The sequence below is a fragment of the Tauraco erythrolophus genome, chromosome 5 (assembly GCF_009769465.1).
Source record: "Tauraco erythrolophus isolate bTauEry1 chromosome 5, bTauEry1.pri, whole genome shotgun sequence".
In the NCBI taxonomy this organism is placed as follows: domain Eukaryota; kingdom Metazoa; phylum Chordata; class Aves; order Musophagiformes; family Musophagidae; genus Tauraco; species Tauraco erythrolophus.
Genome location: NC_141469.1, coordinates 68,596,961 through 68,669,049, shown reverse-complemented (window position 1 = coordinate 68,669,049; position 72,089 = coordinate 68,596,961).

The window sequence follows — 72,089 nt, the reverse complement described above, 5'->3', positions numbered from 1 at the left end:
TACTTTTATGCATCTTTGTATTGAGCAGCTGCCAGGAAAAATGGTTAACAAATCATTTTCTACAGCATTAACTCTCCTTCAGCAAATGAGTCGTCTTCTGCAGAACTAATTTATTGAACTATCTTCAACCCAAAAAGCTTTGTGTCGTGGCGTGTAAAAACGTTAAAGGATGCAAGTTCAGTGCAGAGAGTAGGAATGCTCTACAGAGGGATCTGGACAGGCTGAATCAAAGGGCTGAGGCCAACTGTATGAGGTTCAACAAGGCCAAGTGTCAGGTCCTGCCCTTGGGTCACAACAACCCCATGCAATGCTACAGGCTTGGGGAAGAGTGGCTGGAAAGCTGCCTGGCAGAAAAGAATCTGGGTGGGTGGGTCTTGGTCGACAGCTGGCTGAATATGAGCCATCAGTGGCCAAGAAAGCCAACTGCATCCTGGCTTGTATCAGAAATAGTATGGCCAGCAGGATTAAAGAAGTGACCATCCCTCTGTACTCAGCACTGATGAGGCTACGTTTTTTGCACATCTTATGAGCAATGGGTCAGAGGAGATTCTAGTTTTCAGTTTGAGGGACTGGACTCATGAAAACCTTATGTCCCTGCTGCCCTAGCCCATGCATGCCTAACGAACGTAGTCTGCCCATGCTTCCTGAAGTATGGAACACCAGGAGCAAGCAAAGGAAGACGGAAAGGCAAGTCCTATGTACCTGCTGGCTCATATGACCCCCAGTAGTTACATGATCCTTATGGCTGTGCCTAAAATGATTCAAGGAATCTGTGTGTGTGTGTGTGTGTGTTCTGGACAGAAGGGACAACCACGGAAGCAGAAAATGTTCTCCAGTCCTGTCAGTGAACCATCTCCAACCTCACATACTTGCAGATCAGGCCATGAAATTGTTCTCAAGACTTGACTTGATTTATTTTCCCCCTTTGAGGCTTCAAATTACGAAATCTTGAATTTTAAGCCTTTTAAAAGATTAATTTGAACAAACCCATAAAACTTTAGATAGGGATGAGTGGATTTTTCTCCCTATGTGATTACAGTGCAAGTAAGATGCTGAACTCTCTTCCAAGCTTCCTGCCAGAAAGTCACCTTTTGGGCTGAAATCAAGCAGAGAATAATTTTGGAGACTGCAAAGGACAAACTGAAACCACAGGTTAGACTGGGAAATGGTTTTAGTTAGCACATTTTATTACATGGTGTGTGCCTTTGCACTAATGGACAAAGTGTCACTTTTGAGACATTTGAGAGCTACAGATGGAAAGGAACACTCCATAAATCACATTTTTCATCATATTTTGCTTACGTGTTACATTTTCTAGCATTACCCATTCATATTATTGTAAGGTAAAGTTATAAAATTTCAATTTTATGCCAAAATAGACATCCATAGCCATCCACTGGTGAATTCCTACTAGTAATGATAATAGGATTGAGACACTGTGTGCAGGATTCTTGATATTTAAAAGGATGGATATGCACAATTTAGCTCCCTACACTTCACAAGAGGCTTTCTGCTTCAAATGAATCATGAAAATAGTAATAAGCTTTCTATGTTGTGCACCGCTTTGTAATGAAAAATATTGAAGCGTTTTTCTAAAGAGATATTGGACATAGTTTACTGTATGTGCCCAAGGGACAGAGCTCTTCAAATTCATTCATCAGGCTTCTATACAGAATGGTAACTCCTCAAAAATGTTAAGAAAGTTACATAGATCAGGGCTTTATAGTAGCCTGAACTTCAAGAAAGAGAACTATTTCTTTAGGGAATAACAGATACCATCTTAATCAAAGCCTAACAAATTCTTCACTGCTTCTAAGTTCCTATGGGTGTAGTAGAAAATGGAGGAGATAATGGAAATCCTGTTAGAGAACTGGTTAAACTTCCCGAATTCTCTGAATCAACCAGGCAGCAAATCAGGAATGTAGTGAAGATCTGTAAATTGTGCACTCTCCTCTGCTGCAGTGGTAATCATATTCCAGCTGGGCACAGATGAAGTGCAAAGTCATGTTTCAAGTCCCAAGAGAAAAAAGTAGTTTAAAATATCTCCTTAGTTTCCTTTTAACACTTGCTATTGGCATAGCTTTCCTGCTGGTCTTGTATATCTCATTCTTAGTTGGTCTATGCATTATATATGAAGCCTGGGTGTTTACCAGGAGGCTTTGTATCCCAAAAGTCAATAGGTGCCTAAATGTAGTGTGAGTGCTTCAGGAAACACCTACAATTTCAATGGTTCAGTGTCTTGAGGACTCTGCCAAGCTACAGCTCTCTCAAGACAAGACCTGAGGGTAGTTCCCACCTTCATGTCATATGAAAGCTACCTTGAAGGAGAGCCATGTTCTGAAGAATTCAGCACAAAACCGTTGCATGAATTATTTCAGTTTAATGAGCAGCTGCTAAGAAACAGCTCACTGAAGTGCCTGTAAAAAATTGTCAAAGATTTGGGCTTAGGATCAAGTTTGATTTTTAGAATAGGTTGGCATATTTTTTCCGTATAGTGTTCAAGTCTGAATAATATGCTATGTTTTTCATTACCTTGGATCAATGAAATATATGTTTGGGCAACAGCTCTCAGCAGACTGGAGGTGGAATGTTCGCTTGGAAGGTGTCCAATCTTCACAAAAAAACCCCTTTATCTTTCTGCATTTTAGCTGATGGATGCTGATGGAGCATTTTTACTGTGTGAACATCTCATCTATTACTTTTCTTCTTAGTTCTGGGAAATGTCTGATAATGAAGCCTACATGAGATCAATCTCATAACCATAGCTGTCACCATAGTCTTCCCCCTTCCCTGGATACTTTAGATCATGATCTGCAAAACCAGAAGTATCTCCAAGGCTAAAACCTACTGATTATATTAACCAAATGCACTTAGTACCTACCAAATATCAACATTTTTTGAAGTAAAAAAGTTCAGCTCTGGCTAAAGGCAACAAAATAACCAAATCTTAGAAGAACACAGTAATGGATTCCTTGGCAGTCATGCTGGCTGACCAGATTTCTGTGGTTAAACACTGCCAAAAATGTGACAAACAGCTGATACCTCCAATTCAGAAAAAAATAATTAAATTGTATCTCTTAACAAATGGAACCTTTTTATATAGAAAACGTCCTAGAAATTTTTGACTCAAAGATTGTAAATTCTTACTCTAAATCTAGTCGTGTTTCAGATTAAAAAGATAGTTTGTCAAGAATTCTTACTTTTGGCTACCTTGTGCTAGTACTGAGATAAACATCTAGCAACAAACTAAAAAAAACTATCTGCCCCAGAGATTACAACAAACATGTGGATAGACACAGGTGGTTGAGAGGAGGAGTCTTCTATTATGTGATCGATTTTCTGTTTTAGTAGACATAATATTCTTGTTTATTACATAAAAGAAAGCATTCCTTCTGTAGTGACTTTTACTCGAGTGTCTTTACTAAGTCAGATCAGACAAATGTTTCTTGTAAATTTTAACCTCTCCTCTTGGCTAATCAACTCTAAACAAAATCACTTAGAGCTGAATGGGTGATTTATGTATATCTTTATATTATTCTAGTGCAAACCTGCCAGGAAAGTCCTGCTGAAAATTTTTAGTGGCTGTCTGGCCACTGAAGGCTGGAAACAAGGAAGTCTATTAGATTTCTTGAAGCGAACACTGCTGAATGACAAATGTAACGGGTAGGACAATGCTTCTATATAGCAGATACTGACATAAATATTGCAGACTAATGTCATGTGAGACAAGGACTGTGCACAGCAGTAACATGTTTTTATCAGACAAACTCTCATGCACACAAATCCTTCTCCAGATCTGAGACAGCAGAAACAGACTTGAGAGCTAAACATAAACTGATGACTCAGAGATTAGGGAGGTGCATATTAGTCAGCTCACACTTGAGGGTGGTGAGCTTGGGTGATGGGGGATTAAAAATTGTACGACAAGATAAAAGGCAATGCACTTTCACTTACACACTTAATACAGTGAGAGGAAGTAAGATGGTTTTTGAGAGTGTGGAAATGTATCACCAGTGTTTTGGTATGCTTCAGATGGCTGATGCTTTTGTGTTTTGGGTGTGAACATAAAATGCAAATCTTCTCTAGCTGTAAATTTTCTATTGTGTATGAATTTAGACCACTTTAAGCAAAACATTGGTAGGCTAATCTCTTACAATATCCTTAAGAATATAGGCCAGAATGTTTAGATGTTGAGGGCTAATGAAAAGTATGTGCCTAGAATAGACACTGTGATAAATCTTTTAAAACATCCTGTGGCCATTTACATTAATTATCCAGTATCTAAGAATAACTTGAATATCACGGGACTAAATCAGGAAGGGGATGCTGCAAATAAAATACAATAATGTTTAATGGCTTAATCTTGCATTCTCTGAAGCTAATGAGAAAGCTTCTACTTCATGTGCAGGATTAGGTTTTTAAAAAGCATAACTAAGAATTCAAGAAATGTTCTTCAGATATTTTAATGTCAGCTCTCTCATAAGATAAACATGTAACAGCCAACAGACAGAGTTTTGCCATTTTAAAGGAATATGGGATTCCTTTAAGAATTATCATTGTAAGGTTATGTCTTAGTATTTTTAGACATTGCAGATGCTAAAAGTATTTTAAAATTGTAGTCTTAACTACTTCAGGCCAGTCATATCATTTAATATGGTGCCTCTTTCTCACTTGATATTTTTTCCATTTTTTTTTAAGGAAGTGCATTGTGTTTTGAACGTACAAAACCTCTAATATATGTACAAAATATATAGGGAAGACTTTCATGTTTTAATTCAATGTAGTTTTAACAGGATTCAGTTGAAAAGTGGACTTCAGGGACTACCAGGAAGCTCCAAACTCTTTAATGAAACATGATCATATTGGATTTACATTTTTTCTGTGTGTGTGGATTGATGTGAGAAACATTGCCAACATAACAAAGAGATCAATTGATGTATAGGCATTTTATTACTACCATGAAAATATTGATGTGGTGAATGATTTATACTTTGGATAATAAAGGAGATTTCACGGAGAAGCCAAGGTAAGTTGAGACTTGGGATTTCTGTTGATGTTAAATTCTGGGAGTGAATTGCATAAATATATATTATCATTCAAAAAAAACCCCTTGTTTTAAATGTAAGTGGAAGAGAATCATGGTGCAGCACTTCAATTTTTAGTTACAAAAGGGGGAAAAAGAGCAGAATAGATATACTTAAGATGATTATGGAGCAAGAGCATGAATATAGTGACAGTTTCCATATACTGTTTTTTATGAACAAACTATCATTTTTGTCCTGTAACATCTTTGAAAAAATAATGCTTTCATTCTTATTTGCTTTACAGATTTTTTTTTTTTAGGTAATTCTTATTTATATAAGATAAAATAAACATATTAAATAATGCAAGCAATAAACATAATTTGGGATTTACATTAAGAAAAAATTCATTGATATGATCAACTGTTGCTTCTAAGGCAGAAAAAAACCTAATGGTAAAACATTCTTCATTACTATACCACCACACCTGCCCCACATACTTTGTAAAAGTGCTTTCAAATGTAAGATGCTCAGTGATGTTTGAACTGTTTTTTTTCATTGCGCTTGCCTTGGCTAATACTACTAGATAAGGCATTTTGTATTCTGTTTCACTACTTTGTTGCTATGCAGAAAGTCTCTCCCTTAGGGAAAGATTTCCTAAAGTACAACACTTAAGAAGTATATAGGAAAAAAAACCAAAACCCTGCTTGCTCTTGTGAAAATTCTAAAAAAGACAATTAATTTCTCATTCCTCTGAAAGCAAAGCCCTATTCTTCACAAGCAAACAAATGAACTAATTTGTTTGCCTAAATTGTTTGACTATATTAATTATCTCTTTAGTATTGACCTGAGAAAGCACGACTGAGGTATCCGTGCAAGAGGAGTTAGTTTTGCAGAGTAGCTTCAACTACAATATTCTCTTTGGTTTTAAGCCAACAGTTTTTGGGAATCATTCTTTCAATCTCCAGGGAAAAATCAGCATAGATATATATATATACTGTACATCATGCATAAGTATAAAAACCACCAAAGACTGAGAACATTGACAAAATGTTAAAATTTTACCGTGCAGATCACAGGTATGAATTTGATAGAAACTCAGTTTAAAACATAAGTCACTTGTGGTGTTAGTAGCTTGCAAAGAGTGTCATGCTTCCCAGTTTCCAGAGAACAGATGTGCATTGTAGCAAGCAGACATATTTGATAATATTTAAAGCTAAAGGAGCAAATGTGCATGAAAAATGAACTGCCTTTGCCGATCTCCTCCCACTTAGATCTTCCAGTTTGGAGGTCAGATATGCAGTGGGAGATGTGAAAGGTGAAGCCTGAAATGTGGCTACCTGCGCAGCTGGATTCTGCAGAGCGCTCTAAAGTGCTGCAGCTGCCAGTCTTCTGTCTTTCTTAACAATTAATTTTCTCTGAAAATATATCTTTTTTTGATAGGGAAGTAAGTGGAGCCTTACAGAAAGCAAGGGATAAGGAGACAACAAAAAGCTAGAAATACTTGCCCTGTAAACACTGTCCAGCTCAATTAGTTTAATCCTTTAACAGAAGGACTTTTGAGAACTGTGTCTCGTCTGTAGCTAAGCAGACCCATCAGGTGCACTGAAGTATCTGTGTTTTGAAGAATTTGCATCCAAGACTAGATACCGGAAGAAAACAGAAGCTTAAAGTCTAGGCAAGGTCAGGCCATCCTCAGGAAGGTGTTACTGATGCGCATGAATAAAAGGAGGTAATCACAATGGTGAAGGTAGCTCGGTATTGCAGTCGGCCATTTCAAACTATCACTGGCTGACACTTTTACGATAATACAGTTGTTTGCACCCATGTACTTACAGATAAAATGCATTCAGATGTAAGAACAAGCATGAAGTATATAGTGTGTGACTCAGGACAGTCACTGCTACTAGCATCCAAATACCTACACTTTTTAATCTGTCTGAGCTGCAGTGAAGAGGCAATGTATGGCAAAGAGGACGTGTCATAAAGGGCTTGCCCTAAGTTGGGCTGCTCAGAGGGTGCTATGGTGAGGGATCTCTCATTTTGCTTCAAATTAGGAAAAATCCATACAAAATATATCCAAAAGAAAATGTGGCTAGTAGCATGTGAAAAACAATCTCAAACTGAGCTGCCAAAAAGGGACAGCTGTGTATTATTCTTCACCCAACACCTAGAGTTGGTTTTGGCTATCAGGCTATCACCACCCATAGAAAGATACACTACTTTTCTGAATTAGTGATTTTTTTTTTAATTTTGTGGTGAACCAACTATCCAGTTTAGTATGGTTAAGTGTGTTCAGCTGTTGTGAACCCTGCAGAATACCTGATAGGAAATCATCTATTTTTTCAGATTTTTGAAGTGACAGTTAAATGTAAGTCAAGGTATGCCTCCCTCTAGCTAGTCCTAGTAAAGAAAGACCTTTTTTATTCATTAGCTTATCTTGTATAACTTTACACTCTCTATATATTACAAACTACATACTAATATTTTAATTAATGAAGAATAAAAAATTAACAAATCAAGCAAATCAGAATTTTAGTCTTTTAACATCTTAATATTAAGGAAGTGAAAAATAACCAGCACACACTAAATCAATATTGAGGGAAACCCAAAGACACTACAGTTTTGAATTGGTTTTAGCCTGTTGTCATAAAAAAGTAATAAAAAATACCTTGGAAAAAATAAAAAGTTCGGCAGCAGATAGATATAGATCTTAAAGTTCAGTGATTGCCTGCAAATTTTGCCTAAATTTGCACTGACATTTCATAAAAGTTTCACGAATTTTCTTTTGGGCTATATAGTATCTGATGAAACACTAAGGCTTGTTACTTTATCAACAATAACTAGTCAGGATATCTTTAGGACAGTTTAAGACACATAGTCTAAATTGAATTCTTTTCCAAGAGGAAATCCAGTGTACCATCTCTTGATTACAACTGAACATGTTTCAGGAGTGTAGGCAAAGTCAGATTTGAGTAGACAGATTTACTTGCTTACTTTAGGAAGAAGATTGTGTGAAGATTAGTTTTGACTGGCAATCACTCTTTCTAGTCAAGAAAATTCTTCAAGGGAATAGTTACAATTTTTTTTATAGATGAAGGCCTAACTTTTTTTTCTTTACAGTCTCAAGTCCATAGTATTCTTAAAAGTTTCAGTAGAATTACTTCACATTTATATCTGCTTCAGCTGAAGTATATTTGGCTGATTTTTAACACATAATGATTACAGCAGGTGACCTGATGCATTTGAAGCCATCAGGAACGCTTACATTGAATTGGAGTTATAGCAAATGTAAAGAACGGACGTTTGCTGGTTCAAGTGTTCTGAACGTGTGTGTCTGACCAACACGAACCCCCAGCTCCAGCCATTGATTACATTATGGGAGACACTGTCTTTGCATTCACTGAAGCATTTAAACAAACTTTTTGCTGTGCGGATTGAATGAATATTTTCTGGTTAAATTATTTCCATTGAGCAATTTTACAGATATATTTAGTCTGTTTTTTTTCTTCTGATTGGTTTGAAACAATTTATCTTCGTACATAATTTTAAATGATTCAAGCAATGGTTTATGAAAATACATTTTACTCTGTGTTCTCTGCTATCCCAGTTTGCTTCAATTGTCTCTTATTTGGCACATTGGCTATACACAATTTAGTATACAACTGGTGTAACTGATAGTTTCATCTCCATGCCATTCTCCGATTCTAAACCTATAAGAACAGTTGAGCTGAGCAGGCAGGTTTTTTGCTACAAATTCTATCCCTCAGTTCCTGCTACAAAGCAAGTTGCATGTAGGCATTTACTGGAGAAAATATGTTTGCTTATGCTGCAGCAGCACCAATTGGTTTTTCCTTAATATCTGTGTTTCTCTTCAGGTTTTCTTTATTTTTGTACTTCTCTTGTACCTGTCCTCCAGTCTACCCACAGCACATTTCTCAGACCTGCACATTTTGTGTTCAGATGATGGTTTGATGAATATCTGGACTCAGATGATTTACATTCAGTCACAAGATATAGCTAGTTTTAGGCTTTCTTGAAAAAGCAAATGAAAGTGAAAAGTAAAAGAGCTTGGAGTGAATTTGGAAGAAGGGGGATTTACTCTGGGTGCATGAGATTACTTAATGTATTGTTTAGCAGATTTTTCTATCTTCCTTTGTAGACATTATTTAAAATTAATTTTTACTAGTAGGAAATAAATTGCAGCTCTGGAAAATATACCATGCACATTTTAATTAAAACATTGGACATGCACGAATAACTTAAGAGGTTTTGAAACTGAAGAATCTTAACACTCTCATACGTGTAGGAGAGAGATGAGAGAGATCTAAGTTTTCATGTGAAAGCCCAAGTGCCTAATTAACTCTGTACAGTAACAATTAGGCATACATATAATACCTGTATCTTTTCCACATAGTGAGTCCTGCTTTTACAGATTGATCTCATTTTTGATCCTCCTTGTTTTTTTTCTGAAGTGCTTTAGATAATCTCCTGACTTAATGAACAACCTTTCCTTTGAGAACAGCAAGATGACGCTTCAGCTGTTTTATCATTGCCCTGTGAATTCAATTTTGCAAGTTAAAGCCAAGAAAAAATATTTTTCCAGTAAAATGTCCTCACTATTTCTCCCTGCTCTATGGGAACCAGACATGCTCTGCCTAAATCAAAACACCTAAGTGGTCCCTAGCATAGATCCTGGGAGATGCAGAAAGCCAAGGCTGTCCTTGCAGAGGATCTGCTCCTTTGCACCAAACACCTGCTGGTGAGAGTTTGGGCATCGACCAGTTGTTTGGGGGGGTTATTCTGTCATTGTTTAATCATAACAACACCCTTGATGAGACCTTACAGTATGTTAGTTTTCAGAGAAAAGGACTGTAGGTACTCAAGAATTCCCATGTGTGCATGAATGCGTATTCCGTGGTCCAAGCCATAGGAGTGCATTCATTGTCAACAACCTTGGAGTAAAATCAGCATCAGAAACTGGCTGTACTGGCCCTTTCGATGGAGGTGACACGAAGCCCACTTGGTAATACTCATTCTCTGCTACTTAGGAAAAAAAGATCATCATAATGAGGGTTCAGGTCAGCCAGGGTTGTTCACAGACATGCACTGAACAGAAGTTTCATCGCCTGCTTTCAAATACAATTATGAGTCACTCTGGTGTTACTGACACTTGACGCTGGAAATGACAGAACAGAATTCTGAATAACAGGAACAAACCTTACTATTTTTTTTTTCATTAAAAAGACAGCTAGGAAGTGTTGAGAAAAAAATTAAGTGTACTAACCATTTCATCCTGTAATGGACTTGTACACAAAAGGTACTCAAGATATCTGGTATAGAGTGGGAATGCAATGCTGCAGAAAAAATGGAGTGGGCTGTCTAGGGCTATCTCATAGGAAATGCAGAGCCCAGGGGTTTGTTGGCACTGAGATGCTGCAGTCAGTAAGTACATTCAGGCTCCAAGGTATAGGCATGTTCCTGGGTCTGCAATTGCTCTGATCATGAGCTCACCAAGGCTAGTTTTCTCCCTGTGGAAAGGGTGGCCCTTACTTCTGCAATTACATCACAACTTAGAAACAAAAGTGCTTAGCCCTGGCATGCTAGGTTTAGTTTTACTACCTGAGTGTCATGTTTTAACTCCAGTACCCATCCTTTTCTCCAAACTTTATTGGCTTCCTGTCTGCCTTTCTTTCAGGAGAGTGTGTTGGTTGTTAGCAAGTGTTCCAGTGCTGCTCTATTCTTGCTCTTCATCTGCCCAGTGAATTAGATATATTCTTCCTACACAACAGTACACCTTTAATGGGAAAGTGCATAATATATCTAGGTGACTTAATCTATAAGTGGTTCTAGCTCTTCATGTTAGTTGTTGCTGATGCTTCTGATAACTGCAGCCCAGAGACTAGGAAAATCTGGTTTTGATTTCAGGGATAATTCACTGTACTATTAAACAAACATTTGATTACCTTGACCATGCCCGTGAAGTAACTACTGACAAATATTTTTTAAATTATTTGAATTACGAATTCATATGGATTAGAATTTGAAATATCTTCTTTTTCCCGCTTAGATGCTTGACCTTTCTTAACTGTATTCTTCATTTCATTCTAAAACAAGCAAGCTATTCTTCTGCCCAAATAATAAAAACTGTACTTTTGAGCACTATAGACAGATTTCAATGTATGAGGATTCCCAGATATTTTTAACAATGTGATTCTACTTAAATACCTAGCCTTGTCCTTCAGGAATACTGAAAGCAACAGCATTCTGCAAGAGTAATCTTCATTTTCTTAACAATAGATTATTTTGTATTAATTTTTTAAAATAACAGGTATTAAAAAATTTAAATATCTAACAGTGTGTTTAAAATATTATTTTTTTAATCTTTTCATTCATTCTGAAGAATTTCTTGTGTTTTTCAAGCTATGCACCTCCAAATTTTTTCACTGAAAAAATCATCATTATATACATGTATATCTAACTCTGTGCTCTCTATTTGCAAATAATTTATAACACTATTGTTACAACTGTCTCTGAGCTGAAGAAGAAAAGACACCTTATGCACAATGCACTATTCACAGACACGCACGAAAAAGAAAGATTCAGGGTAAGTTCTTTATTCTTTTACAGAAAATGCTGTAAAAAAGAAATGCTGCTTGGACCTTTACAGTCCAAGCAGGTCCAGGTCACTGGCATGTTAAGCCTCCAGAAAGCCATTACTGCATGATCTACTCTGTGTCTAAATTCTCCTGCTGTGCCACCTTGGTCTTGTGGGAGCAGAAAGCAATGCTTTCAAAAGCATTTGATGAGGGTACAACAATGTTTTTTCTGAAGAGACTGTTAAACACTGAAGGGAAATTTCCTGTTAAACACATATGCAAAGGGGTATAATCAGATATATTGATAAGAAGTAAAGTCAGTGTGCAAATAATCTATTCCCAACTCTCCATTTCAGTGTATCCTCCTGTGTAAACTTTTCTGTAAATTAGGCTTATGGTGGCTATGCGTTATATTCTGTCCTCTTTTTGGGTGCCCTTCTGCCAGGATTCACTATTCAAAACCTGTCATTTCTGTAGGAAGAAAACCTCTGTTATTGCACTGTGTGAATGCAGCACACTGCAGTTGGGGCCAATTAGAAAACCCCATCCCCTCCTGACAAAACATCTAGGTGAAACAGAAGCCTCTGCTTATCATTCATCAATGAGCATTCTTCTACTCTGAAAATGTTACAATCCACTTTCAAACTTAAAAATCTTTTTGATGTCATGAACAGAAAAGTAAATTGGTACTTAAGTAAATTTGTATTTTTCTGCATAAAGAGAACAAAAAGAAAGAACTTTCACTGCAGTTACAAACTTCAGAGCTGAATCAATAGATAAAATGTATAACTGAAATATTTAAAAAGTTGGAATAACATCTAAATCCCTTTGCTTCCTGCAAAACGAAGATGTGAAAATGCCACAGACTAATCAATTTTCAATGGTCTCTGAACAGCAGCTAATAAAAACCAATATATTTTTTAATTGTCTATTTCCTTTACACAAGTAATCTTTAATCTTACCATGTAAAACCGATAGTTTTTAATGGCTTAAGTAATTGAGGCACCTTATGTGTTACAAAGAACCTTTTAGGAAATCTTAACTGCTATATAGGTCTTTCAATCAAGTTCTGGATTTGCAAAGCAGCCTACCAAGTTAAATCTAAAATTGCCGTAAACAATTTATGTTAATAACTCATGTAAGTTTCCTGTTAAAGCTTTCTTTTAAATAGAGATTGAATTAAGAACTGAAACAGCATATTCATGCAGAAAAACTGTATGCTGAGTAGTTCTGCAAAACAAATGAATACCAATTTCCTCTTTAATGTTTTGTTACCTGTAGCTATAGCCATCAAAGAAAGCCTGGTGAGCAATAAAGGACATAGTATTACATAGCTGGATAGCATCATCAATCTTGAAGAATGATGAAGAACTTCATTAACCATATATCTTTATATATGACTTCAGTTCCAATATATAATAATCCTGGCAGGAAGTTAGAAGCTGAGATGGAAGCAAGTACACAGCATAACAGTAGACTGACAACTATGAGCTTCTAGATTTTCCACAACAAAATCCTCAATATCAACATTCTCTGAGGCAAATTTTGTTTCCAAATACTTTATACCCTGGGAAAAAAAAATTCAATTCTTCGTTGAGTCTGAGGGGGAGATAAATTGCACTTGCTGCACAAATGCTGTATTAAATGGTTGACTCCACACACAAAAAAAAAAAAAAAAGAGGAAGGAACAAAATCCTTGATATTAGGCCAGAAAGCATTTTACAGCCATTCCCTTATCTCAGCGACCAGCTCTGACAGTGGCTGTGTACCCTAGAGTCGCCTGTAGCCCTGCAGATGGGGTCACAGGATGGGTCTGAGTATTTGCCACCTTGATCCTTAGACTTGATTTTTCTTTTTATAGCCTTCATATAGAAAAAGCTAATCTGTTTGCCAGAGACCAGTCTTTCTAAGAAAGCAGAGCTTTCTTTGCTCCATTCCTCAAAAGCATGCCTCCTTTATATGGCTGAATTCAGATCTTTGTCATCTCTAAAGGCATCTGGGACCACCAGAAAGCGGACAAGCTTTTTGTACTAAATGGCCCTGTGTCCTCAGTTGAAGCCAAAAAACAATCTGTGTTGATCCCAGAAAGAGAAGTTTAACAAACCTAACACATCAGGCCAAAGAAGAGACCCAAAAGCATGTAATGCCAATAATCCTTTTCAGGTGCTGCTGATGAAACTGCCAGGCATACTAATTTTGCTGACATTTTCTCTGCATATCAGCTGAGACTGCTTTTTTCAGCCAACATCATTTATTACCCTGTTAAAACTTGAATGCTATAATCAAGCAAAAGGAACCTCTCCTTTGCTATCACGGGTGAAGCTTGTTTCCTTATCATGTAATTAATTATCAGCACAGGTTTCACAGAGCATCTTGCAAGATAAGGGCCTTTATAATTAATTTCAAAGCCAAGCATTAAAAAGTCAGGAATTCTAAGCCCTATGTGGATGTTCTGAGTGCATTTTCAGGAGGTTTTACTGTTTGGGGTTCAATCTAGATTCAATATGGAAGTCACCTTTTTTTGCTAAGAAACATGAGTTCTTCTTCCACATTTATAGTAGTCAAGTCTGTTGTTAGCTCTTTGACTGAATGCCCTCTACTGTGGCAACAAATGGTGCAGGGTCAATGGTGGTGCAGCACAACATTGCTTTGCTGCTAACAAACAAAATGAAAGGTTTTAAAGGTCTTCTCCACTAGTCAGTGGCAGACCATTTGATACAACTTGTTCAGGGATGGCAAACCATCCTTCAAAGGACACGTTCTTCTAGCTCATACATTGTCCCAGCAGTGCAATTTTGCCACATAAGTGTTAGTTCTCAATACACTGCATTTTGAGTGGTGTCTTTGGCAGAGTAGTTCTATTTTTATGTACACAAAAATCTAATTGAGTTTTCCCAAGCTGTAACCTCAATCTTCAAAAATGTCATGAGAAAACAGTATGCAAAGGAGAAAAAAATACTTGGCAAAGCATACTTCAGTTATCACAAAGGGCTAAAACTATTTACCCAAGCTAAAAGAACTTTTTTATTTCCCTAGCTGTGCCAGGCTTTAATTCCCAGGGGTAGAAAAGTCCTGGTGGTGATGAAGGTAGCATGCTAATGGGCTTTTTTTTCTAGATACCATGGACAACAATAGCCTGTAGTATATTAATTAGTTCAGAGCTACTGTTTGGTAGAAAAGCTGCTGGAAGCTGTTGAAAAAGCAGGAAGCAGAAAAGGAGTGATAACTTCTGCTCAGTAATTCCCTGTTAACAATCACGTTCTTCAGAGTATCAGGGTAGGTGCTGCCAGCATCTCTTTCTATCTCTTCATTTCCACGCCTTTAGAAAGTGAAGTTTAGATGTTAATCTAAAACCATCAGTGACGTATCATGGGTCATACATACCAGGCAGCACTTATATATTGGTGATTCACCTGTCAGTGTTGGGTTTTTTTGTAAGCAGCCGCTTACTTGCCAGCCAAAGTGTCTGCTTGATGCTGACTTTTATTAAAATGCTGTCTAAAAATTTGAAGTATATTCCTTCACCTAGTCCTCCTGCACCAAGTACCCATTTTGCAAAGACATATAGTTTTAATAGGGAAGTGTTTCAAGTGCCATGTGGCCAGCTGTTAGATAAATTTTTAAAAAATTGGGAGCATAGGACACCTCTAAGAGAGTTCTGGCCCAAATCCCCTGCAGCCTGGCATGTGTTCCCACAGCTAAGCAACCAGACAGAGCAGGTGGTAAATGGCAATGGCATCTTTTCCATACACAAAGAATGAAAATATTTCAAATTCTTGAGTAATAAATTGAAAAAAAAATTAAAGCTTCATTACATTTTTTTTAAATTGTGACTTTATTTTTCAGTCAGCACAGATCAAAGTTCATTGCTTTATCTCTGCATTCACTGGTGTTTTCCGTTTTTATCATTACCATAGCCAAATACCTCCTTGTGATCCCATTACTCATCTCTTCTGTGATTAGTCAATGACATGCTGAGGAGCTACACCACAAACAAGAGCAAAGATGTTAGGGAGACTTTCTTTCTGTCCCTTCCACTCATATATCTGCAAATGTAGATGTGATACTCATTGCCAAGGCATATTTTGTTTAATTTTTATTTTATTTTCAGATAAAATTATCTGAAATTTTATTTTCAGATAATCAGATATTCATCAATTTTTTAGCTGCTGAAAGAGTGCAAGTTGACACTTTTGTTCTATGACTCTGGTTCTGCAAACATAACCATGTCTCATGCAGCACAAACAAAAGTGCAGTAGGAAAACACATACATGATTTCATTTTTTTTTTAGACCTAAATACCTATTTTCCAATAATAGTTTCTCCTGGCTGTTTGGATTGCTTCTCATCATTTTTGTGACAGTGTTTTCTTGCAATTTGGTATGAGAAATACAACAGTTATGTGATTTCTATAACTTTGTACATTTGTATGCTTCTATTATTTGTATGCTAGAATACATGAATATCCTGGTGTTGGTAATCAAAATTATTGGAAGATTGTTTTGAACCATGAGATTCTTTCTTAAAAGTGTTATGGTACTCCCTTAAAGCAGGTGTAATTTATGGCAAGAATATGGAGATCGGAGGGTTAACGTAAGCTAAGCCATTTCATATAAGGTTAACTAGCGGATAAAGAAACTGAAAATATATGTAACATTCATATCAAAGCACTAAATAAATTAATATTCTAATTTCTCCTTTAAACCAATAGATTTTTTGATGTAATAATGTGTAGAACCTCATGCTAATAACCTCAGACAGTTGTAGCTCTGATGTTTATCAGCTGATGGACCTCTCAACAGAACATTCAGTAGTAGACTTTTGTATGTGTTTGTATGTGTGCATGTACAGAGGTCTCAGTGAATGATATCTTTACAAAATAAAACCAGTATAGTTTATTTATTAGTAAGGTAATATTAAAAAGGCAGAAAATTTAGTTGTGATATGCTGGAAAAGAGGAAAAAAAAAAGAAAAAGGAAATAAATTACTAGAAATAGTCTATGCTATTGCCTATTTATATAATGCAACTGCATCACAGATCTAGTCTTTATTATGGGCAGAACTCTTCATTTTTTAGCCATTCAAACCTTAATGCTGAAAAAGCTTGCAAAAAATTACAAAGTGCTGTAAAGCACTTTGTAATTTTTTTTTTCCTGGTTAACTTCTTTTTTGTGCTCGGCCTGCATTGCCATGTGACAGTCTTTACGAGCCTAGGGATGGTCAGTGAAATCCCCAGAGAAGGTGCACAGACATGTCTGATGATTGCAATGTTTTAGCACTCAGGTGGTCTGGGAGGAAGATGACTTGATTTTTTTCCTGTAAGAAATTATTCGGCATTGCAACTCGTTACACATCAGAACAAATTTGTATAGAGTTTGTCATTACTTCTGTTGTATTACACCACCCATGCAAGTCAGGATAGACAGACAAAGATTTTAGTGATGTTTGTACATCCCAGAGGGAATGGAGCTCACTGTTTCTAGTGTAAGAGCTGCCTCTGACTCAGGAATCTACCTGTTCATTTCAATATAAATATAGAGAAATTTGCTTTAAGAATTTCAAAAGCATCTTCCTGTTTCTCTGTCTTTTCCTGCAATATAAGCAGAATTGATGTCAAAGGCTAGCCAGAGAAGAGAAGCACACACTTCCTTGAGGTGGTTGCACTAGCACTGTGAGGAAAAAAAATGGTTATATGATGGCAACTGGATATTTACTATCCTGATAACTACCAGAATAATATGTCTGAGTAAACCTTTACAGCAAACAAGAGTGAACCTATTCTCATCAGTATTGAAACATTTAGGTTTTGAGCTTTTTTCTCCTCACCTTCAGTAGTAATACAGGATTCAAAAGGGTTAAAACCTCACAGCATTCCTTCTAGGCAACCATGAAACCATTCAGCTAGGGAAAATTACAACTACTAATGCTTTGAGCTCTCCAAATTGCTTGCAAATGCATTTTGCTGCAGAGTCTGTCAAAATCTCAAGATTTTCAATATCCAAAGGCCAAGCAGGCAAGAGGAGGGTGGTCTGGCAGGAGGAGGCTTGCCCAGGTAGCCCAGCAGAATACGATGTATTGTACTCTGCTCTGCTGATCCTATTCCTAGAAGAAGGCTGGGTATTACTCATTGTAGGCGTCAGACTAGTGGAAGCTATATTTTTGAAAGGGCAGATTAACAATCAGAGGACTTTTTTTTGATGCGAGGTTTTTTGATGTTTGCCATGTCTGGTTGAAGCTCCTCTGTCAGGCATTTTGAATGCTAAAATAAGCTGTAAGGAGGTGTGTATGAGAAAGGTGAATGGAGATCTCTGTCACTTATCACACGAAGAGCAGGATAATAAGGTGCAAAAGCTGTTTTGAAATGTCTGCTGTTTTGAAACATTCTCCTCCTTCTAGTGGATTTTTCCCATAGCGAGAATGTTCTTAAAAAATGAATTCTTACAAAACAGTACATATTTTAAGTGGCTCCACTGTTGGTATATGTTTTCAAGCTTTCCCTTAAAAATGTTTATTCATGTGTAATTAATATAAGAATTTCTGAGAGAGTGAATACAAATGATGAGATATTTTTAACAATATTCTAATGTTTTCCAGAAATTACAAATATGGAATCACGTCAGAAACCCTTGTGTTCTCTATAACCCCTTGACATAAAGTGTTCATTGCACAGTATCATTTATTGTCTCTGCCTTGGTTTAGTCCCTCACAACATTAGAAAAAAATTAATTTATTACTACCTCTTTCAAGCTTTCAGGCTGTTGTTTTGAGTTCTTTAGAGAAAAGATGTTACTGCATAGAAGAAAATTAAATAAACAGTGCATCCTTTTGGACACTTTTGCATTTTGTTGAACTCGGGAAATAAATTACTAGAAATAGTCTATGCTATTGCCTATTTATATAATGCAACTGCATCACAGATCTAGTCTTTATTATTGGCAGAACTCTTCATTTTTTAGCTATTCAAACCTTAATGCTGAAAAAGCTTGCAAAAAATTACATTTATGTAGAAGGGTGAAGTGGCGTAAGTGTTTTCTAGTCTGCTAGTACTGAGATGCTGGAGGTGAGGGTTAGATTGCTACAGTTTATGCCTAACATATATTTAGCCTAATTAGCAAATGAGGTCAGTAATTAGATAGCTAAAGGGGATCAGTGCACAAGCCCAGCTATGCCATAGAGGTTAAAAGGAAAAACGCACAAGCTAAAGTCTTTGCATTAGTCTTAAACCACAGTAATGCAATGCCAGCAAGAAAAGACTCCCACAAAACATGGTCGCAGAGGACAGAAAAGGTATCTGATCAATGGCTTTGATTATTGCAGTGACTGATCAGAAGGGTCACGATTCAGGAAATTAGATATTCATTGTGCATATCCCACACATCATCTGCTAAACTAACCTTCCCTCTGGCAGGCGGAGCTGGCAGGGAAATGGATGTGGTCTGGTCTCTCCTGAACTTGAAGGAGTCACCACAGGCTGCCTACTTGGCAGTAGCAGAACGTGCACTAACAAATAGCACAGACTTGATCATCACGTCTGTTTGGGTTTTTTAATCCTCATTTTGCATGACAGTGTACAACTTCTCTGGCTTCTCCATCGCCTGCAAGCTAAGCAGCATAGATGACCTAGAACTCCTTGAACCACCATCCATGAGCCCTTATCTTCAAGTAGTCCTGGAAATAGTTCAGTGTTTTATAATCCAGTTCCTTGACAAAAATCACAGAGGGAGGAACATAATACATAGGGATAAAAGAGAAGCTGTCTTTAATGAGCACACATGGCTCTCTGTCATAACAAATTACCCTGTGATGCTCGTGATTAATTGTGCTGCCGCTTGTTGTATGGCAGCACAGTAATGCAAGCCAAATAGGCACAATGCAAGACTGTCTGCAAAATTAGTAAGCTTTTAAAATTTATTATTTATCACCGCCTGCCAGCTGTGACAATCGTTCGACATATATGTGATCTTGCCCGTGGCATTCTGAATTAAAATGGATCATATAGAGCCCTGGTTCAGTGGAAGGCCAATGAACCTATGCAAGCTGATGAGCCAGAAGGTGCTACAAATTAAAGTGAATTTGTGCCAATCTCTCTTGAGCTAGTTGTGATATTATTATGTTCCACTCTGCCTCTTTTTAAGATATTCTGTCACCATGCGTTTCCAAGTAAGTCATCTTCTTTTATCCTTTGCATATATTTTCTTGTAATTGAGATATTTTTTCCTTCTTGTACCTGGTACTTATATTATGCACCTGTTTCCAGATTACTAATGTAGCACTATTAAAACTGAATTACAACAGCACCACAGAAATCCCAGTCCAAACAGGATACAAAGGCATCATTCAAGTCAAAATATCAGTATGGGTAAAGATTCCAGATTAGCCTGAGGCATTCTCCTTCCGTGGCTTGCGGCATAATCGCTCTGCCTCAGATAATAAACTATTTATATATATATATTAAGAAGAACATCTAATCTGAACAAAAATGTTTCTAGAATACCACATCGTGATACTTATTAATAGTTCATCTTCTGGTACTTTTGATTATGTTGCTTTTCATTAGTTTTCAAGGCAAAAAAAAATCACTCAACTTCTTCAGAAACTGAAATGTAGAAGTAAATTTAAAAATTACATCCATCATGGAAAATTATATTTCTGGAATGTTATTAGGAATCCAGATAGCCTTCGAAGTTATGGGCTTTGATATTTACTGAGCTTTGTTCTCCATGGTGTCCTACTACAGGAAAGACAATTCAGCCAAACTGAGTGCTTTCGAGAAACACTCCTTCTAACATTATGGGAGGTTATTGCCTCAGATTCTGGAGTAGACACAAATATTTTTGATGTCCAACCCCAGATCAAATGCACAACCAATAGAAGCTCGCATCACTAAGCCCTTTTTCCACTCTCTGGAAGGACAGGTCAAGAACGGAGTGATGAGGGTAACAGCACAGTATGCACTGTGCAGCTACACTGCAAACTGCTCCATCCGCTTTTACACAATTGTGTAACACCTAGGAGGTGCACACCTAGGAGGACAAAGTTTTTAATTGTCTGTTCAGCAGAAGAATATGACATTTCCGTTGAAACAATCAGTAAACTGAAAACAATCAGGACAAAGTGGTTTGCAGAGTTATATAGTATAGCTAACTAGGGCTGTGTTACATGGACCAGAGTCTATCTAAAAGAGATTCAACTTGTAATCCATGTGTAAAAATGATATAAAGGATTGTGTTTTTCTGCTCAAGTAAGTTATCCCGAAAATATATATAGAGAGAGGTTTAGAAGAATTGTTATGGCTCAGAAGTTCCTCTGAAAAAGAAAGAGATGGGTTTTCAGAAGAAACACTGAAACACTGTTTCTGGAAGGAAATGAATTATTCAGCTTATTAGTGGAGGGTATAAAAGTACCAACTGAAGCCAGCAAAGAGAAAATTCAGGATAAATAGCTGTAAAAATAGTGACTTCAGTCTTTTCCTGATGTTTTTTTCAATTAACTGAAGGAACCATTGGTAAAAGTGCAGTAGGAAAATGTTCAGAATTGACAGATGGAGACATTAAAGGATTCATCAGAATTATGTGAGGCATCTCTTAGCTTCTTTAATACTTGAAACAGAAAATTCCTGCTTCTGGAACCTTTTATTTTATTTGATAATTTTTTTTTTCATAATGAATTCCTGAATTATTTGGTGAGTAGATGTCTGGTTTACATATGGATCATGATATTTATAAGCTGTGAAAATAGCACCAGGGTTGACTCCAGCCCATATTGTTTTTTCTTCAGCTCTGAGCTGTCAGAAAAAAAAAAATTATGAACTCTGGATACGTGATAAATTGGGTGAGTTAGAAAAGAATCCACTAATGCCAGTGCTCCGTTAACAACGGAAACAATGAAATGTGTGTTTAATAAATCCAAGCCTGTTCTGGGACTTAAACACTTTGCTGAGTGTAACCTCTTCCCTGTTACTCCCGAGACAAGAAAGTCACAGCTCAATGTTATAAATATAGCAATCCACCTTTTATTTAAAGAAAATGGAAGAGCAAGAGGTAATTCTGTCCTTCTAATGCACAATGGAGAAGCAAACATTTTTATAAAATAATTCGGTAGCTAGCACACAACTGTAAATGTGGACATCCAGATTCAGTTGCCTTAAGAGGGTTTAAGTGCACATCTGTTTTCTGGGAAGGTAGTCTTGCCTCTTGGCCAAAGGCTTCTCTGAGGCTTGAGGATCCTGCTTTACTCATCTGTTGAAACTCCAACACTGCAAAAAATTCAGGTTGCTTTGGGCAGGAAAAATAGGCTGTTGGCAGGATGTTCATTTGAAAGAAGAGGAGAGATGGGCTCCAGTATCTATGCCTAATCATTTCACCCAGTTGCTGTTAATTCTTAAATACTAAAACAATGTTTCAGAGCAAAGCCCACAAACGGGACCCAGAAGAAATTTTCCGGGCTGCCATTCCACTGAGTCTCTCTTGCCCTGTGAACTTTGACTTTTTCCTGCACTGTGAGGAGGACGAGGGAAAGATTTGCTACCACATCAAAACTGAAATGCCTTTGGGTGTCGAGGGAAGGAGACTTCAAGAGCACATCAGGAACAGAGGTATCTATGGAGCCCAGGTGTTGCAGAGGTAGTTGGTAGTTGACTGGGAGGATTTTGAGTGTGTGACCAAATCTTGTATAAGGTTCATAAGCCTTGTCTTGGGTCTGTATGAGTTTTCTATGACTTAATTGTAACCTAGGTGTGCTTTTGAAACGCCTTTTAGAGAATCTAAGAGACAGTGCAAACGGACTTGACATAATTTAGAGCGCATTTTGTAATCATAACAAATTATTTTAAAAAATTTTCTATGGAGTAGTGTTTTACCTTGGGCTCACTACAACAGTATGCAAGCTCTCACCAAAATTATTAATATTCATTTACCCTTAAACATCCTTATTCCAAGATTGACTACATCCCGAGCTACAAATGACCACACTGCATCAAAATATTTTATATTCTCCCTCACAACTCCTACACACATTTTCATAAACTTGGTTTGCATTACTCTTGGGCTATCTTCAAGGATCGAATCCTGTCACTCTTGCTCAGGTTAATGATGCCTCACTCTGAAAAAAGTCGTATCAATTTCTGAGCACTTCCTCTTCTCAAACCTCTCCTGAGCTACAAAATCACAGTGTTTTTCAGCTGCATATTTGAGGCTGACAGCAATTAAATCTCAGAAGTTCTGCCGATAATATTTCATTGCTCAAAGTGCGCTGACTTCACTGCGAGGTGGGATGCACTGTTGGGCTGTGCAGAGCTCAGAGCAGGAGGCAGCCCTTCTGGTAGTCCTCCAGTGCCTCGCTTCCCCAGGTTGAGTTGCTATTTTCTTGCCTCATATGTGAAAGCTACATTCTTCATGTGACATACTATCTTCAGACACTATAATGATGAACACCAAGGAAATTCATTATGGAAAAAAAACCCATATGTGAATGGTACAGCAGCTGTTGTCTGGCCTTGTGTCCATGTCCAGGTTTTGCTGCTACTTGAGGTAAGCAATGCAGAAGGTCCTGCTATGTGATGCAGAGCCGCAGGTTATGCAAAGCAGATGCAGTAAAACCTGACACCAAGCAAAGTGTAAATTTGACCCTGTCGCAGATTGATTATTGAACACTACAGTAATTTTGCCTATAGCACTGAAGTCTGAATCAATCCTGATATTGAACTCACCCTACTGTGACTCTATTTATTTAGCACAATTTTACATCAATGGGGGCAGAAAAAGGTCATGAAATTAGCTATAGGTGACTTGGTACAGTATAATCCATGCTTAAACACTAAATATAAATGATTAATTTCAAATTTGTTAAGCAATCTTCACTCCTTTTTAAAATAAAAGAGATTTTGTTGGTATTTAGTAGGTTTCAAAAGCAGGTTATTCTTCACTCAGATGCTCAGCTATTGCTTTAATTTGCAGTGATTATGACTAATACATCTAAATCCTGTTAGAGAAATAGATAGTTCTTTGGAGTTCATAAGCATAAGAAACTAAATGTTATCTAACGCTGCAATATAAGTATACTGTATTTGGAACAGTTTCTAAGATACTGTTCTATTTTATTGCGCAGTCTTCTGCTTCATACCTAATCTGACGCAACAAAAATAAAGGATGAGTCCAGACATCTTTCTGCTTCTTTATAATTATCCTCTGTCAAATTCCTTGAGATTATATTGATTAAAGTTTGCTTTCAGTTTTACCTGAAGCACATTTCTTGTTTACAGAGGTTGACTTTATTCTGTCATTTCATTGTGTCATAAGCACATATTTAATGTTTATTTATAAGGATGAAAGTGAATTCTATCACAATGCAATCATTGACAGAGCTATTAAAAATGGCATTTTCTCTCAGCATTTTCCTGACATTGCTGAATTCTGATTCTCTGAATACAAGAGATAGAGCTTTATTTGTGAATGAATTTTTCACACTTTATTCAACAAATGAGGGTGCACAGGCACACATGTATACAATGTCTATAATTTTCAAAGTTCATGCCCAAAAACTTAAAGTCTCTTTTGATGGATAGCAGACAGAAACTATAGGCAGTCATGAGCTACCTTCAGGTAAGTATTGGATTAAAAATCAAATCCTTATTTAGTGAGAGGTTAAAGTAGAGACAGAGAGGACAGAGTTAAAATAGAAAGATCTTTCCCCAGCTGAAAAGCCACAACACTTTGGCAGCCTCCAACACGGAAGCACAGAAGGATACTAGTGCTATGGTTCCTGGCCCTCCTACACCGGAGATCTTGAGAGCACATATCCAGCTGTAACATTACTAAATCCTCAGTAAGTGTGGACCAATGGGGAAGACAGCAAACCAAGGGCAAAAACTGAGAGAAAACACTTCTTCCCCAAAAGTCCACCTTCTATCCTTCACTGAACATTTGAGCATGCTTTTTCTGTTTCAGGCTGACAGGCTCCTATACTCAACTGAATATGAAATTCAGCTATGCTGCAGACAGCATGCGTATCTTAGGAGTAGCATGGTTTTCTATTGCAGTTCCCTCCAGCAGCCCTTATGCCCACTCCCGACATCCACAGGAGCCATCCTTCGAGAGTGCAGCCAAGCCTGATGGCCAACCCTCTGTTTTTCTGAGTCATCTTGAGTCTATGCTTTACATATCATAATTTTTAGCTTAGAATATTAAATATCATGTGAATAAACATCGGAGAAACAGGCAATTCTATGAAATCAAAGAGCTGTTATTACCATCCGACTAAGAAACATGCTGCAATCTGGTCCTTCCGGCTGCCCATCAAGATGCCGTAGTTCACAGTTTATCATTTCCGAAATGTATTGCTGCAGACACCCCCTTTCACCAATGAGGGGAACTGAAGAGATCCCATCAATTCTGCATGCACACCCTGATGACCCACTGACTGCCAAATCCCTTTTAAGGCCTCCTTACTCCATCTGGATTCTTCAACAAGCTACGCTTAAAATACCTCCATGTGCTTTTCCAGCAGTTTTCTGGTATCAGCCATTGAGAAAGGTGAAAATTTATTCTTTTAAATAATTTCTTCCTTAAATCAAAAGTATTTTTCATTATGAAAAAAAGTTAAGTATATTACTACTAGCATTATAAATGTTGCTGTTCAGTCCTTCAACATCTTTTCTCTAAATAAGGAGGACAGAAAATAAAGTTGCTTCATTTCATAAACTTACACGTACAGGAAGTTAAAGTCCCTGTATTCATTTTACCAAATTAAAGTTCAGTTCTTAAATTCACTATGCCAACACATATCTTGTTCATTTTCCAGCTTTCTGACATTTTAAATTCCAACCCTGCATTGTTAGGTGCCTATTTACATTTTAATTCCGAGGCTACAAAAAAAGAGTCTTTTTCTTTACAAGTCAACAATTCTGATGTTGTGTTTCAAGCCATCATATTTTCTCTTAAAATTAGAGAAATGACATCCGTTAACAAATGTACATACATATTTCATATGCAGAATATCTCCATTTCTAATGTCATCTACATATTCCATTTCTGAAAAGCAAAGGATCTGTATTTATTTCATAAATAAAAGTAAGCCTTTCTGTTTTTTACCTAACATTGTCTAATTATACATAGTGAAGAAGTGCTTATGCCTTAAACATTTTTCTAACTCATGATGTAATGGAGTTTACTTTTAATAAATAAATCAATTCCCAAGGCTATTTTAGTTTCACAGCAGATTTCTGCCTTTCCTAGGGAGGAAATAGTAGGCAGTGAGGGAGTGGGGGGAATGCTTTCCCTCACTTCATAATTTCCAGGTATTTTGACTTTGAAAAAAACCTTTGATGAAGCAGTTACAAGGAAAGGTAAGCCTTTCGAATCTCTCAGGCACAAAGCAAAGGGAAGAAAGGTCTAGAGCCTTTCTGCAAATGTCTGAGCTCTCCTCCTGAGAAGTCAGGGCTTGAGGGCTTCTGGAAGAATGCCAAAGTCCCCATCTCAAGGATGCTGCAGTTGTCAGTAATAAGTGACCAGGAAACTATCCAGTATAAGGACCTTTACTTTCTCTTGTCAGTCCTTTCATGTGAATTTCCTCAAAAAAGACCACATAATTCCCTGAATACTGAATTCAGAGCTGAAGCCCTCTGTTATTCAACTCCATGCTTCCTTCCTCATTCTCTGTGGCAGAAAAGAAATGAAAGCAAGAAAGGGCATGGGCTGAAATAATCAAGCGGAAAGGCCATAGGAAGGTTTTAGACTGAAAAAAAAAAAAGCCAAACATTGAACACTGACAATCTTTAACAATGCGTCAAGCAATTTGATCATGAACTTAGCTGCCAAAATGTCATCACCACTTAACACCTTAGCTACTTCATCATACTTTGCCATTTGAATTACTATTCTTGCCTTCCCAGTCCTTCACTTGCCTAGACTTCTGATGCTTATTGCACTACTACTTTAACTTTCCTAATCAAAATAACTTTACAACTCTCCAAACCTTGCTATACTACTGAGCTCATTTCCATCCTTTGATTCTTTTCTGCCTCATTTTCCTGATGCAAGTCATATAAATAAGTCATTAAACATTACAGATATATTTCCGATAGGTGGACTTTTAGAGGTTCTAACTATTCCTTTTATTTTCCAAGACTGCCTTCTCTAGTCTTCATACATGGTACTGTTTTGTCAGTGGGAATGCTGTGTGTAACTGTGCGCTTTGTGCACTTTTCAAAATACACTTAGTGCTTAAAGGATGGTTCAAAAAAGTAAAATAATGAACTCGCCAACTTTAATAGTCACAAACATTTGTGCCTGCAGTCAAAGAAAGGAAGGATCTTCATACTCAAAGGCAAAATGCTGAAGGTTAGAAAGAAAATCATTGTCTTAAATGTGACTTGGTAAGGAAAGAAAGAAGAATGTTCAGGTGTGCCGGTCCACTTCGGTTGAATAATGTATACAAACATGCAGATTGCAACAGTCCTCCATAATACTGAAACCAGTACTTATACCTAAACCAGTACTTGAAGTTAATGTGAGGGGAGTAAGCCACATTAGCACCTAATTCTGTTTATAAAAGCAATTAGCAGCTGTTCATTGTTATTGTCAAATGATATCTGTAAAAATTACGTTCTTGATTGAAATAATTATATCAGTATGTAAATCAACATTTAAAATTTTTACACAAAAGTATAATACCAATGTGAAAAAGTAAGAATATCTTTAAAATACATAGATTTTTATTTATATTCTTTAATCAACCAGTCATGCAATATTGACAAGCAAAATTGCATCTATGCAGTCTGAACATAGATTTGGCTTCATAAACCAGCCTGAACAATTTAAGAGATGAAAGGTAACTACTTGCCACCTTCACTGTAGATGCATTGTTAGTTATATCACTGCAAATGGCAAAAGGAAATGTCTTTCATTGAACCCGTTCTCTCACCTTTGAGATTTACATGAGGCACCTTTATGATATAACATATTAACAGATTAAGCTGTGGAATTACAGCTCTTGTTGAAGAACTGCAACAATGGTTGGAAATGTAACCTCTGTGTTTTATCCAGTTAGGGGTTGTTTTTTGGATTTTGTTTTAAGTTTACCTTAACTTCACTGATACTCAGTGTGAAAAGATGTAAGACATATGACTCAGTTTTGTGTTAATGCATTACCTTGCCTTTAAAAGGGTCACTGAGACTCTGTTCCTCAGCTATTATTTTAGACGTATATTATACAAGATTTTTTTTCTAAGCTATTAGTGCTTCGCAGAAATTCATGCCCAAAGGGTGTTCTCTGTTTTAATATCGTTAAATTACATTTAGAAGATAACACAAGTATTGATCTTAATAAGAAGGCAGCATTCTGCAGTGGTCAGGTCAGCTGCAATAGATATTACGTTTCTGGCAAGGCTTGGTAATTTTTATGTTTTTTATTGATCTCCCTTCCGGTCTAAGTTGCTGTTCAATAGCTGAATTACTAACCCAGTTATTTCATTATAACAAGTGACAAATAATACCACTTTTAAACCTACAGTGCCCTATTTCAGATTCTGGGATCCTAACACAGATTCAGTCAATAACAGTTCAAGCTAAAGGCTATTCCTTCTTTGCGAGGAACAGATCAGCCTCTTCAGATGCAGAGTCACAGAATGGACACATCCGCTGCTTGTGTTTGCCAACAAAGGTCAAAAAGCAAGTATTAGCATTCAAGAACATTACAGTAGTTTGGAAGCTGCCTGGGGGATGTGTCTAGCAACTTGAGACTGAAAATCCTGTCTCCATCTGTCTCCTGCCAAAGAACAGTAAAATATGCCTATGCTCCTTATGCTATCACTCACAAATGTCAAGCGAGTCTCCTTTCAGCATGAATCAGAAAGAATCACTGCTGAAAACAAGCAGATAGATCTTCTGGTTTTCTCCTGTGAACAAAGGCCTGTATCATAAGAATAACATGCAAATTTCATAAATCTAGTCACCTAACAGAATAGCTAGAATGTCAGGAGGAGATGTCCTATTGACAATGTCCTTCTCAGTTAATACCCAGCTATGTCATTGTTTGAAAGTAGACCCTAGAGCGTTAATAGGTCTTAGAGCTGAAAACATTCTCAATGTACCTAATTCTTTGGATGCAGTGCTGTTTTCTCAGCTGACATATACAAGACTAGATCTGGTTTTGTATGCTAAAATGCTTTGGATTCCCATAAGTGTTGCAACAGTTTGTGCCATTTTCCTCATCCCTTCCTGACTAAGTAATATCAGGTGAGGAAAGAAAGGATCAGAATGGATGAAGGCACTTCTTAAGCAATAAAACTGAGTCCAACAGCAATAAAAGGGCACTTGGACACAACCGCTCATTTAGCATTATGGCAGTGACACTGCATTGAACCGTGATGACCTCTCTTCTGCCTCTACTGATGATCTTATGCCACCAGCTTGTAATTACATGCACTGAAGACAACATCCTGCCATCCAAAGTCTTCTCAACTCTGTCAGGTAAGTGAGAAAAAACAGTAAAGATCAGCCCTTTATCAGAGTTTTATGCAGTCATAAAAACCTCCATAGTTACTAGGACATAGATGCTTGCAGACAAAACTACTCATTTTTTTCCTTCCAAATGCTGAAAAACTTGGCAGAACTGGCTAGCTCTTTTGAAATTTCTGTGCTCAGTAAAATAATTTCTTAAGCGGTCAAATAGACCTACAGCAGAAAAGTATCCCATTTTTCTGACCAAGTCAACAACTGGTGTCGGAAGTCTACTTTTCATTCTTTTCTCCAGCTCTTATCTCTCTGGCACCTCTAGTGCCCTAAACCATGCACTTGTTTTACTTATTTTTAACCTGCAGCATAACCATTTTTTCAAACAAAGATAGGAATAGAATGATTTTTTCTGACCTACAAAGATCACAAGAGACAATAAATACTCTGTCTATGAATGTGATCTTTTCAACAGTACAATTTATCACTTGCATCACTTAAAAAGTAAATATAGTTGCCACATACCCACATATGAAAATCTGAGTGAAATACCCAGATGGAACCACATATGCTGACATTTTCCTGCGTCACCATCAAATCAATCTTAGTTAAGCAAGCAGAATGAAGAATCTCATTCTCAACAAGGATTATGTTGTATTTATTAGCTACAAACATGAAACAAACAATTGATTACCCGTCAAAGGCTTGATCTCCTGCAACCCCTTTTTTAAAGCAAAATCAGTGCAAATAAGACTAAACACCTCAGTCAGAAGATGTGGCTATTATTCTGCACTGTTTTATTCAGGAAGGAATAGTTCAATGCTTAATTAACATTAAATATTTAGGATTAATATTAAGGAATGCGACTGAGTAATGTATTTCTAAAGTCTTTGGAGGCCTGCCAGTTCACTTTCAATAAATACCACCAAGAAACACGGCAATATATGGTTGCTTTTACTTCACCCCCCAGGAACAGCATCCCCTTGTCCATAGGGGTTGCTGATTAGGAAACATTTCTCAGTGTATGACTGAGTCCAGTTCTTTAAATAAATAGGTTCAAATCCATATGATCTGTGAATTGTAGGAAGGTCCTAAGCCCTTATCTAGCTACAAATGATGATTATTTACCCCTGTCTTACAGACAGGTATAGCACTACCAAAATAAAATAAAAAATAAAATAAAATAAAATAAAATAAGTCATAATCTCCTTCCTTAGGACCAAAAGAAGGAAAAAAGGATTGTGATTCCATAGTTCAACAGTGTGGCACTAACCTGACATGGGGAGATCTAACTTTATTCTTTGCTTCGAGAACTACTTATAGGCCATTTTTCCCAGTGGTACATAAAGGAAGTAGAATTAAATTTGTGCATTAGTATAGCCTTGAAAAGAAAGTTACTTATCAGTGAAGAAATGTTTTTTGTATATTTTCTGATATGATCATTCACCAAATTTATATCTATAGTTGACAGTTACCGTTTTCTTATTCCTTGTTCGGTATGTAATGTCTGTTCTTTGTATTGTGAGGCTGTTCTCCAGAGAGTGACCAAAAGTAATCCAGAGAAAAGGAGGGAAATATCAAGAGATTCATTGACCAAAAGTTGAATGTAAATCTTCCTGTGAACCAGTGCTTTTGGTGATATACATTTGCTTGCCATTTCTCCCGTGCCTGCCCCTCTGCGGCTCCCAGCTGTCACAAAAGTTGACCTATTTTATAGGAGATCCTTCTAGCTAAAGAGAGAACCATGTTTCTAAACATTAAAGAGACTCTTGATTGAGAAAACTATTTACAGTCAGCATTCTAACCTGTTTGTTTGGTGTTTTTTTACATTTTTATTAAATTCCTAAGGATTTTATGACAAGACTGTCAAACTGACTTAAATTCATAACATTTTCTTTCATTCTGGGAACCTGTGATAATGAGTATTGTGAAACCTAAGCAAACTAAAGTAAACATTGGTGGTTGCCATAATACACAAATGATTTCACTTTACAACAGAAAAAAATGTCATTAAAAATTCTTAACACAACTCGTTTCAATGCTTTATTCAGGCAATCTGATCATAGCAACTAGTACAGAAGGTAATAGACACAAGCTGGAAAAAGGGAAATTCCAACAAAGTATTTAAAAAAATATTTTTCCTTGAGGATGGTCAGTACTAGAAGAGGTTGCCAAGAGAAGTTGTGGAATGCCCATCCTTGAAAGTGTTCAGAACTCAAGTGGGCACATAAACGTGATCTGATTAAAGCAGCTTTAAGGATGGGAGTTCAACGAGATGACCTCTGCAGGTCCTTCCCAATCAAAGTTTTCCTATGATTTTAGGTGTCTAAAAATTTAATTCCACATAATATAAAATATAAAAATTACTTTTCTTAACCAGAGAAATGTTTTAAAGCTGAAGTTATTCTGGTAACTATGAACATAGTCCAAAAAAGGCCGTATGAGATACTTCAGGCACCCTCTTAGTACATAGTCTATGGATACAAGCCCAAGCTGAGTACATTAGCACATCTACAGAAAATAAGCTTCTTAAAATGATAGAAGAAAACAGCAAATTCATTAAAGGAATAATATATTTGATGACAAAGTTAGAAGTCTAAAAATCATGACTTGTCTCCATCTCCTTCAAGGAAAACTAGGCTACCACCTGAATTGACATTAACACTCAGATGAATAAGCCACTCAAAAATATATCCAAACTAATACAAATCAAATGATCTTATAGCCATGACTTATTTCTTTCTATTAAAAAAAAAACAAACATAAAAGTGAATAAATGAATTGATTATAAGACTGTAGATACATCATCAGAAAATCTGCCTTGCAATCTATTTGCAAAGTACAGAATCAATTACAGTAACGGAATGGAAAGTCTATGTGCTGGTAATATTAAATTGAATTAATTAAAGGCACAACTACCCAAATCTACTAGAACACAAAATCAGGGTAAGACTTGGTAGTAGAAAAATACCATCTTACTACGGATTGTGGGAAACAATTTGGCCTCAGGGAACTTTTGCCTATATTCTTTCTACGACAAAATTTATGGCCAATTGCACAATTCCAAAGAAAAAAAAAATATCTTTGCAGAATTTAAAGACGAAGAAAGGCGTTATTCTTCTAGTTCTAAAGCATATAGAATTGAAGATCAGCTGAATGTATTGGTCAATTCTGAATGTCCAGTAAATCTTATTACATGGTTCTCCTGAGTATGTTGGCTATTAGCCATATCAAGAAAGAAAAAACATCAACAGGGATCACTGTGGCCTCACAATATTTTTTTTTGTCATAGTTTTCAGTGGTAGCATGATGAATGTAATAATAAATAGGTGTACGGTACAGGAGATTGCTTGTTAACTTTCTGCCACCAAAATGATTCCCCCTGCGTTAATACAGCTCTGGTTGATGTTCAGAGATCAATGTTTAATTTAGGGTAAGAAAGTTCACAGCATAATAATTCCTCTGCATTTGCATTTTGCCTTTTACTGTTACACTAAAATAAAAATTACAGTGCTCCAGAGATTCTCTTTTTTACCATATAACCAGGACAACTTCATTACCCGACTGATTGAATTACCCAATGACCTCTGAGCATATTGCTAACACTTGTAGTTGTTCATGATGGCAAAGTATTTCATCTACTTACCCATCACTAATTATTATTTAATGGTAAATGCATATCAACAGAAACTCTTTTACCTGTGCTCTTTCCAGCTGCATGATTAGCAGCATAATTATTGCTTAGTGACATTTCAGTATATTATTCCCTGAAATCTATTCACAGTTCTATTTTCTTACAATTTTTAAATTCTTTATTTAAAGATATCAAGAGAAAAAAAATCACTCTCTTAATTCCATAACAAAAAAAAACTGTATATGGCTGTTCAAAATGTACATTATTTTAAAATAAAACTAGTGTAGTAAAACTAAATTAGAAAATAACTCTACTTGACAGACAGTTAAATACACCTAAAACTGTTCAGGAGCTGTGGTTCTCTGAAAGGGCTACTTTCTTAGGTTCATACTAGGCTGACGTAGTGATTGTGAATCATAGAATCATAGAATCATAGAATGGTTAGGGCTGGAAGGGACCTTCGAAGGTCATCTAGTCCAACCCCCCTGCAAGGAACAGGGATATCTCCAACTAGATCAGGTTGCTCAGGGCCTCATCCAACCTGGCCTTGAATGTCTCCAGGGATGGAGCATCCATCACCTCTCTGGGCAACCTGTTCCAGTGTTCTACAACTCTCATGGTAAAAAATTTTTTTCTAATATCCAATCTGAATCTACCTCCCTCTATTTTAAAACCATTACCCCTTGTCCTATCACAACTGGCCCTCCTGAACAGCCTCTCCCCATCTTTCCTGTAGGCCCCCTTGAGGTACTGGAAGACCGCTATAAGGTCACCCCGGAGCCTCCTCTTCTCCAGGCTGAACAGCCCCAACTCTTTCAGCCTGTCCTCATAGGAAAGGTGCTCCAGCCCTCTTATCATCTTCGTGGCCCTCCTCTGGACCCTCTCCAACTGGTCCATGTCCTTCTTATGTTGGGGGCTCCAGAACTGGACACAGTACTCCAGGTGAGGTCTCACGAGGGCAGAGTAGAGGGGAAGAATCACCTCTCTCGACCTGCTGGCCACACTCCTCTTGATGCAGCCCAGGACGCGGTTGGCCTTCTGGGCCGCAAGAGCACATTGGTACTTTCTTTACTCTACTACTGTACTTAAGGGAACGAGAGGTCAGAATATTGTCCTAAGATGTGAAATTCAACGTTCTTTGTGTATTATGAATGGCTTATCAATATAATGTGACAAGATGGTTGTCGTGGTTTTAGGCTGATCCAGCAACTAAAACTCACACAGTCTCTCCTTCTCCAGTAAAGTAGAGAGGAGAGAAAAAAAAAAACAAAGGGACTGAGGGTTGAGACAAGAACAGAGGGAGCACCCACCAACCATGGTCCTAGGCAAAACAGACAGGGCTTTCTCAAAGCAAAACAGTTTATTAATGATTACTTAGAAGGACAAAGGGAAACAAAAACTGATTACTCGAGAGGACAGAAAGAAACAGAACCAGATCTTAAAACCGACACCTTCCCCCCCCCTCCCCTTCCTTTTCCTCCCGGCTCTACCTCCTCCCCCCAGCAGCACAGGGGGTAGGGACTGGGGGAGTGCAGGTCAGTTCATTCCGTGCTGTTACTGCTGCTTCTTTCTTAAAGGAGGAGGAGTCCTTACACCCTTTTCCCCTGCTCCAATGGATCCCCTACCCACGAGGAAATATCCACAAACTTCTCCAGCGTGAGTCCAGCCCACTGGAAACAATCCTTCCCACGGATTGCTCCGGTGTGGGCTTTACCACAGTCTCGGGTACTTAGGGAGCTGTAGCCACTCGCTCCGGCGTGGGTCGTCACGCAGACTCCAGATGCCTCTCTGCCTTGTCGTGCACCCCAACACGACCATCCTCAGGCTCAGGCATCTTCTCCCCACGGGCTGCGAGTGGGTCTCTGCTCCACTGAGGCCGTCCTGGTTGCAGGGGGGCCGCCTGCTATCTCACCATCAGCCGCAGGGGAAACTCGGCTCCGGCACACCTCCTCCCGCTCCATCCTCACTGACCTGCTGTCGATGCGGCTGTTTCTCTCAGATCTCAGTCCTCTCCAGGTGAACTCAGCCCAGTGGGCACCCCGGGAGTGGGGTGCCCCTGAGTTCCCCAGCTGGCTCCGCCGCCGCCATTCTCCGTGGGCGGCGCCGGCCCGACACAGGCAGCTGCCCGGCCGGGAGCCAGGGAGCGGGGGCAGTGCCCTCCTCCCTTCTCTCCTGGCTCCTGGGCAAAGCACCTTTTCCGGTTCCTTTGTCCTGACTTAAATAGGGCAATTCGCAGAGGCGCCCTATTGGCTCAACCCCGAGGGGGATGGCAGTCTGATCTGGTGGCCAGAACTAAGCCTAACCCGGTTCCAAAACCGGGGAGGTCGCAGGGAGCAAAACCCCTCTCCTGCCACCAGAACCACCCCCCCTCCACATCAAAACATGACAATGGTAGAGGTTTTAACAGAATAAATATAGCTCTACTTTCATGGGGGTTTGTTGTCTCACTAATTAGTCTGTTCTATATGCAGTTTTGGTCATTCATAATAATAGAGTAGTTTTAAAAATCATTTACTACATCTAAGTGAAAATGTGTTAAAATTACGGTAAATTAACGGTAGAAATGTGCTCCTAAAACATACATATGGCAACATCTTAATTTTAGTTTCTTGTTAGTTTTATAACTAGAGAGTTAATAAGAGCTCAGTTCTAGATACTTTTGTGGTGCTGAATAAAAAATTGAATATTTGGATCATTTAGTTTGGAAAAGACCTTGAAGATCGCAGAGTCTTACCATTAACCTAACACTGCCAAGTCCACCACTAAACCATGTCCCTAAGCACCATATCTACATGTCTTTTAACACTTCCAGGGATGGTGACCCAACCACTTCCCTGGGCAGCCAGTTCCAGTGCTTCATAACCCTTTCAGTGAGGAAATTTTTTCTAATATGTAATCTAAACCTCCCCTGGCACAACTTGATGATACAATCTAGGTAACTGTTCATAGAAATTAACAGGAGAAAATGGTTAATCTTTAACAGGGCAGTTGAAATTGAAGATGTTTGAAGAAGATGAGACTATGAGACCAAGAAAGCGCATTATTGGATGCCTAGCCGACTGGAGTAATTTTGGGAATTTTTACCCAATTCAGTATGTCTCTGCTACTCTTGCTATACGACAATATGACTGAAATACAAGTGCAAATATCTTAATCTTTCAAAAGGGAACAGTATCTGATTCTTCGGAGTTTATCAAATCCTACTGCTTATTTATTCTAATGTGCAAAAGTTATGTTTCTGATCATCCACTGACTGAGTAAATTCTTAATTGCAATGTCATTTTGTAATCACTTACTTCATCCACAGATGCTGAAAGGCAGGCATCTTATTTTCAAACTGAACCTCACTTGAAAAGAAGGAATGGAAGAACATCCAAGTCCAGTGATTAATCCCAGTTGCATTCTTTGAGAGTAGGAGGTCGTTAGAGGAAATGAACTAAAAAGAAAGAAAGGAAGAAAGTGGAATAAAGGTACAGAACTGGAGCAAAGAGAAGACAGGAGTGAACCAAAGTCGAAGTTGACAGAAACTAGAGCAGAGAATTAAGTTGGTCCAGAAAGCATATCACCACGGGCAAAAGCAATACATTCAAGGGTAAATTTCCCACGTGAATATCTAGATGAATAATTTACCTGCTTCCCTCTGACTGGCTCCACAGTGCAGTCTTCCAATGAGACTACAGGAGAGATGAAAGAATTTCCTAACTGGATCCCATTGTTCTCCTAGTACAGTGTCTTGATCTAATTTTTAAATTCAGATCAAACTGAAATCAAATTGTCAATTTGTAAGGAAATGAAAGTGTCTGAGCTCAGTTTTTTGTTCGTTCATGCTCAGTTGTGTGGCACCAACATCCAACTGAGGTACACCCTTAAGTGTTTGTGCATTTTGCAGAACTCCATACAAACAAGAGTGCTTGTTTTTACTTCACTTGAAAATGAAAAAAAAGGGAAGCAAATACCTCATCATCATATAGAATGTGAAGAATGAGTATATTAAATGAAACAAAAATACCATATGATAACACAACATAAGCCTACCTGAGGAACCATTTGAAAATGGAGAGAGACTGAAAGCTCTGTCCTCAGGTCAGCATTCTTTATAATGCAGGCATTGTCATAGTGTCTCCTGGACACATTGCTGCAAAGTAGCTACCAAGGTCTAACAAAACCAAAGCTGCACAACAAACAAGAGTCAACAAGAAGATCAAAATCCAGTTGTCTAGAAGTCTGAATTTCTGGGGTATCCACCAGACTGCAGAGCTTCCCAGAATGAGTTATACTATGCTCTCCTTCTTCCCTCAGAAGCAGTTACTTAAAAAATTGGTAAGTAAATTAATAAAAGGGAAAATACATTAAGGGGAAGTAACCTGGGATTTAAAGGTGTTGGTGGATTTTTGTCACACCTTTGGCTACAAATTTCCTGTATTAATCACATCACCTCTCTATGAATCTGATGCCTTAATTGATAAGATCATTCATTCTATTTCCCTGTCAACATTTGAGGGCTTCTAAGAGATTCAGTATTGCCATAGTCACCCCTGCAGATCAGTAATAATTATCAGCACTAGTCAGAGTAGATCTCAGGATCTCTTATTTCTCAGCCTCAGGCACGTTCCTGAGCCAAAATATGCTGTTGGTAGACGCCCGGAAGAGCATGATGATCTTTCTCTACCTCTCTTCTTATGATGCCCTTTTAATCACGACTGCTTTCCTAATTCAACAATAAAGCCATTGTGCCCGACTGGAAGACAATTGGAGTGCTCGGTAGTTCTATGCGAAGTACAGTACACAACCAGCACATGTGCAGAGTACACAGTTCCTAAGCAAAACACTTCACCAGCTGAGGAGAAATTTGCTGTGCATGTAGGTACTCCAAGGCCCATTGGCTGCCTGAGGAATTCAAGCTCTTAGTCAAATCATAGGTCATTTGTATCAGAATACACTTTGCTGTATTCCTCACCAAAGATTTTAACCATGCAAAAATAAGCCTGCCTAAACGAACCTGAACCTAACCTGTTATAAAAGGTACCTTCCTTTTTCAGTAGGAAACAGTGTTTTGCTTTACCTTTCAGCAAAAGGAATTGGAAGGGATTTAGCCAGTGTTTCATGTTATACTGCCCTGGGCAGGACTATCGTTATATCAGGTGCCAGACAGGACATGGAGTCTCATATACATAACTGAAAAGGACAGCCAAAATGTATTTACATTTATGCTTCAAAAAGAAACATCTTTAAATACATGCTTTATGCCTCTGCAAAGAAATTGAACACTGTGAATGTTACAACCAAGTAAAAACAGCTGCATAAAATGAAATATTCCAGATTATACTAAAAATGACTGCGTACAACAGAATTGTTTAGCAGTGTTTTCCAGTAATCCAAATAACAAACAGGGGCAGTGAACACCTCGGTAGCTGCCTCTCTGAAAATATGCTCATTTATGTAAGTCTTGTTATTATCTTCATGAATTTTCCTGGGACTAAATTTGAAATTTCATCTCAAAGAATGCCATACAAAGTTACGAATGTTTGAAAACAGGAGTGTATCATGGAAATTCCTTTTCAGCCTCACAGAATTTCCCACTGGAGGCTTACCATTCCAAACACAATCAGCAATATATGCTATTACAAACAAAATATGATATAAGGCATACTTTTATTCTTAAAAGTAATACTGATTTCAGACTAACATAGACTCACAAAGTGAACCTAACCCTCTCCATTTTTCTCAGCTTTTCAACTGTAAAAAAATCTCTTTCAGCATTCAACTTAGAATAAAAAAATAATAATGGTCTCACTCTGTTCAAATATTTTTTGAAAGCACATACTATATTCTTGATTTTAAAGTTACTATCTATAGAGAATGCACTTCAGTGTTTACTAGGAATTAAACATGCTTACTGCTAAAAGCAGCTAGTAAACAATCTCAAAACACATTGGTTTTATATTCTTAATTTCAGGTCTGAAGTCTGTTTCAGAATTTACATCAGCCCCTTTCCTTGATTTGTCAGGAAGCTCTGATTACTGGATACACTCTAGGGAGGACACATCACAGCTTCAGGAATAACATCAAATTGTCATGTACTAGCAGTAAAATACCTTTAATTTCTAATTTATTTTGTCTCTCTCATTTCCCAGTATAAGTTTAATGATCCAAGGCAGATGCGCTTCAACGTGGATCTGCAAAAAGCGGTCTGTCTGCGTAGTTGGGAAAAATATTTTCCTTTCAGAAGTTGCTACTGCAGGACAGAGAAAATAGCTACCCAGCAATTACGCATCATAAGTGCCTGTCATATGTCCTTAGTCTTGCTATTTCCCACCCACTTCTTATTTCTTCTTTTATCCACTTCACGGGTGGATGAAGAATCCTGTAAAGCACCTTTTGTGTGTAGCCCACTGCTGAAAGATTTCTCTCTGCCACCTGCGCAGAAAAGAGTCTGTGACAATCTATCATGGTGACAGCTGAACGTATATTATCTCTTTGAAAAACATAAAACTTGAATGTCGTTGAAGTATTGGTCTATCAAATTAGTGTTTTCAAGGTCAATTTTTCACTTTGAAGACTCATTCATAAAACTCTTCTTTTTTTCACTTTTTATATGTGAGAAGGGCACAGTTTCTAATCACACCAAAACTTTGACCTGACAGCTTTTTTGATACAACTCAAGAAGCATAATTATTTCTGACCATTTGAATGTAAGAATAACTTAGTAAGAACATTGCAGAAACTGCAGTAAACACTGAAGGGCTGATTGTATTCTACTCGATACTGCTCTTTCACATAGTGCCTCCACTCCTTTTTGTGTCCCAGCACATTATCATCTGTTTCTTCCTCACAGGCAGAGTAGTATGTGTGGCAGAAGTTTGCCTTCACCCAATGCATTAAAAAATAGATGTTTTCAAAATATAGGTAAAACTTCTTATCAGGAATATTCAGTGCCATCACTCCTACATGGCTGCATAGTAATTGATGATAAAAACAACATAAACATTTACTGTAAAAATTCTTTAAAATTTGTAAAAACACAGAGCAAAAGAAACTAGAGACATAGTCAAGGGTACTTAAAGCTTCAAAAATAAAAATGGCTTGGAATTCAGAAACTGGAAAGCTGAAGACATACAATTCTTATAAACATAATTTCAAATGTGTGTGGACATTATGTTTCCTTTTTTTAAAGTGAGTCTACATGGCTCCACCACAATTTTTAAGTGTCTACCAGAACTTGACCTCCATCTGTTGAGACTTAAGGATGAACAAAACACACAGAGATAGAATACCTTACGATTCCATCTCCATTAAGATGCATTCATGTACATTTAGGTGTATGGACGTGAACAGTACCTCAGAAGTAAACAGGATCACAAAAACAAACATATGGAAAAGAATTGCAGAATAAGGATATTGTATTACATGAAAAGAATTCAGCGAAATGCAAGTTTCTTCACCTAAAGTGTTCGTTTTATAGATGGCTGCATTTTCAAAATGTGTTTTAGCTTGTTCTTTGTTCCTTTCCTTATGAATCCAGTATAATTATTGCATTAACTGAATACATACAAGTGTTATTATTATTACCATTGAGTTCTAAAGAATTTTATTTGACAGATATGAGTTAGTTTTTGTGTATCGTGATTGCTATTAATAGAGATATTTTAGTTAGCTGAAGCATATAGGAAAGCGAAAAAGTAAATATACAGATCAATCATGATTTTTAGCCAATATCCAAAGAAACTTCTCCTCGTGGGTACTGTAAACAGACTACATCGAAGTCACTAATATCTTCTCTTCAGGCATCATTTCAGTGACATAAATGATATCTATTTATACATGCCCAGTACACTTAAAACAGTAAGCCCAAATGATGCTATGGGATAACGATCTCCAGCTCTGCCAACTGGTGTCCTAGCTTGATCTTATCCCCATGAACCTGTCTGTTGATCAGCGAGTTCTGTCTGATCCTGGTTAGCCTTACTAGGCCTGATCTTGATCAGTGCATTGACTTCCCAGCTTGACCTCAGACCTGCCTCTTCACCGCAGACTTGCCTGATGCCTTGGGCTGGGGCTGCTCTGGCCGCCCCCTGAGCTGCCTCCCTCCACAGGAGCCCTCGCTGCACTGAGACAGACACCTCCATGGCCTTCAGATACCTCCTCCTCCTCAGATGAAGAGGCTTGGACTGCCCAACTTGATTGACATCTATGACAATCGTGCATTGGCCCCGTAGTCACTGTAATGCGCATCTTCCCAGTCTCCATCCCGGTAGAGTTGGTTTCTTCTCATTCTGATTGACAGTCAGGGAGATCAGATGGGCCATGTAGCCAAAGATAGAGTCTGGGGCTGACAGCTCTGAAATGGCTTCATTTGACGATGCAGCAACTTGGACATGTTTGTCAGTAACTCTGAATGCAAGCAAAAAGGGCAGAAATTCCTCAAAGCGATGTTAGAAAAAAATTTAAAGAAATGTCCTGTCCTGAAAAGATGCTTTGGTAAAAATTGGATCTCCTTTAAAAAAACCTCAAACCTGTCTCTATGCATATTTTGAATATGCTGAGCCTGGAAATAAAAATAGCCGTCTGATGCTTTGTGTTCCCATTTGCCCTGCAACAGCATCACAGCTAGAAGACTGAACTAGATTTTATTCCTTCTTGTTCATCTTCAACAACGTTTTTTTTCTACACCTAATCACTTACATCTGCTGTCAGAGCATGGCTGGACAACAAAGAGTTTGTTGTACAGCTGTCGCCAGTGTTCTAATTTGGCTTCTAGTAACTGTGAGGATGAACGAGAAGGAAAGAAGTCAGCTTGACTCCTAGAGCTCACACTGCGTCACTAAGGCTAAACGTTGTAGGAGGAAAATTATGTATAGCGGCTTTGATCCAATTAAGAGCTTGGCCTCATGGTTAACATTAAACATATGCGGAACTTCTCTGCCTTGTACCTTTGCGTGTTTGATATATCAATCTGAGAGTGAAAAAAACCAACACAAAGGTGATCCATTTTCTCTATAATAGCATTTCAAAAATAAATGCACTCATAGAAAATACAAAGAAGTTAAGTGCTGATGAATTCAGTCACCTATTTGTTTGAAATTATCTTATGGACCATACACCAGCTTTGAAAAATTGGCTGCAGCTCCTTTTCTTCTGTCTAAAAGGGATATGGAACAAGTTCAGCCCTCCAGATAGGTATACTTTCTGCTGACTTTTTAAAATTGGTAACAATCCTTGATTCTAATAATAGCCTTAGTACTACATTGGCTGCAAAAGTAATTGAGATGACAGTAGAAATATATTCTTGAATTTGCTTGAAGTATAACAAATATTTTGAAATGGGTTTTTTTCTGCAGTTTTCCTCATCTGCCCCAATAAATGTCCTTGCCTTCCAACCAGCTCCTACCAGGTCTCAGTTATTTTGAATCTCAATGTAAGCAGAAGACTGAAGTGAAGGCAGGAGAGTGAGTGGAAGTGATCAAACTCTTTAGGCTATTACATAGTTTTTTAGTCCTACCAATGGTATTGATTCTTTTAACATGTGTAGTAAGTATTTTCTTCTGTGCATTGGAAATGCATTTCCTAAAATACATATATGTCACCTGGACATGAAAGAAACCTCAGAAAGAGATAGTAGCAATTTTACTTAAATGAACTGATCTTCCTAGTTGTAAGAGAACTGTTTTCCAACTTCCTGCTTGCATTATGGGTTGTAACTATTTGATTCCTTTCAAATAGAATGCCCTAGTGAAATCAACTTATTCAGCTTCTCTTACGTATCTTGGTCCTTAGAACAAATTAAGAAGTAGTATTAAGATCTTTTTTTAGTATAACTTGACAACTATAATGATTTAAACTGTCATTTCAGCTGAGGTTTTAAAGAATTAATCAGCGTTTCTCATACAGCTTCTCTCTGACACTTTTATTTGACAAAAACATACATTATGTCCAAACAATTTCTTTTCTCTCTGCATCAGAAAAGTTGTATTTCAGTACGTTTCTCCTGGCATTGCTGCTGAGCTGAAACAATGTGCTCACATTAGAAACAGCTGGTATTTGTAAGAGGGAAGATTAAATCTTGAGAAACATTGACATTCTTTCCAGTTTGGGTATTATACAAACGCCCTTAGTACTAGAGTAAATTGCTCAGAAACTTTAGGAGTAGTCGGTTACTGATTTGAATAACTAAAAACCCAGCATTCACATGTTCTTCTGCTGATGATTATGTTCCTCATGGTTAATGTTCCTTACAATTAATAGTAGTATCCTGCCATAATTCATAGAACAAGACTAGAAGAATGCCTCTCAATAAGATTTTTTTCTCTAATGTTAATTTGATCATTTTAAATATTTTTTTGAATCACATAGATTTCCTAGCAGTGGCTTCTTAAGTATTTTCTAGTTATAATGACTGGTTTTGCAGCTTTTTTTTTCTCACTAACTAAATCTTTTGACTTTTTCAAAAAACTATTTAAATAAACAACAACTTTAAAATAGTATACTTTCAATGAAATGAAGTCGTACAAGGAGCAGCTGGGTCATGCTATGAAACAGAAGGGATTGTCTAAAGGGTGCAAAAAGTGACATCCCAGATTTCAGGCTGTTGAAGGGAATGCTCTAAATTACTGCAGTTTTGTCCCAGCTGCTACAGGGCTGCTTTGAAACCAGGGCAGCTGAATTTAAGAGAGCTCTGATTACCCTACACCTCCGAAACAAAAATCTCAGCACTTCTACAGTACTGTGTAGTTCCAGACCCAGACAGTGCGGATCACTAGACATAGCACAAGAAGTAGGTTTCTGTGATTAACAAGCAATTATTTCATAATATCAGGACGTCATATCGAGTATTAACTAACTAAACTTCAGATAATGTGGTGCTGGACCATCTTCCTGAATACCATGATTCCATCCCACTCCTCCCTCCCATCCCATGCCAATCATACTGGGAAGAAAATTAAACACTCAAATAGATGGTTAGTCTATGGTCTTCTTAGCTAACTACAGAGGAAATGAAAAATGCCTAGCTGGAATATAGCGCCTATAGATACAAGCATCCTTTGCAGCTTTCAGCACTGATTTATTTCTACTACATTATATCAGTATCAGCATTATCTCTTCAAATCTAGGATATGTCTTGATACTTCATTAAATCTAAAATATTCTTGCTGATGTAACCTGGCTGTTTGATATGCTGCTAAATGCATAGGGAAAACATTTGTCAGCAAGATGGTATAACCATAGCCAGCATGTTGGCAGTGCTCGCCTTTCCCTCCTGGTTGGTCCTGAGGAATATTGGCATTTCTCATGTAATGGATGTGAAAAACTCCAGCAGTGGAAGGAAAAGATGTTACAAGAACTTGCCTTACTTTAGCAGACTCCTAAGTTTCTTTCCCAGAAAGATATTGTTCTTAATCAGGAGGATTTAGGAGTACACATTCAGAGCAACTTTCTTTGCTTCTTTAAGGTTTTCCTCCACCTTCTACTTTGTTTTCAGTTCCATCTGTGGTTCTAGAATAGCATTCTGTCAGAAAGATTAAGAATCAAATTTAAATGAGTCTACTGGCTTTAAGAGGATACTTTGCTCTAGTTGAGTTCGTGATTCTTCATGCTTAAAATTTTGCTAGGAACACTCAACAAAATTCCTTGAGCATAAACCACATCACAAGTAAATCAGTATATTATAATGCAAATTCAGTTTGTGCATGTAAGGAAATGAACACCTATAGCCATAGTTTGTTACAACAGTAACATTTCTCTGATTTCTGCCAATTTTTATTATAATAACCTTTAAAAGTATAGGCAAATATATGCATTTTTCAGCTTAATTAAAGATACTTCAGCAATTGTAAGGTATGCTTTTAATAACTGAAATCTTAAGTTCACTTCTTAAGCTTTGATTTGAACTTTATGATGAGTTTAGCTTTCCCAAAAATGGGAGTTTTTGCTAGTTTCCCATAGAAGGAAGAACTGACAATCTGTGAGAAGAGCCTTCCACTGGATTAACTACATGAATGTTATGTTAGGATGAGGAATCCCTGGTAGCAACATTTTCATAGAGCCATTTGTAATACCACCACTGCAAGGAGAGACTCATTTTTGATAGGCTTGAATAAAATTTTGAATTCAATGAATAGAGAAATACATATCCTTATCAATGGATTGGGCTGCAACAGGTCAGGTAGACTATTGTCTTTTGCAGCATCAGGCTGAATAAATCAACACATACACCTTTCTTAATTGTTTTGGATTTCGTGTTTGTCTTTTTCTAGTTACAGTATAGTGGTAATGAGAGAATGCTGCATATATTAGAATGGTAAATAGCCTCAGTGTGTTCATTTAAATGCCCTGTTTCTTAAGTTTGTTACATAAGGCCTTTTCTCCCTTTTTTGAAGATCAAAAAGAAATTAATGTTGTACCACAACAAAAGAGATTGGTAAAGGAATGAAGTGAACTTGGAGTTTTCCCCTAATTGCAAAGTATACAAGCTGCAATCTTATTAAATAATTCATGACTAAGACAGTGGTAATCGCAGTGTGAAAGGACCAAATACCTATTATTCACAATCCCAATTATATTTTAGTAAGCATTGTTTGCTTATAAAAACTTGCTTATTTATTTATTGAAGAAAATCTTAAATGTAATCCATGTTTGCTTATCTGTAATACTGCTTTTAATACTGTAATTTTTCCTACCTGTTTCAGCTCTCAGAGGTTTTCTAAATCCTAGTCCATGTACATCTGAATCATACGCAAATTCATTATTCACATATAGGAAACAGTACTAAAGTCCTCAGACCGCTTTGGAACGTTTCAACACGGGAGCAGAAAGTCAAGGCTAACTTTAGCCAAAAGAAAAAAACAACAAACCAACAATAGAAATGACAGTAGAAACTGTGTTTTTAAGAAAGACAGAAAAGACCAGATAGCGTCTATCCTTCTGTTTGTATCCCTTCATTGCAGCGTTTGGACAGAAGGGTTGTAGGCCACATCTGCTCAGTGTAGTCTTGAAGGCAGGATGGCCACTAAGCTTAACAAGGATGTAAAAATCTATGCACCTCTCTTCTTGAAGGAATTATCTGATGAAAATGATGCTTCTTGAAATGCAGTAATTTTCCATCCTTTCAAATGCCTTGTTGAATGGGGGAAAAATTATGCATGTAGCAGCTTTCATCAGAAAGCTGCCCACATGCTGTTGTGGTGCTAAGATGCAGGTGCCAGAGACTGTTTTTGCTACTGAAAGAAGTTTTTGGAAATTATATGTATATGTGTAGCTTTTAAGTATAACCAACATTTGCTTAGGACTATAAGACATATGTATTTTTATATATATATTAATATATTTATATATATGAAAACCCAAACTCTTACAATAAGTCATTCCAAAGTAATAAAAGGACAGAAATATATGAATTTAAATATCATTAAAATAAGCTTGTCTATCCTCAAATTTATGGGAGTAGAGGGATAAGAGCTGGGATATTTTTTGTATTGGAATATAAATTTGAAAATATTATTGTCATAGATACATTCACCTAGCAATACAATATAGAGGCAAAGATTTCACAATCTACTTGTGTGCATGTTTATTAAATGTATAGCAAATTCTGGAAAGAATAATCATCTATGGTCTCTTCACTGTGTAGTGTTACCAGAAGTGAACCAGGTTGGCAGCCAAACCTTTTCCTTCCCTTTTATGAGCACATTTTTAAGCAGACTGCAGTGACAGGAGGTGCTCTGCAGCCCTCTCCTTCCTCACTGAGTTCACGCTAGGCACCCACCAACGTCCTTTGCATTTAAATAACACAACTGCAGGTCTCGTTCACTCCCGACTGAACACTCAACCTAATTTCCTTTGCCTTTTCAGCAGTCGCTGCACTGGCACATAAAAGAAAATCAGAAATTTGAAAGACCGTTTTGTTTCTTCATCCAGATCGTTGCTGTTTATTCAGCATAGTCAATGTTCTGCAGTTCATGTGGATGGATAAACAGGAATGGCCCACAGCAACACATAAGAGCTACAAATAGGATCAAGATATATTTTTATGATTGCTGGGCTCATATCATTGTCACAGCACAGATCTGAGGGGCTGTTTTATCTGCTTAGTGCTGCGTGTTCTGGACATTGATTTTTACATTGAAGCATTCAGATATGCAGTTTAATCAACCTTTGGGCATTTATCATTGACAACTAATTGTGTGAGAGGCGACTTATTGATCTGTTAATTCAACAATCGTTGCCCTGTCTTTATCATGTGTGTCCTGCTATTACTGCTTTTACTCTGTGACCCAAAATCCTGTTTTGAAGCTCTCAGAATTTGCAAAGATAAAAAAAAAACAAAACACAAAACCAACCACAAACAAAGCAGTAAAAATAAGCTGCAGAGATGCATGAATACTCTTCAACAGAAGCTTCATACATTACATAAACTGACCTAGAAACATAGCAAAAACCCTTTCTTTAAGTGCAATATCCCTGCTGTGCAAAGGGTCGGCAAAAGGGCATAAATGATGATAAGATCTACCTTCCTCACCTTCTCTACAGGAGCAAGTTTCACTCCAGGGCCAATGCAATGACAGTCTGTACACCTGCAGAAGGGTACTTTGACATCAAGACTTAAAAACGATACCAGGTCTAGCTTTATGCTGATAGTACTAACCTATATTTTGTTATTTCCCTTATAGTTCTGAAAGATTTTTATATCTGGACTGTTTGTTTGTCTTGTGGACAAAGAAATATTTGACATTTTAATTTGAAGCCTCTTCCTTCCTCTTGCTTTTCCTGCGTCTCCAGTGAGCTTGTTTCATATAATTTCTTTATTGAAAAGGGAGGCCAAGTTTGTGTCTGCCTGTGATCACTTACCAGCAAACTGGGAAGAGCCTTATCAACCTCTGACACTTCCTACCTGAGGAATGAGCAACTGGTTTTGACAGTTCCCTGAAGCTGATGGAAAGCTTTCTCATTTCAGAAACACTCAAAATCTTCTGAACTGAAAATGCCAACATAATTCATAATTCATGCCAGCGAACTCCAGTCTCAATGAGCTCTCCAGTGAACCTCCAGGTTCCCTGATTTCTAAACTGTAATCCAGTGCTGGTAGAATTAGAGGTTTTAAACACTTCCTTATGTTACTCCCCATTCCTCACTATGTTCTTCTTTTGCTTACAATATTCATAGATTTCATAGATTTTCTAGGTTGGAAAAGACCTTAGAGATCATCCAGTCCAACCATCCCTAATCTCCCATTAAACCATACCCCTAAGTAGTTCATCCACCCTTTTCTTAAACACATCCAGGGATGGGGACTCAACCACCTCCCTGGGCAGTCTATTCCAGTGGCTCACAACTCTTTCAGAGAAGAAATTCTTTCTAACATCCAACCTGAATCTCCCCTGACTAAGCTTATACCCATTTCCTCTTGTTCTATCATCCATCACTAACGTAAAGAGCCCTTCCCCTACCTCCCCACCATCCCTTCTCAAGTACTTGTAGGCCGTAATCAGGTCTCCCCTCAGCCTCCTCTTCTTTAGGCTAAACATCTCCAACTCCCTCAGCCGCTCCCCATAAGTTTTATTTTCCAGCCCCTTGACCAGTTTAGTCGCCCTTCTCTGGACCCGCTCCAGGAGCTCAATATCTCTCTTAAAGCGAGGGGCCCAAAACTGGACACAATATTCCAGGTGCGGCCTCACCAGTGCCGAGTACAGGGGCAGGATCACTTCCCTATTCCTGCTGGTTACGCTATTCTTGATACACGCCAGTATCCCATTGGCCTTTTTGGCCACCTGGGCACACTGCTGGCTCATATCAAGCCGGTAGTCAACCAAGACCCCCAGGTCCTTCTCCGCCAGGCAGCTCTCCAGCCACTCTTCCCCGAGCCTATAGCGATGCTTGGGGTTTTTACACCCCAAGTGAAGGACTCTGCACTTGGCCTTATTAAAGCTCATGCCATTGGCCTCAGCCCAACGATCCAGCCTGTTCAAATCCCTCTGAAGGGCCTCCCTACCCTCGAGCAGATCGACACAGCCTCCCAGCTTGGTGTCGTCCGCAAACTTACTGAGGGTACATTCAATCCCCTCATCCAGGTCATTGATAAAGATGTTAAATAGAACCAGACCCAGCACCGAGCCCTGGGGAACCCCACTGGTGACCGGCCTCCAGCTGGATTTAGCTCCATTTACCACCACTCTTTGGGCCCGGCCATCCAGCCAGTTTTTAACCCAAAGGAGGGTGTGCCTATCCAAGCCAGCAGTTACCAATTTCGCAACCAGAACACTATAAGAGACTGTATCGAAGGCTTTACTGAGGTCAAGGAAAACTACATCCACAGCCCTTCCCTCATCAACCAGGCAGGTCACCCCATTATAGAAGGTGATCAGGTTTGATTTGCAAGAGCTTCCTTTCATAAACCCATGTTGACTGGGCCTGATCACCCGGTTAACCTGTATGTGCTCATTCATAGCACTCAAGATAACCTGTTCCATGACTTTGCCCGTCACCGAGGTCAGACTGACAGGCCTGTAGTTCCCCGGATCCTCCTTCTGCCCTTTTTTGTAAACGGGGGTAACATCCGCCAGCCTCCAGTCCAGCGGAACTTCCCCAGTGAGCCAAGGCTGCCCAAAGATAATGGACAGGGGTTTGGCAATGACATCCGCCAGCTCTCTCAGGACTCTCGGATGGATACCATCAGGCCCCATAGACTTGTGGGCATCCAGTTGGCAAAGCAGATCCTTGACCTGTTCCTCTTGGATCACAGGAGCTTCGATTTGCTCTCCCTCCCTGCTCTCAGACACCATAGGCCAGCTCACCTGGGAACTACTAACCTTATTATTAAAGACTGAGGCAAAGAAGGCATTAAGGACCTCGGCCTTGTCCTCATCACTAGTTACTAACGTCTCCCCTGTGTCCAGTAGGGGCTGGAGGTGATCTTTAGCCCTCCTGTTGTTATTAATGTATTTATAGAAAGACTTTTTGTTGTCCCTTACGGAGCAGGCTAGTCTAAGTTCCAGTTGGGCTTTTGCCCCCCTGATTATCTCCCTACATGCCCTAACTTCCTCCCTGTAGTCCTCTCTGGATGCCTGCCCATTCTTCCAAGACTTATAAACTTCCCTTTTTCTTTTGAGGTGTTCCCAAATCTCCTTGGTCATCCAAGCTGGTTTTCTACCCCGGCGACTCGATTTCCAGCACACAGGGACAGCCCGCTCCTGTGCCTCCAGAATTTCCTTTTTGAGGAGTAACCAGCCCTCCTGTGCCCCCTTACCCTTGAGAGCTGTCTCCTACTGTACTTTATTAACCAGACTTCTAAACAGTGCAAAGTCAGCTCTCCCAAAGTCTATCTTGGCCATTTTAGTGCTCCCCCTCCTAACTTCCCCTAGAATTGAGAATTCTATTATCTCATGGTCACTACGCCCCAGGCGTCCTCCAACCATCACATCTCCCACGAGACCTTCTCTGTTCACAAACAGCAGGTCTAGGGGAGCACCTTCTCTAGTCGGTTCACTGACCAGTTACGATAGGATGTTGTCCTCCACACACTCCAGGAATCACCTAGACTGTTTTCTGACTGCCATGTTATACTTCCAGCAGACATCAGGTAGGTTAAAGTCACCCACAAGGACAAGGGCTAGTGAGCGCGAGACTTCCCCCAGTTGTTTAAAGAATAGCTCATCAGCCTCACCGTCCTGATAGGGTGGCCTGTAGCAGATTCCCACTACAATATCCGCCTTCATAGGCTCCCCTTTGATTTTTACCCACAAATGTGAAGACAGAGTTGATATCAGAAGGAAGAGTCATACTGGATTCAAAGCAGACAAATCAAAAAGAAATGTCTGCATACATGCACATTTTGAGGCAGATTCTCAGTTCCATAAATTTATCCAGAACGTGCAGGATAGGTTATACAAGACAATGGACTTGTCTCCCTATCTCTACCCTCTGTCATTACATGTACAGTAAGGTTTTGCATTAGGTAAAGAATATCAAAGCAGATGTGATTGTTAACAAGGTCCATTCCAGATTTTTAATCAGCAGTTAAAGTCATGAGATGGTACCAGAAAGTACAGTCTTACCGACTGTATCTCGAAATAGACAGAAGCAGTTTGCTACTAGTTTTTGAAGAGGGAGAATTACTGAAAAAGTAGCTAGTAGAAGCGAATAACAGGACATGCTCTCTGTATTTCATTTCCATTCGGAGCTAATTCGAGGAAAGGCATAGGTGCGTGTGAGTTGATCATTGCTGTTGAGCTGAACATTCAAAAGGACAGAATTTCGTGTGCCATTCTGAGAACATGCATTTCAACAGACATGAAACAAGGGTGCATCACTTGTTTCTCTTTTACTGAGTTCTTTTCAAGGCCTTAACTACCTGTTTCAGCTTGTATTAGAACAGACTGAGGTATCAGTGAAAGGAATAATTAAAAAACAACTCAGCTACTGTAAGCCAAAGACTGCCCCTTAAAAAAAAGACAGGGAGCAACAGCTAGAGTGTTCTATACATGCTTCAGGGTGCCTGTGTATGAGTGTGCACACATAATATCAATTTTAATAAAAGATATGCTATTCTTTGGATTCTCTAAACATCACTCAGTTCTGCTTTTACGCAATGAAATAAAGTGTATAATTCACAGTCATTGTTACTTTCAAGTTCACCTTAAAATAATGCGCATGTTATTGCCTTACATTGTAATTCATACCTAGTAGCATCTCAGCAGATGCTTTGGATTTCTCTGGAAACCAAAGAAATAAGAGAACTATCTGTAGGAAAAGAAAACTTCATAGAGTGGTGCTGTTGCAATCCACCCAAACACATACTGTCACCGTCAGAAGTGGCTTTCCCCGCAACAGACGTTAGCATAATGTTTATGGCCAGTGAGATTGTTTAAGAGCACTAAAATCATGAAGTACTGTATGTGCTCTTTAATTAGGAATGTAATATGCTCCATCTGGAGTGACTCATTTTTGCAGTCTGCTATGGAGCTTGAATTTCCCACTTCCCCCTACAGTAAAGAGAGCTGAAGCTTTTTTAGTGACTTCACTTTTTGTTAGATCCTAGTTAGCTGAGTAGTTTGTAGAATTTGATCACAGACTGTAAGCCGAGTTTCCTGAAGGAACAACTCATGGTTCTCATTTCCAAAGTCATAATGAAAAGTGTATCAGTGTCAGCGGAAATCTCTAGGATTAATTCTCTCTGTATTGACATGAGGGTGTTTGAAAACTTACAATGTAAATCTGATCATGTTGCATTGTATACATTCAACTCAGTTGTATTTTAGAAGACAAACAGGGATATCTGAGACTTTAGTTGTGAATATAAAATTTCTTCATTTAAATTTTGGAAAAAAAAATTAGATCTACAGTTTTCTTTTGTCCAGGCTGTATGTAAGTATGAGAACTATCCAAAATGGAGGACCATATTCATCAGAGAAATAAACTAATTCTCAGTCCTCTATGTGACTATCTATGTATTTCTGAGCAATGAGAAAATTTAGCCTAAGACTCCTGCTGGTTAGTAAAACACTTGCAATGACACTGAAAAAAACCAGATTATTTTAGATACTCCTAAAGCAAGGACTCGTTTTCAGCTTATTCTTGTCACTCCTAGTATGTTATCATGTTGTTCATGTTAATATTTTTTGTTATTAGTACCCTTTGATTGACTGTAGAGTAGTCCATTGCTTCTTATTTCTAGAAAGGCATTTCTTACTGAAAAAAAAATCACTTTCCCAGTGCTTCCCAGGTTCTTTCTAACTTGGAATAGCCTCAATAATTTGTACTGCAAATCTGAACTGCAGTATGTAGGCAGTATCTGTTATTGAACAGGATAAAGAGCAGAAAACTCAGGAAATACACTCTCTGGCCCTAAATGCATCTAATAACAGAGCAAATAATTATTTTGTGAACTGATGAAGTTACTGGCTCAAGAAAATCAAACCTAGGTTAAAATAAGACCCTTAGTCAAAGATACTGTGGGAAACTATCTGCTGTGCTATATGGATGCCATGTCAGCCAAATAAACAGATTTATTTTAGTGTAAAAAGGTAGGAAATATTGCCAAACACCTATGCTAGCAAGGAGAGGATACTACATTGGTAAATATGTTCCATAATCCCATGACAATCCTACATATTAATTTGTTAACAGAACTGGGAAAAAAAATAATGACTCAGAATTTGAAAAAAAGTTACTTGAGCAGGAATCAGAATGCAGGTGTTTCCCCAACGAGAACCAACTGTTAAATACAGATCTGAGCTATCTCTTAGACAATGAGACATGTCCTATATGTTCTCTCTGGTTTGACTGTAGCTAGTGATTAAGGTATTTTTTTAATATATGAGATATATCTTTGAGTTTTATCACAAAGGAATCAATCAAACCCTAGTTCTAAACCTCCTGGGCAAGGATCTTACCTCTTTAGTTGTGATATGAGAGGGATCACCACCATCAACAGAGGTTAAGCCGAATAAACTTCCCTTAGATGTGTGAGCAAGAGTCAATAATTTTCCTGCCGTATTTGGAACAAGAATTTTAAAATTTGGGGCACAGATAATCTAAGCTTGGTTATGCTCCATCTTTTCTGTTGAGAATGTTCCAATTTACATAAATACATCTGAATTACAGCAGAAACTTGCATGACATTCACCCACACGAGTATCTCAATAACTGTTAGTTAAAACGTCAATTTCCCTTCCTCCTCTTTTGATCAATTACATATTAATTTATGCAAAATAGAATAATTACAGTAAATGAAAACAAGAAACATCAGCCCTTTCATAGTCCACTGATTAGGGCATGATCCTAGGAGGCCATGAGAAGCATTAGGACACATAAAAGTCTCTCTTTAAAATATATTTTCGCAGTAGCATATACTACTTTGAATCTTATCTTCTTACTAGAGACAATATCTCAGCTGAAATTAGCCATTCACAGTATTTCTTTTATATGCACAATGATACGCATCAGCAGTAACAATAAGCTTGATTGGTTTGTTCAGCCAAACTCAGCACCTTGAGAATGATGACTATTCTTTCTTGCCTGGTTTCTGTTATAGTTTTCAGCTTTTGTAAAATGGTAAAATGTATCTGATTTCAAGCTAAATTTTGTGAGTAAAATGAATTTAGTCTCACCTGTCATGCTGATCACTTCTCCAGCAGAAAACTCTTGCATGTCCTGACTTGTAGGTAGAATTGACTCCTTATAAAGTGCTCTGCTGTATGCAAGGACTTAAAGCCATCATCTAACATCAAGAATTTCTAACAATTGAAACACAATCTGTGTAATTCAGAATTTAAGCATACTACTAAATATTATCTTGTTTTAATTATGGTTAAACAGACATTTTTAATTAAATACTTTAACTCGTATTAAATGGACAAAATGCAGCAGTGTGCACTACTGTTGGAAACATTTTGGTATTGCAAAAGTAATAAGTGCAAAAAAATAGTAAGTAAAAAAAAAAAAAGTAGTAAGTGCAAAGAATTCAGACAATGACTCAAGGGAGCAGACTGAAATAGCATTTGTATCCTTTAATAATTTGTAATAGTTTTATTGAAGAAAACATCTCACTGATTTGAGTGCAAGAAGCTAATTTTGCTTTGAAACCACCAGATCTCCACTCCAAATAAATAAAAGCCACATCTAAGATTGACAGATTATTGGACTCATCTCCATCGAAGATCCCAACAATTCCCAGAGCGCAACCCCATTTGACGTTTGCCCCAACAGAGAAGTCAGAACATAGTAGAGAGAAAAGGCAGAGGCAGCAATCTCCTGCAGCAGATCCCCCTATATTCTTCCACCAGTAGCTCTGCTGGCACTCTGCCCTGCCAGCCCTGCTTACGCCCTACCCCTGCAAGGTGGCCCTACCCTCCAGCTGCTGGAGTCCCCTTCACAGTGAGCAGCACAGGCACAACTGATGGACAAGAGGGCAGCTGTGCTGCTCACAGCAGCCCCAGGGGCCATCAGCCCTGGAAGCCATGCCTGTTTTATGGTCACAGCGTCTGTTGGGATCATCTGGCATGACCAGCACTTTCCTCTGGTTTCCATTTGGGCAGGCGGTGTCACCCGTGCCTTCAGGTGCTGCGCGAAGACCCAAGCCTGCCCCAGCCACCCTGCTGGGCTGGGCTCAGGTGCCTCTTCGTTCCACTCACAGGATCAGGCACGGCACCTCCTGTTTGCCTCCTTGGAGGAGCCCACGCCCCCATACCTCCCCTTTTTGACACGTCTTTACCCTCTTGAAGCTCCCCCACCCCACGTGTCAGGGTTTGTTCTGCAGCCTAGTAAAGTGAGGGCCCTGAATGTGCACTTTACATTTGTTTAACTGCTTTATATTCAGATTTAAACTTTAACTATTGTTTCCATTAGCCCTTTTTAAAGAATCTTTCATCCATTCTATACCTATAGATATATATATTTAATTACTATATCTTCATAAATGCATATATATGTATAAACATATACGTTTGTAGTAGTCTATATATATAAAAGTATATCTACATCTAAATAAATAAAGTACATATTTATAGATATTTGTACACTCCTTTATATATATATATTTCTATATATGTGTATATTGTATATAAATTGTGTGTAAAAGTATGTATTTTTATATCCTAGCACTTCCCGGGTCAAGGGAAGCAGGCAGACGGTCATAGGGCTACCTGAGAACATATGGGTGTGATGGTGTCAAGATATAGCTGTCAGACCAACACAGAGCAGTATGAAGGTTATGATATGTAACGAAATGGCAGCTCCCTGCCACGACATGATGGTGCCCTGCACCCTCTCACTTATTATCTTGTGTATCAGTTGTCTCTATACTACTTTGGTCCTATGAATGTATGGAAATTTGTAGCGAGTGAGAAAAAAAAAGTTGAGGGAGTGAAAGGCAACTGTCTTGAAAAAACAATAAAAACGTAATGTATTACATATAATTCATATAAATGACAGCTGCTTAAATGGTAATCTTGTTTATTTAGAACAGCTATTTCTGTATAATTACTGTTATATAAAGAAAGTTAATTGGTGTCATAACTTCAGATGTCATTGGAAAACTTGTCAGAATCCTTCAAAAAAGACACAGAATTAAAATATAATTACCTTTGTGCTATTTCCAAGACATTTATGCCACAGACATTTACTGTTAACTGCTTCTCAATACTTCTCCTAAAGTACAAATATTTCAAAATTTGGTCTTTTGTGATAAACTCAGAAAATTTGGAACTCAACTTTGCCTCCTGTGTGTCTCAGACACATGATTTTCAAATATTTCAGAAAAAATAATAGATCTGTTCATGAAATGAGTACAAGGGGGAAAATTAAGTAAACTTACAATTTTGTTCGTTACCAAAAGCCCAAACAATCTTCTCTTTGGTGTGATTTTAATGGAAGGAATTTTTCCATTTTGATAGAAGGAAAAAAGTTTACTCCAAGGATGTTCTGTGACAAAAACAGCAAAGGTAGGGCCCATGTACTGTAGTATGTGGGGAAAAAGCATAAGAAGACTGGAGGAAAGAAATGTGGAGCATCAGAGAAAAGCCTAAACCAGATCTGCAGAGAATTGAGGTTAAAATATTTAGAGTTATGAAATTGAGCATGATAGTGAGCCAGGGAAAAAGGTGCTTGATGGAATTGTGGCCTCGTGTGAGACTTGATGAGAAGCTCAACATGAGTCATAGAATCATAGAATCATAGAATGGTTAGGGCTGGAAGGGACCTTCAAAGGTCATCTAGTCCAACCCCCCTGCAAGGAACAGGGATATCTCCAACTAGATCAGGTTGCTCAGGGCCTCGTCCAACCTGGCCTTGAACGTCTCCAGGGATGGAGCATCCACCACCTCTCTGGGCAACCTGTTCCAGTGTTCTACAACTCTCATGGTAAAAAAATTTTTCCTAATATCCAATCTGAATCTACCTCCCTCTATTTTAAAACCATTACCCCTTGTCCTATCACAACTGGCCCTCCTGAACAGCCCCTCCCCATCTTTCCTGTAGGCCCCCTTGAGGTACTGGAAGACCGCTATAAGGTCACCCCGGAGCCTCCTCTTCTCCAGGCTGAACAGCCCCAACTCTTTCAGCCTGTCCTCATAGGAAAGGTGCTCCAGCCCTCTTATCATCTTCGTGGCCCTCCTCTGGACCCTCTCCAACTGGTCCTTGTCCTTCTTATGTTGGGGGCTCCAGAACTGGACGCAGTACTCCAGGTGAGGTCTCACGAGGGCAGAGTAGAGGGGAAGAATCACCTCTCTCGACCTGCTGGCCACGCTCCTCTTGATGCAGCCCAGGACGTGGTTGGCCTTCTGGGCCGCAAGAGCACATTGCCGGCTCATATTGAGCTTCTCGTCCACCAGTACTCCCAAGTCCTTCTCCTCAGGGCTGCTCTCGATCCATTCACCACCCAGTCTGTATTTGTGCCTGGGATTGCCACGACCCAGATGTAGGACCTTGCATTTGGCCTGGTTGAACTTCATGAGGTTGACACGGGCCCACCTCTCCAGCCTGTCGAGGTCCCTCTGGATGGCATCCCTCCCTTCCAGAGTGTCGACAGCACCACACAGCTTGGTGTCATCGGCGAACTTGCTGAGGGTGCACTCCATGCCACTGTCCACGTCACCGACAAAGATGTTGAAGAGGGCCGGGCCCAACACGGACCCCTGAGGGACGCCACTTGTGACCGGTCTCCACTTGGACATTGAGCCGTTGACCACTACTCTCTGAGTGCGGCCATTGAGCCAATTCCTTATCCACCGACTGGTCCATCCATCAAACCCATGCCTCTCTAGTTTAGAGAGAAGAATGTCGTGCAGGACAGTGTCAAAAGCTTTGCACAAGTCCAGGTAGATGATATCCATTGGTTGACCCTTGTCCACCGATGCTGTCACCCCATTGTAAAAGGCCACCAAGTTGGTCAGGCACGATCTGCCTTTGGTGAAGCCATGTTGGCTGTCACCCACCACCTCCTTGCTCTCCATGTGCCTTAGCATGGTTCCCAGGAGAATCTGCTCCATGACCTTGCCAGGCACAGAGGTGAGGCTGACCGGCCTGTAGTTGCCCGGGTCCTCCTTGTTCCCCTTTTTAAAAATGGGGGTTATGTTCCCTCTCTTCCAGTCATTGGGGACCTCGCCAGACCGCCACGACTTCTCAAATACAATGGCCAGTGGCTTGGTAACTTCATCCGCCAGTTCCTTCAGGACCCGCGGATGGATCTCATCAGGTCCCATGGACTTGTGCACCTTCAAGTTCCTCAGATGTTCCCGAACCTGCTCTTCAAGTACAGTGGGCGGTGGTTCATCCTCACAGTCCCTGCTAGTTCTTTCCACAGCTTGGGCGGTAAGACAAGAGGCTTTATCAGTGAAAACTGAGGCAAAAAAGTCATTGAGTACCTCAGCCTTCTCTATGTCCCGGGTAACCAGAGCACCAGTATCCTTCCGGAGGGGGCCTACGTTCTCCTTGGACTTCCTTTTGTCCCCTACATACCTATAGAAGCATTTCTTGTTGCTTTTTATATCCCTTGCCAAATTTAATTCCTTCAGGGCTTTAGCCTTCCTCACCTGATCCCTGGTCACTTGTACAGCTTCTCTGTATTCCTCCCAGGCTATCTGTCTCCGCTTCCACCCTCTATAGGCTAACCTCTTCATTTTCAGTTGGTCCAGGAGCTCCTTGCTCATCCACGCGGGCTTCCTGGTCTTTTTGCCCGACTTGTTCTTCATCGGGATGCACCTCTGCTGAGCTTGGAGGAGGTGCTCCTTGAATGTGGACCAACTTTCCTGGGCCCCTCGTCCCTCCAGGGCCGCCTCCCATGGCACTTTGCCCATCAGGTCCTTGAAGAGGCCGAAGTCCGCCTTCTTGAAGTCTAGGGCACAGAGCTTGCTGAATGGTTTCCTTGCTGCCCCGTGGATCTTGAACTCTACCGTGTCGTGGTCACTGCAGCCAAGGCTATCCTTAAGTTTCACATTGCCCACCAGTCCCTCCCTGTTGGTGAGCACAAGGTCGAGCATGGCACCCCAGGTCGAGTGGCAATGTGCAGCCCAGAAAGCAAACCACATCCTGGGCTACATCAAAAGAAGTGTGGCCAGCAGGTCAAGGGAGGTGATTCTGCCCTCTGCTCTCATGAGACCTCACCTGGAGTGCTGCGTTCAGCTCTGGGGCCCTCAACATAAAAAAGACATGGACCTGTTGGAGCAAGTCCAGGTGAGGTCCACAAAGATGAACCGTGGGCTGGAGCACCTCTCCTATGAGGACAGGCTGAGAGAATTGGTGGCTTTCAGCCTGGAGATGGCTCCGGGGACACCTTCTAGCAGCGTTCCAGGACCTAAAGAGGGCCTACAAGAAAGCTGGAGACGGACCTTTGACAAGGGCGTGTAGTGATAGGACAAGAGGCAATGGCTTTAAACTGGAAGAGGGGAGATTTCAATTAGATCTAAGGGAGAAATTCTTTACTGTGAGGATGGTGATGCAATGGAACATGTTGGCCAGAGAAGTTGTGGCTGCCCCATCCCTGGAAGTGTTCAAGGCCAGGTTGGATGAGGCTTTGAGCAACCTGATCTAGTGGCAGGTGGCCCTGGTCATGGCAGAGGATTTGGAACTAGGTGATCTTTAAGGTCTCTTCCAACCCAAACCATTCTATGATTCTATGACTGAGCCAAGAGACCAACTTACAAGTGACAGAAGAGTTGGCAACTGTTACTGTCTGGTTTTGCCTCCAGTGTGTACAACTAAATCCAAGACTCCGATTCCTCGCCATTCCTTTGGCATCACTACACACTAGTCAAATCCATGGGCAAAACACTTGTTCACCAGCAATGATTTGACAGTTCAAGTAGCAGAACTGCACACAATGTGTCTTGCCTTCTGTTTGAAGATCTAATATCATCAGAGGACATTCAGGGTTTCAGAGGGGCAAGGTTGGGAAGAAAGAGGAGACCTCAGTCCCATCTACAGTTCCTAGAATATAATACATGTGTGCATGTTGTGCTAAGAGAGTATTTGTAAATTCAAAAAGTCAAGGTCTCAAAGGTAGGGTGGTTCATGCAACCCTAATTTAGTTATTTGAGCAATGCAAAAGTCATTAACTGCAAGATCACAGACTATTTTTATCCATGAGACATTTTAATCAGGCCAGAAAGTAGACCTGCTCTAAGGAGAAATCAAAGATGTGTGCTTAAGGAGTCTGCTTATAGGACTTTTCCTTCTTGCAGATTTTGAAAAGAAGCCGTAAAGCAAGAGTACAAAACATTGTCTCATACCTAAGACAGCAAGCTTACTCTGGAGAACTGGAACCTACCTTTGCTTCTACCACAGGATCTGTACATGACACTGGTTTGCCAGATTATTTTTGGAAAAGACATTATATTATGCAGTGTTGTAAGGCTCAAAGAGGCTGAACCAAGTAAAAGTTCAAGCACTACATTTATGTATGCTCATAACCCTCATTGCTACCCAGCTGCATGCAACCACCTTCTGCTCTTATGTCCCCTCTACAGAAACTCCTTTTACCGTTGTAGCAAGCAATGCTGGGATCCTTTGAAAAGGTCATATGTCCTCACCTCTAGGGTAAATGAAACACATCTAAGTAATCAGACCAGGCATAAAGTATCATTGTTAGTCCAATCTCCGGTAAATACTGTAGAACATTTGTCCTTTAAGGTACAAGATACATCTAAAATGTTTTCTCTGAGTATTGAGAGTTGCTCATCCAGATAAGCCCCTAGAAGTCTCCAGCAGGATAGCGGATCTGAAGTTAGTAGACTTGTCTTCCAGACAAGCTTCAGGCAGCTTCTGTGCTACGCGTACAGATAGATGCAGTCTCTATGCCTTAGGGCCTGCATCTGTGTAACGGAATTAATACAATCCTTATCCTCATACACAAGGTGCCACGGTGAATTAACCACTTTCTTGTGTGAAGCACTCCAATACTACGGTAATACAGCAGAGCACCTGAATAAACTTCCAATTCTCCCTTCAGAGAGTGTTTGAACAATGTGTAGTCAATAATGCATGGCACCGCACACTGTGCGACACGCACAAAATGTTGAACGAAGGTTGTAAGGGCAACATGTATTCTGACATTTCCTACACTGTGAATTCTGGTCTCTGCAGTCTTCATGTTCTTTTAATATTATTTCTCAGGATAATGTTTTTATAAAAATGCTAGCTAAGTACCCACCAATATAATAACATGTCATTATTTTGTCAATGTCAAAGTCAAAAGAAATACTGGGATTTTTGATGTAGCTAGCTAATGTTTTTTAAGTGGACTATACATAGCACTCTTAAGTATCTTAAACTAAACAAGAAACTCCATCCTCCTATAAAATTTCACTAAGTCTTCATGGATACATCTTTGAATACAAATTGGGAAAAAAAAAAAAAGAATGTCATTAATATCACCCTCAGATTTTAGAAACATGCTCATGTCTTTTATTTTATAGAGGTGTTATAACTTATTCATTTACCCTAGCACCCTTAGGATGTTCTCTTTATTTGCATTAGGCTTGAATATATATATTTTCTGTGAGTCTCATACTGCATTAATTGATTTCAATGAGAAGAACATTTTAAAATATTTACATACAGCTGTAGTAGAAAATTTTACTTGTAGTCCTGTCTCAATAGAGCTATGACTGTGAAGATCGTGTTTGTGATAAAAATGCAGGGATGAAACAGCTTCTGCATTCCTTGCAATAGCGTTGAGATACAGCAAAAGTAATAACGTTCAAGGATTCTGACTGGTTCATCAACAGCTGCACTTAATTTACCCTTCAGCTAATTAGCAGTGCTTAAAAACCTATCAAATGACACTTCCAATCGACAGCATACTCTGTGATTATAAGCTGATTAAACTCCATGATATCTCACCCCCTTGTAAATACTTCTGTCGCCTTTTCCAACAGAAATTAGTCAATGTTTAAGTGGAATTTCAAATGGATCTCAATGGAAGGTGATGGATCTCAATACTTTTGAGAACAAAAAATGCATCAAGCCACTTACCTGTTGCTTAAACTCAGGAGAGCATGTAGCTATGTACTGTGCTTTAAACTGATTGGGTTTTTGATTAATGGAAGTTTAACAGAAGATGGGCTTTTCAAAAATCTCTGTAGATGTCTATGCCCATTTTTAGGTATGTAACATGTTCAAAGATAGCCAGCTTTTATCAACCTTAAAAAAAGAAGGATCTTCCTTTATATGGTGCAATGTAACATTCACACTCGTGTTAATTTGCTGCGTATTGATTTAGTACGTAGTTGGATGATATAAGTATGAATCTCCTGTATCCTCAACTCATGGAATTCAAGCACATAAATTAAGGAGACATATTTAGAAGGAAACGTTCATTTCTGAATACAGTTTTTGGAATATCACTTTTGTAATACGAATCTGAGAATATGCAGATTGAAGGTCAGGTTCTGAATATAATTATGGTCACTATAAATAAATCATGAAGAATATTAATTTGAAGCAAAGGATGCTAATTTCTGCTTTAATTTTAAGATTCCCTATGGGCTGTATTCTATAAAATTAGTCTTTCATCTCAGAGAAAATACACAAAAAATCAGTTTGTAAAAATAATTACAAAAATAGGTAATTTTATTCTTTCTGCTCTACCTCTACTTCTGTCATTCTTTTTCCTTAAACATGTGTACTTTCCCATGATAGGAAAGGGATTCCAGTTTAGGAAACATAAAAAAGTACTTATGTACTCAGGACAAATGACAACTTGCAAAACATTTCAAATAACTAATGTTTATAGTGATCTTTCAGGCAGTGTGTGGGTAAAATTCTTTATAATTACAGTAAAATCCGAAGAAATTGTAATCTACACTACAAATGCTACTGCAGAAGGGAAGGCAGAATACACAAACAATTCACAACATCTCTTACTGAATTTTAAAGTTGCCTATACTGTATCTGCCTTCCTTTCTACATAACTGTTGTCAAAATAGAGGTCACAAATATTTACATACTAGAAAGTACTTGTAACATTTGTAGAGTAGCAAAATACAGAATACCTGGAACAAAGCTTTTCATATCCCAGTCCTACCACCTCTACCTTCCCTTGTCACTCCCCAAGGTCCATCCAGACCTAGACGGATGAATTATTACTGTATGCTACTTGTTTGCGTGTTCGTTTGGCATACAAAAATTTATTCCCTCTCCCCTCTGCCATAAGTCTGTCCTGCAATCGCAAAGTGAAATATTTCACTTTATGGGCTAAGACTTGGGGTTTTTTTCTGATTGAAGCTGTCTTTTTAAGGCTGTCTTTTGCAATAGCTCAGCCAGCAATGTCACAATGCGACTGTACAAGATACCACAGTTTTTGTGGAAACCACAAGTTTTTGTGGTTTTCTTACTTGAAACTTATCAGCAGAAATGCTTTATCGGTTTAGCAGATCTGTACTCTTACAGTATCTCATAAAGGTCAAAGTTAGGTTCTTGCAGAAGGAGCCATAGTGGCACAGGGGAGAGGAACCACAAGCAGAGGTCTGATGCATCAAAGACTACTTGTAGGCAGCAAGGCACAAATCCTTGGCAGACTCTGGCTTTGTATTGGGCATAAAATACAAATATCACCATTTTTTACCCCTAATTTCCATGAAAACAAAGATTGAGTGCAAAGCACACACAGGAGCTAAAGTCCCCAGCCTTGCATGCAATAAGTGCATTGGAGTTCCCAGGTTAACTTCATGTTCTTCCCTGCATAGATCGGAGGGGCAATGGCCAAGCTGCTCTGCAAGTCACACTAGATGCTGGAAATTGTTTCTCATTTTCAGAGACAAAGCCACCTAAATTACACCTATTTCTTGCTTGAATGCACTAGGACAAGAGATGTTTGCCTCAACAGGCCTCTGCAATTCACTTGGACACTAGCGGAGTTTGTTCTATGTGACTTCTATTTACACACTGACGGCACTTCAGTTTACGTACTCAGAGGACTCCTGTGATCCCAGAGTCAAGGAAAATGTAAAATGTTGGGTAATAAGCAACAGATCTGGAAGGCAGCGTTTTGTTTCTGTGGAAAGAAATGGTGAACATAAACAGGAAAAAAAATAGTGGAATGAGTAGACTGAACAGATTGGCACAAATCTCGGAGTTTCCGCGTTTAGCATCATTCCCCTATAGAAAGCTGCGTGTTACATACTTTACTGAATCTAGCACAAGGCCTAGCCTTTAGAAAGTGAACTGAAATTGTAAGTAAAGGTTATTTTAAAATCCAAAAATCATAACACTAAACCAAAAGCTCTGATCTTAGGATAGCATGGAAGGAGAGCTCTATCCTTAACAGGCCTCTGCTTTTTCAGGATTCTCTAGTAGTTGTTGAAGCAGCATTAAAAACCCAAAATATCTTTTCTTGTGTTTTAATTCTTTTGAGTATCCCAGAATGGATCACAGAGGACATCTTATGCCAGCTTTCTGACAGTCACTTGGCACAGCAGTAAACTCTCTTTGGTTTCTGAATAAAACATGTGCCTATCCTGCAGTTCTCAAACTCTCCACATTATGTCAAGTGCTTCAAATTTAATGGAGAATGTTAACTGCACTCTGCTTGCTTGCCAGGGCTCAAGCTAGTTAAGATTTTAATTAAATTTTCAGGATTTATTTATTTATATTCCAGCTGAAATGATCCTTTAGAAATTCCCTTCTCTGAAAGACAGCACTGTTGAGAGTCTGTATGTGCTTGAGAAAAATAGGGTGAGTGCCTTGTAATAACACAATGCAAGGAAAAACAGCACCCAAGCCTGAATGGAAAGAAGACTCAGACAAATGGAGGGCACAAATGGGGACAGGAACAAAAATATCTTGATTTTCTTTTTAATAATGTGCCCATAGATGCTAGGTTGGTAGCCAAATATTCAAGTTTTACACTTATCAGCTCAACTATAAAAAATAAAAAATAAAAAAATATAAACAAGAAGATTTGTTTATTGGGAGTTATTCTAAGTGCAAAGCCGAATGTCCCTCAAGGTCTCCGGACCTTTGGCAACATCTCAAAAATTTTGTTCCTTCAAAATAGGAGTTACTAGACATCACTAAAGGAATTAAGGAATTATGGAAATACATGGAGTGATCTGACATGAATGCATCCAACTGAGTCAAAGCATAGGACAGACTAGATTTATGATGTTTAATTCATTCTTACAGACTTCTGAGTTTTTTAAAGCCTTTAGACATCAAACCCCTTACAAAGGTGTATGGAACTGGGCGTGGTGTGTGCAGGTTTGTTGGATATCTTTGAAGGAGGAAATGCAGGTGGGTGGGACAGAGTGAATGACACTTGCTAGGACAATGAGAAGGGGTAACTTGGCTGATGCTGGCAGCAGTATAACACAGAGGACAGAAGCTGAGAAGGTCGCTTGGAAGAAAGACAGTGAAAGCGGGGGTCATACAAGTCAACAGCATCCTCCTTCATGCCAGCAAAGGTGCATCAGATAAAGGAAATATCTGAAATTGTCAGTGGCTCATAGCAACACAATACAACCTTAGTAAAAAATAGAGGCGACTGCAGCAAAAGGATAAAGTGCTAATTAAGGATGTGACATTCAAAAATTAGTTTTGAATTAAGTTTAGTTTGTATGTTTTCTTCCTAAAATATTAAACACATATATACAATCACGTAAGCAGAGTAGAATCATTAGAGAATTAACTTTAGAGAGGAACTAATTTCGTCATTCTGCAAGCTGGAAGGCCATAGCGTGCATTGCTGTCATTCTCTGAAGTTTCTTTTGTCCCTAGACCTGCACAATCATGCCCAGACTTTTCCAGACTGTACTCAAATCCCCTTTCATATGAATCCATTTGGTCGGGCTTTGGAGACAGTTTCTTCTCCACTTCTGTATTTAGGTTGTGCAACATCACTACGATCTGAGAGGATCAGAAACCCTGGACAGCACCCCTTAATCCCCATATTACTTATTCTACATTTAAGTTATAAAAACACTCTCAGATATGCAGAAGTCTTAACCAAAGATAATGGAAAAGAGTTAATACAAGGAAATAAATGTTCCAGCATTCAGTAAATCAGTAAATTAGTCAGTTACATTGTACAGAGCGAACTAGATTACTTTCACTGCTAGAAAATTCAGAACAAACTTAATAAGAATAAAACCTATTTTAATACTGTTTTTAAATATAGTATAAAACCACATTTCCTCAACTTATATATCACTGCTAGTTCTGGACAGAACGTGAGATTTTATTGTTATGGATGATTTCAAGATTGAATATTTTATCTGTATTTCAACAATAAGTAAAAGAAAGCTTTTACTTGCATGCGACTTTAATTTTCACCTGCCATTTCCTAAAAAAGAAAACATCAAACCAGAATGCAAAACACCCATACAGACAAAAGTAATGATGTTATCCAGAATAGGACACACCCTGAATTTTGAAGCACTTTCTTAGAAGGAAAAAGATACTGTCTCAGTCTTTTGCTCGAAATGAAGCAGAGCCCCAGAATTCAATCTTGGCATGCTAGGAAACATTAGGAGCGATTTATTTCTCTGTGAAGTCTCCTCCCCAGTCCATTCTCCCCTTATTTTACAGAAGTGCCATCCTTTATCTGGTACATGGTCCTAAGGGGAAGATTTTCAGTTAAACTTCTTATCACTGGTTTAGGTTAAATTGAAGCAAAAACCAAACCCAAGCAACCCCCCTGTTTTTTTCCTGGTCCTTCTCCATTACTACTGGCAAGTAAAAAACAAGCCTGCACAATCAAGTCCTATAGAGCTAAAGATACTCTTCTACAGATAGAGATCAAAACAGATTGCTCCCTGCTTGGAGCAAATGGAACCAGGCAAAGAGTTGTAACTCAGTTATAATTCTCTTCCTCACCTACTCCCTGGGTATTACAGGAGCATATAGCCCACTTTCAGGACATATAAATTCATCGCGTCACCCTTAATAATTGCTATGGGCCTTTGTGATTTGTTCTGCATTTTATAAATAAGAACAAACCCATGGTGCTCTGATAACTGAATCAGCATTTATAACTTTGATCCTGTTTTTAATGTAGTATGAGCGATAACCTCTTGGTACTCCTTCGATCCCCCACAGTGCTATAGTATTTCTCTTTTCTTGCTGTGCATGTATAAAATACTGGAGAGGATGCTGGCTTCTAGCAAGAATAAAGGTCATTTGAACCCTGAAAGGCACTTGCTGAAACAAGTTGATCTGAAACATCTTTTAATGTGAGAGTGGTACCAGTAAAATGAGGATTTTTAGTAAATTTCAAGGGATATAAAATTAAAGTTATCTCTTGGATATTTTCAGTTTCACAAAAGTCTCCTCCAGAATCTATTAAAAAGTAATGCTAGTCTAAATTTTGTGGTTTTGTTCAATAAGTATTTTGATTGAAGATACTGCTGCAAAATAAATATTTCCTAACAGGCAGGTGTCAGAAAATTACTAGAGGGTCCATTGGCTACTGGTTCTTCTATCAATGATATTTATTTTCTTAACAGTGATTTAAAACATGATATTAATACATTGATGGTAAATTTTGTAGTCGATTCCTGAGAAATAAGAAAGGAGGAAGAAGGGGCTGGTGCTGTTTGAATGCCATGATCCAGTCAGCTATATTCCAGTACAATTAAATACAATATATCTAAAAAATGAACAATTCAACTATTTTTATAGAGTGAATGTCTCAAAAAAAATGGTCTCTCACAAATGACTTACAAGTCATTGTATAGTTAGCTGCCACAGTGAGAACTCTTCCTGCAATGTCTTGCTAAACAGGTAAGTAAATTCTTTACAGTGTGACAAAAAGAAGTAGTGTCAAATAAAAGTAGGAAAGCATTTTTGTCTCTGTACACAGTGCTGATAAAGATCAGTGCTAGAATGCATTTCTGGAATGGCCCCAGGAAAACAGGTAAACACTGAGAAAGAAAAGAAGAGAAGCCTGTAATTATTAAGTGATTATAAAACAAATCTGTGATGTCAGGCTGATCAGACTTAAATATTCTGTTTATTCAAGAGGCTGAAACGTGACTCAATCAGAGTACATAGTTATTTGCACGTGAAAAAGACATTACAAGAAAGACTTAACATTAAGCCCAATGGCTGCAGAAAAAATCAGAGAAATCCAATCTTGAAATAAACTTGAAGTATATATGAGCAAGCATCAGAACAGTCTACTGCAGGGGGTGGTAAACTCAGCTGTGTGGCATCTTCAAGACAAGATCTTGTGTCTTACTAAAAAACATGTCATTAACAAACTTCCATAACACTCTCCAAATCTCTGAAATCTGCTACTGCACGAGTATCTATAACCTTACCATTTAAGGAATATTTATATTTAACAGACTGTTTCAACTTGTCAGTTCCTCTAAGTAAGAAGGATCTGTAAAAGCATAAATATTAGTTGGTTAAAACTGTTTAACAGAAGAGCATTCATTTTTCCCCATTTTGAGATTCCTTGTGAAACCTTCTGAAGAATAAGAACCTTAAGCAGTACAGTATACTTACACTATATAGACAGACAGAACACATAAACTATATGAAACAGCATTAATCATGCTGCAGAAAAGGGCAAATTTTTTTTAAAAAATTGCCTGGAGAATTGCTTGTATTATTACTGCTCATCTACTCTTCAGTCTACAAGCTGCTCTAATTCACAGAAGAAGCATCTTTGGAAGAACATTGCTCCTCAGGTAATGAGCCAAACTTCCTGATAACAAGGGTTACCATTTCATGTCCAGCTACATACCATTTCAGATCCCTCACGTTATTTTCTAAAGAAAGATTCTGTGTGCATTATGCAACCCAAAAAATCCACTCCACTATTCCCTGTTCCTTCCCCACAGTTGCTGGCCACATTTCCCAGCACTGAGGTTCCCTCAGCTGCAGGACTTAAGCTTTTCCTCAGCCCTGGACCTGACAACTGCTCTCACCTGTCATATTTAAGTCCTCTTGCAGTAAATAAACAAGATTTTTTTTCCTTACTTATTTTTTAAGGGTTTTCTCAGAGTACAACCAACAGACAGAGAGACAATCTGAATGCAGGTAGACAGAGTTCAGTGAGGATGCCCTTCCAGGTACTGGGAAGGTGTGGGCTTACAATCTGCCTCCAGACAGAAGGACCAGGTCCCTGGGGGCAGGCAGGGTAAGAGGAACATCTGTTGTTGAAGGTGCTCCAATACTGGTGTGAGTATTTTAGTCACAGAGTTATTTTAGTTTAGGCATGTAATCAGGGAAACATCTATTTTGAGCACAAGGTTTTTAGCAGACTAGTTTATTACCTGCGATCTGATATCAGGATTTTAATTTTTTTTTTTTACAAGAACCCATGGAAAATGCTAGGGCAAATATGGAGATGGGTGTCAGATGAACAACTGTTTCAGAACTGTCAGACACACATAAATCATGGAGTAAGGTGTCATTGAGGACCTGGATAGTAATGTCTCAAGTTTCATTATTGATCCTGCCCTTTCTCAAATTGGCGATAAGAACTAAAATGAGTAGCAGCCACCATGGCTAGGTTTGTCTGCACACACAGTTTCACCACCTACGTTCCTGGTGGTGTGTTAAGACAAGTATCCCCTCACTGCTGGCTCTCTGTCTTTCTCATTCTTATTTCTCATTTAAAATATCTCCAGTTGTCCTGAAAAATCTAGTTCTACAGTTATTTATCTTTTCTAGGGTTCTAGGAAGACGGGGGGGGAAGCCCAAAACTGAATGCAAGTTATTTCTAATGATATTCAAGCATTTCTGCCTGCAAGAATGTATAATGATTTTGAAGTCAGATTTGACAATAGTCATGACGTACTATGCAAATGATGTCAAGCCTACTTCCATTGACTGAAGACGAAGAGACCTAACTTGAAGCTGTTTATATTAACCTTCCTACTGACCAAAAGCCCATACAAAACTAGCATGCAATAAATAAATGCTCCTGTGAGAGGCGACTAACTGACAGAAAAGAAAGAAATTTTAAACATCTTGTCAATAACAGAAGGACACCTGAAAAGAAACAGATAGAGCTCTTGATATAAATAAGGTTAAAAAAAATCCATAAGGTAACAAAACAGACCTGTGCTGATGAAATGGGTAATTACTGACAATGACTCAGATGCTAATGATAGAGACTGCGTCTCTGAGGCACAGGCACACATCTAGGCTGCAGTACCTTTCAGCTTCCTCTTATCGCATCAAACGAGCAGCAAAAGAGGTTCCCTAGTGATTCTTTTGCAGAAAGTAGAAAATAAGAATCTGAGGGAGAAGACATTTTGGATTCAAATAAAACCTCTCACAAGGAGTAAGTAGTTGTTGGGAAGAATATGTGGATTGAATCAGACTGCAAAGTTTCGTTTTGTTGTTTTTAATCAATGTCTTAAAGAGCATTCTGAATATTACACAAGTCAGTTCATGTTACTTTGGCCAGGATAATTTTATATTTTATATATGGGTAGGGAAGAAATTCATAGATTCATAGATTTCTAGGTTGGAAAAGACCTTAGAGATCACCGAGTCCAACCATCCCTAATCCCCATTAAACCATATCGCTAAGTAGATCATCCACCCTATTCTTGAACACATCCAAGGATGGGGACTCAACCACCTCCCTGGGCAGCCTATTCCAGTGGCTGACAACCCTTTCAGAGAAGAAATACTTCCTAACATCCAACCTGAATCTCCCCTGACTAAGCTTATACCCATTTCCTCTTGTTCTATCACCCATCACTAATGTAAAGAGCCCTTCCCCTACCTCCCCACCATCTTTTCTCAAGTATTTGTAGGCTGTAATCAGGTCTCCCCTCAGCCTCCTCTTCTCCAGGCTAAACAGCCCCAACTCCCTCAGCCGCTCCTCATAAGTTTTATTTTCCAGCCCCTTGACCAGTTTAGTCGCCCTTCTTTGGACTCGCTCCAGGAGCTCAATATCTCTCTTAAAGCGAGGGGCCCAAAACTGGACACAATATTCCAGGTGCAGCCTCACCAGTGCCGAGTACAGGGGCAGGATCACTTCTCTGTTCCTGCTGGTCACACTATTCTTGATACACGCCAGTATCCCATTGGCCTTTTTGGCCACCTGGGCACACTGCTGGCTCATATCAAGCCGGTAGTCAACCAAGACCCCCAGGTCCTTCTCCGCCAGGCAGCTCTCGAGCCACTCTTCCCCGAGCCTGTAGCGATGCTTGGGGTTTTTATACTCCAAGTGAAGGACTCTGCACTTGGCCTTATTAAAGCTCACGCCATTGGCCTCAGCCCAACGATCCAGCCTGTTCAAATCCCTCTGAAGGGCCTCCCTACCCTCAAGCAGATCGACACAGCCTCTCAGCTTGGTGTCGACCGCAAATTTACTGAGGGTACATTCAATCCCCTCATCCAGGTCATTGATAAAGATGTTAAACAGAACTGGACCCAGCACTGAGCCCTGGGGAACCCCACTGGTGACCGGCCTCCAGCCAGATTTAGCCCCATTTACCACCACTCTTTGGGCCTGGCCCGAAATCCCCCAACCTGAAATCATATTGTATATGCCAATGTCTCAAAGCCTGATTGAGTAGTAAAGAACAACAAAAGTGGAACTGAAGAAATTATACAAGCAGCCAGATGCTTGTGATTGTACACGTAAATAGTTATGCTTTCACTTATTTATTTGCACTGAAATCAAGGCTATCACTTTATCAAAAATAACCTTAAGATTTCTGTGTGATAGAAGCTGAAGAGCATCTCTGCTCATGACGCATGGCAAAAGTCTTCAAGCTGATTGTGTTAGGGAACAATGTCTAGTAGGAAACTCTGCAAGTATTTGCAGGTAGCCCATGATAAACAACAGATACACTGCTAAGTATTACAGGTTTTCAAGTAGTGTCACTTTTCGCTCATTTTTGCTTGGCAGCAGGAAAGATTAGAAACTTGATTATACTTGGGTTTTCTTTGTGATTTCAAAGACAACCGTTCCCTGAAGCAGTGAGTCACAATAGTTAATATGTTAAAGCACAAGCTGCTGCTTACTTATAATGTAAGTGTCATAATGTGATGATATTCTTCACTCCTTATGAAAAGAAGGAACAACTCTCTTATGATTATAGAATCCCTCATCAAAATCAATGATGCCAGATGATACCAGAACAAATACAACTGGTTCTGTCCATGTCAATAAGCTGCCATTCGTTACCTTTCTCTATATCATTAAGATGAGCATCAAAACTGCTCTTCAGTGCAATCGGCCAACTGCCCTACCCGAGTAATTACATCACTGCAAAACTGCTACAAATGGAAGAGTTGCTACAAGACAGAAGAATCTTGTGAGTGATTTCAATGTTGCCCATCTTTTACTATCATAGCTGCTGACATAGGAATGCATTTAAAAGACAGATTTTGAAACTGGGAAAATATGAATTAGAACTTCAGCATAGACTTTAATATAGATCTTGTAATTTACTTGGCCAACTCACCATAAGATGGTAGCAGAGTTTTAAAG